Source organism: Molossus molossus, unplaced genomic scaffold (genome assembly GCF_014108415.1).
Source record: "Molossus molossus isolate mMolMol1 unplaced genomic scaffold, mMolMol1.p scaffold_m16_p_13, whole genome shotgun sequence".
Lineage (NCBI taxonomy): Eukaryota > Metazoa > Chordata > Mammalia > Chiroptera > Molossidae > Molossus > Molossus molossus.
Window position 1 is genome coordinate 7,171,664 of NW_023425348.1, and position 72,089 is coordinate 7,243,752.

Genomic DNA, 72,089 nt, shown 5'->3' on the forward strand with positions numbered 1-72,089 from the left:
AAGTAGTCAGAATTCACTGTATGAGTCATCAGCAAATATTAGCAATGAAGATGCTGCCACAAGAGTTACAAGAAGTAATGAAAAGCATCCTAAGTTCTGTCAATTTTGTAAAGGCGAGCACTTTAAACAGTCAACTGTTTTCACAACTGTGCAACGAGTTGGATGCGCCGAACAATGCCCTGCTATTTCACACTGAAGTGAGATGGTCGTTGACAGAAAAAGTTTTAAACGTGTTTTTGAGCTTTGTGATGAACTAAAAACGTTTTTTAATCAGAAAGCAAGACCGCAGTTTTCAGCAGTAAAAGTGAACTGCAGAAAATAGCTTACTTGGTTGACATCTTTGCCATCTTGAATGAGTTAAATTTATCACTACAAGGACCAAATGCAACATGCCTCGATATGTCTGAAAAGATCAGATCATTCCAAATGAAACTTCAGCTTTGGCAAAAAAAGTTGGATGAAAATAAAATTTACATGTTGCTTACCTTATCTGCTTTCTTTGAGGAACATGACATTGAACCAGACAAAAGGATTACAATGATAATTTCTGTGAAAGGACACTTGCACATGCTTGCAGACGAAATTTCATTGTACTTTCCAAATCTACCTGACACCCCATTTGCACTTGCCAGAAGCCCATTCACAGTCAAAGTTGAAGATGTTCCTGAGACAGCACAAGAGGAGTTCATTGAACTTATTAACAGTGATGCAGCGAGAACTGATTTCTCTACAATGCCAGGGACAAAATTCTGGATCAAGTGTTTGCAGTCATATCCTGTTCTGTCTGAGACTGTGTTGTGCCTTCTTTTTCCATTTCCAACAACATAGCTTTGTGAAACAGGGTTTTCCAGCTTGTTGGTTATCAAGTCTAAATACAGAAGTAGACTTGTTGTGGAAGATGATCTTCGTTGTGCTCTTGCAAAGACTGGCCCAAGAATTTCAGATCTGGTGAGAAAGAAGCAATCTCAACCTTTGTACTGATGTTGGCTTTTTACGCATACTGTCACAGAATGTAGCAATGTAGTTTACTGTTGTTATATTAAGACTGTTACCCGTGCTACACCATGCTTCAAGACAAAATTTCATTTATTTGTAATTAGAAATAAATGTTTCACAATATATAATTACATATTGTTTTTGTGATTAATCACTATACTTTAATTCTGTTCAATTTGTAACAATGAAAATACATTCTACATATTAGATATTTACATTATGATTCATAACAGTAGCAAAATTACAGTTATGAAGTAGCAACAAAAATAATTTTATGGTTGGGGGTCACCACAACATGAAGAACTGTGTTAAAGGGTCATGGCATTAGGAGCGTTGAGAACCACTGTCTTAGGTAGAAGTTGACAATTCGGAGAACTGATGGGAATCTGGGACTTTGATGGCCAGATCAATCCATGGTGATCTTAGCTCTCAAGGAAGCTCCATTTATCTGGTCACCAGGTAAATAAATCTAGAGATAAATATCTCTGATGAATATTTCTCCAATAAACTTTTTGTAACTTTGTATCAAAAATCCTCTACCAGGTCACATTTTATTTTGTTTTCCTCAGAAGTATTTTAAAATGCACTGCAAATTGGAAGAATAATAGAACTCCCTCCCCTCACCCCCATCAACCATTTGAGCATAAGTTGCCCAGATGATGCCTTTTTACCTCTGAGAACTTAGTGTTTTATTCTTACACACAGGAATATTGTGTTATATAATCTCAGTATATCAACATTGCTACATTACTATGATCTCATCCACAGACTCCATTTAAGTTTCACCAATTCTCCCCAAAATGGTCTTTACAATAAACAGATCCAATTCAGAATCATACATTATGTCGAGTTGTCATGTATCTCTAATCTGCATTTGTTTGATGCCATTTCTTAGTCTTTCCTTGACTTTCATGACTTTGACTCTGTTGAAGATTACACACCTGATACTTTGTAGCATGTCCCACAACATGGGTTGTCTGGCGTTTCCTTTTGTGTGTGTGTGTGTGTTTATTGATTTTTTAGAGAGAGAGAGATAGAAGCATCAATGTGAGAGAGAAACATCAATTGGCTGCCTCCTGCACACCCCCTACTGGGGATGGAGCCTGCAACCCAGGCATGTGCCCTGACTGGGAATGGAACCGGGACCTCTCCGTCCATGGGATGTCGCTCAATCTACAGAGCCATCCGGGCTGCTGTGTCTTTTCCATTCCTCCTACCTCATGGCGCACAATTCCCATGACTGGTGCTGTTCCTTTTCATCACTTGATTAAGGTTCTTCCTGCCGGATTTCTCCACCAGAAGTGTTTTTTCAGTCTCTGTCATTTCTACGTTGTGTAAATGTCCTGTTCCTTGTCAGCTTTCAGCAACTAGTTTTTATCACCCATTGATGTTTCTTAAGTGCATTGTTACTATGCTGATGCATCATTCCTTCTACATTTATTAGTTGGCATTCTAATTTAAGGAAAAGGCTTCCGTTCTTCCCTTTCATTTATTTATTTAAATCAGTATGGACTTGTGGATTATTACTTATTTAGTGCATTCTAATTTTTCACCATTATTATTTATTCTGATGCTCAAATTGTCCCAGATTTGGCCATAGGGAGCCCCTCCTCTGTTCTTTTATCCCCCACCATCATTCTTTTAGCAACTTTTTACTTTATGCTACAAGATGTTCTAGGCTCTTTTTTTTTTTTTTAAGTTTTATTTATTAATTTGAGAGAGAGAGAAAGAAACAGGGAGAGAGAGAGAGAAACATCGATGAGAGAGAACATCGATTGGCTGCCTCCTGCATGCTTCCCCACAGGAGATTTGACCCACAGCCTGGGCATGTGCCCTGACTGGGAATCGAACCGGCAACCTCTTGCTGCCTGAGTCAGCACTCAACCACTGAGCCACACTGGCTGGGCTGTTCTAAGCTCTTATACCAGCCCTGTCTGAGCCCTGGCATCCGTCATGTCTCCATTTCTTCCTTTTAGGTAATACGGTATTTAGAAACTAAGATCTGGGTATGAGATGTACTCACTCTATTGGAGTGTCCCTGCTCCCGGGCCTAGTAGCACATAGAGCTGGGGCTACGTGTGGTGTGAACGTGTGAAGACACACATTTACATTGGTGTGTACCTTCCGTATTGAGCTGCACGTGGAGAACCCCGAGTCCACACCGGATGCCGCCCGCCGGCTGCACCACAGCCGTCACCCTGGCTGCCTCTCCCACGCTTGTAGCTCTCTTCTGCAGGGAGAGAGCCATCAGCCACACCGCACTGGCAGATGCGAATCAGGAAGAGAACTTCACGGATTCTAAACGAAGGGACTGAGCAATGAGGAGAACAGGGATGGGGGTTCGCTTTCCCCTGTGAACTCGAACTCGCTTTGTGAAATCTCACCTCAGCGCGTGCCGCCGCAACCCCATTTACGGTACAAGGAAGGCAGCGTCTGAAAATGGAATGAAATGCAGTTTCTGTTTCTAGAGCATCTAGGAGTCCAGCAGTGGAAGACAGAGTCATTATAGAGAATTACGCATCTTTTTTTAATAATGAAGAGCGCACGGGCACTCACCCAAAAAAATGAAGACAAGGAGACTTCTGGGCAGGACGGCGGGGAGGTAACGCGGTGTCCGGCCCCCCACAACCACATCAGAGTTACAACTAGCTACAGAACAACCATCCTTCAGAACCCCTGGCCCCGAGCTGGATGGAGTCCTACGGCTACGCAATTAAAGCAGCAGCCACACTGAGACTGGCAGGAGGGCGGAGGGGACAGGCTGGCCCCACATCCATGGGTGGCGGATAAAAATCAGGAGGACACCTCGGCTGGGAAGGTCCTCCCTGAGGACTGAGGGGTCCCCGTCCCACACCAGGTGCCCCGCTCAGGGTTCCAGTGCCAGGAAGAGAATCCCCATCACTTCTGGCTGGAAAACCAGCGGGAACTGAGGCTCAGGGAGGCTGAGGCGGCTGGAGCCCCAGGCAGCTCCTTAAAGGGCCTGCGCACGGACTTGTCAGACTCTCTCCCTCTAAGCTCACAGGGGTGGCAGCTTGAGGGACGCCAGAGACACACAGGGAAGCACTGAGCTGTTTGACCTCGGGAGGAGGGCTGGAGAGGCGGCTTTCTCCTGGACAGACGTGCTGGTGGAAGCTGTTGCTCCTTTGGTGAGCCCTTCCCTGGGGCAGCAGACAGCCACCATATCTGGGACTCCAGCAACCTGGTTCACACGCCCCCCCCCCCCCCCGCCCTGGTGATTCCCTGAGGCCCTGCCCCACCCAACTTTTGGGCCCACCCAAGCTGTTTCCAAAGGCATTACCATAGGATTGGATCTTGCTTCAGAGTTTCCTAAAGTCTCTCAAACAAGCAGCACCTGGTCTCACCGAGCCCCATACCTCTCATTACGTGGCCCCAGGCCCAGCACTAGAAGCAGCCAGCCTTGGTTCACAACTTGGCTTTTCCTGAGCACCTCCAAACCCAGCACATGAAACAGCCATTGGAAGATCACTTTGTAACTTATGCCTGGTGACCCTAGATAGGGTCAACACAGGCAGTGGCTGACCTTGCCCCAGAGCTAGCACACCCAGTGGACAGCTTCAGACCACATCAAAACACCACTACCCAACCACCTCCACAAGTGACACATTCAATGAGCAGACTCAGTGGGCACCAGAGCCCTGCTGAAGTAAGTGTTGCTCTGTGTGGTGGGCCCCTGCAGAGCTGATCCTCCAAGGTAGTCAGAGGCCAGTGGCTAGTGGGCACAGAGCCAGTCCTTGCTGCTGATCAGCCTGAGTAAATCCCTCCCATTGACGTGCCAACAGCAATCAAGACTTAATTACAACAGAAGGGTGTACAGTCTACATTAGAGATGCACCTTGAGGTTTCAGCTGGGGTGATCAGGGAGACTGTGCCATTGGATCCTATAGGACACCTACAACATTAGGCCACCCTACAAAGCCTAGGAGACATAGCAACTCTACCTAATACATAGAAACAATCACAGGAAAGCAGCCAAAATGAGGAGACAAAGAAACATGTCCCAAATGAAAGAAAAGAACAAAACCCCAGGAAAAGAATTAAACAAAATGGAGATAAGCAATCAATTAGATGCAGAATTCAAACACACAGATTATAAGGTTGCTCAAGGAACTTGGTAAAACATTCAAGGGACTTAGTAAGACCTTCAAGGAACTCAAGGAGACCTCCAAGGAACTTAGTGAAAACATCAACAACATAAAAAGGACCAGTCTGAAATGAAGGAGGCACTAACTGAAATAAAGAATAATTTACAGGGAATCAATAGTAGAGTACGTAAAGCCAAGAAACAAACCATCAATTTGGAATATAACAAAGCAGAAAACACCTAATCAGAACAGCAAAAAGTAAAAAGAGTCCAAAAAGATGAGGAAAGTGTAAGTAGCCTCTGGGACAACTTCAAGCATGCCAACATTCACGTCATGGGGGTGCCAGAAGGAGTAGAGAGAGAACAAGAAATTGAAAACTTATTTGAAACAATAATGACAGAAAAGTTTCCTAACTTGGTGAAAGAAACAGACATACAAATCCATGAAGCACAGAGAGTCCCAACCAAGTTGAACCCAAATAGGTCTATACCAAGACACATCATCATCAAAATGCCAAAGGTTAAATACAAAGAGAGAATCTTAAAAGCAGCAAGAGAAAAGCAGTCTGTTACCTACAAAGGAGCTGCCATAAGACTGTCAGCTGATTTCTCAAAAGAAGCTTTGCAGGCCAGAAGGGAGTGGCAAGAGATATTCAAGGTGATGAAAAGTAATGACCTACAACCAAGATTACTTTATCCTGTAAAGCTATCATTTAGATTTGATGGACATATGAAGAGTTTCCCAGACAAGAAAAAGCTAAAGAAGTTCATCACCACCAAACCAGCATTACAGTGATACCTCGGTTCTCGAACATAATTCGTTCCAGGAGCTCGGTCGAGAACCAAATTGTTCGAGAACCGAAGCAATGAAACCCAATAGGAAATAATGGAAACTGGATTAATTCGTTCCAAGCCCCAGAAAATGCCTATTTACTGGCCTAATTTGTATATAATATGTAGAAAAACATAAGTCTCAACAAGAAATAAAAGTGTACAGTATGTCTAAGGGTTCAATTCAGTGTAAAGCGTGACTCTCTCCACAAAGCGTGACTCTCTCCACAAAGCGTGACTCTCTCTCTGCACTCACACTGATGACACAAGCAAGGCGCGCTGGGCCGAATGAACGCCATTCGGCTCAACTCGGCTCATCTCGGAAGTTCGAGTTCCAAATATTTGTTCGGATTCCAAGACAAAAGTTTCTCGAATCTCCTGGTCGAATACCGATTTGGTCGAAATCCGAGGCGTTCGAGAACTGAGGTATCACTGTATATGAAATGTTGAAGGATCTTTTTGAAGGAGAAGAACACAAATATGAACACTAAAATGGCAATTAATAAATATCTGTCAACAATTGAATCTACAAACAAAATGAACAAGCAGAACAGAAACAGATTCCTAGATACAGAGAACTTTTTGTTGCTTGCCAGATTGGGGGTAGGGGGCTGGGGGATGGGGGAAAAGATGAAGGAATCAAGAAGTACAAATTGGTTTTTGGACTGATGAACCTCAAAGGGAAGAGGGGAGGGAGGGCAGGATGATATAAACCAAATAATTTCTATACATATATGCATAACCAATGGACACAGACAGTAGTGTGGGGAAGGCAGGAGTGGGGTGGGATTGGGGAGGAGGGGGTCAATGAGGAAAAGAAGGGGGAAAGTCTGTAATACATTCAACATAAAGATGAATTTAAAAATAATAATAATTAGCAAAAAAAGTGAAGACGAATTTATTGAATGACATTACACTTTAGTAGTTCCCATGTTCAATAAGCCTAGAGCATCCTCTCTTCTGTTGTTACTTTCTGAATTGTGGGCAATGAAAAATTTTAAAAGCACTCCTACCCTGGCTGGTTTGGCTCAGCAGTTAGAGCATCAGCCTGAGGACCGAGGGGTTGTGGGTTTGATTCCGGTCAAGGGCACCTACCTCAGTTTTGGTTTGTCCCAGCCCTGGTCGGGGTTGTGCAGGAGGCAACCACTCAGTGTCTCTCTCATGTCAATGTTTCTCTCTCTCTGAAGATAAATCCGGGGGGGGGGGGAGGGGGGGGAGTGTATTCTCAGATGAGGATTTAAACAATTAGAAAGCACCCCCATTTATCAAAAATGAATGTTTCTTGTCATTAAAGGGGCTCAGGGAAAACAGAACGCACGGCCCACCGCCGTGTGAGCGGCCGTTCTTCGTTAGGCAGCACCGGTGTCCGTGTGCTCTGTGACATTCAAGAGCCCAGCAGCCACTGCGAAATGCTGAAGATGTTACTGCATATTTAGAACAGCTATTTGGATCTCAATTATTAATGAGATTAGTGTCCTGAATGTTAGCAAGAGCACTGCCTTAGGTAAAGGCTGTAAAGGAAATCATATTAGCGTGGAATTTCCTGTCCTCGGGGGCTCCTCTTAGATTGCATTATTCACTTAGATATCTCCTGTCAGCGAAATTGAAATGTTGGCCATGATCTGCTCCTGGGGCAGGACCAAATGGACAAGTTAAGGGCTCGTGCAATGGTGCCAGTTCCAAAACATTTCTCTGGTGCTGGTGTTGCCTTCGGTTTCCGTTTGGTGTTTACCAAGTAGCACCAGCCAGGACAGCAAACAGAGGAGCCAAGTGGAGAGCAGCCTTGTAGCAAAATCTGGTGTCAGTCTTTCGAACAGGCAAGTCTGCGTTTCTCTTTCTGTCCAGACACTTGGCAAGTCTCGATGGCTTCGCTGTGGCCCTTCGTCCTGGTGGCTGCCTCAGGTGAGTCCTCTGAGGGATCGAACAGGCGCTGAACATTGACCCTGAGAAACTAGACAGGGTTTTCTCCACCGTGCGGCGTAGCTCTTCACGAGTGTTCACGCCTGCTCATCTGTGACATGCAGTCCCGCGGGCTGCAAGGAGGCTGCTGCTCCAGCTACCGATACGTGTACACACAGGGTCACGCAGGGATGCTCTCCCCACACCGCTGAGAACAGGCTCTGGAATGTTCTGTTTGCCGAATCTCTGCTTCTCCTAGGACTATGCTCTGCTGCAGTTTGGTTTGAGTGTGGGGCATTCTTTTTCAGAATTGCTTGTGTCTGAATTGTGTATTTTTTATTATCCAAAATAGTCTGGGCTTCATCACAAACTTTTAGTAACCCAGAGCAAGCATTCCTTGGAGACATCCTGGTGACAGACGCCTGAATACCACGGAGGTATCGGGAGTTTCCAGACAGCCACACAAAGTCTGTGTGCGTGAGTCTGTCTCATAAGGCGAGTCCTTTCGGCTTGCATGTCTGAGTGTACAATTCCTCTTAAAAATACCGTAGAAGCTAATATGGTTTTTCTAAATTTTGGGAACTAAACTTCTACAGTGCCAGCATTGACTGGACTGAGTTGAGCCATTTTAGTTAAGACACAACTGATTCTCAGAAAACATGCATGAATCAAGAATTTATCTGTATGCTGGTATTTCCCAATATCCTCCTTTCTTGAGGGTTCTCCTAGAGCCCATCTCTGAATTTCCGTGTTTTAAGATACAACTGGAAGTGGAATGAGTCAATTACGGAGATGAGGAAGGAATTTGGTAGTCAAGAAACTGGAAATGACTTTTATATTCAGTGGAGGAAAAAAAACATAACCACATCATTAAAGTATAAAACTCCTGATTATTGAACTTAAAGGATAAAAGCCTATTTTAATTATAAAAACGAAAACAGAGGAAATTTCATTAAATGCCAAATGGGTTTTTTCAGCAGAAAATAATTATGAACATTAAACTAAGATAAGATAGAAAAATGAAGGTAAGAAAACAGAAGAAATTCTTTTTAACCATGTCCCTTTCTAATGTTTTGTATTATGCTTGATTTTTGTTCTAAATGTTGCAGAAAAGGGTGTTTTAACAGTGTCTAGCAACCTGTGCTTGACCATAAATCATACTGAGCACATTTGCTGCAGAAAAATCCGCCCTTGGGGATTTCACCTGGGGTAATATCAAGATGGTTTGTAAATATGAGGTCACTACACTGGCCACATTCACGACTGCTCCCAGAGGCAGTGTGCTGGGGGGAGGCCTGGATGCAGAGGACCCTTGAGTTCCTACTCCCCAGCCAGGCGACCCTGGCAAGACAGTTAATCTCTTAGAGACTCCGTTTTCCTGCAAGTTAACTATTTAGTTTGTCTATTCATGAAGATCAAATAAGATAGCAGGGTGAAATTATAAGGCGCAATGCAAATAGAAACTATTATTGACGTGAAAAAACACATGCACAGAAAGTAACAATGGGTATGTCTGCCCAGCAATGTACAGCATACAATGTGTCAGTCTGTCTTTGGAAGGTCACTCACCGCTGTTGCTAATATTTTCAGGGAGCCAGGTCACAGAGCAGTTGTCTTTAAATTCCAGGCTCTTTATTTGCAAGCGGTAGGACCGTAGGCGGTACTAACCTCACCTGTAGTAATCATGAGGCATAGGGCTGGACAGTGTCTAACTCATAGGCTGTTGTAAAAGTTAAATGAGATCATTCATGTGAAAAGCCTGTGGCCTGGTGCCTGACTCAGAGCAGGCATTCAGTCAGAATGAGGTATCCGATAGTCCCATGGCCTCACCCTCTACGTCCTTACAACCTCTCAGATGTACGTATGACTCTCATTATCCTAAAGACAGTATACTCACTAAAGCCAGAATAGCTGATTTAATCAAAGTGCTCAGAACACTGTAAGAGAGGTGTGTGTAAGAGACACTCATTCAAATAGGAAAACAAAGGAGTAATTCTACTGTATTCTTGTCTTTGAAAAAATCTCTCTTCACCGAAAAGCGTTCCTCCTTCAGTTCCTAACACATTCTCCTTTCCAACAGTCTGCCAAGTGAGTCGCTGGAAGCTGATTATTAGGAGGCAGGGCTGGTGAGGACTGGGCCCGAGAAACATCACTTACTGTGAGTCATTTAGTGTCTGCGTGAATGTCACATTAGCTTTCAAGGGGCATAATTTACTGTTAATTAATGGTCACTTAAATCCTTAATCTCTCTCCTGTAATAGATCTTTCTCCTCAGGCAAATTTGCATTTATCGTAGAAATGCAATTTATTATTTCTTCCCATTTTAAACAAACAACGTGTTCCCCTTCTACCTTATTTAAGTCCATTTCGTGTGCTTCTTATTTTTTTCCTATCATTGCTTGTTTCTCCTTTGCTCCTAGTTCTAGCTTCCAGAACGTTCTCCTTTCACCCAAAGACCTTGACATGTTTGAGGAAATAAGTGTTTCTCCGCGGGGGGCCCATCGCTTGTTGCCTGGAAGAGTAGCTGGAACCGTCTTCCTGAGCAGAGGGAGCAGGGCACAGGCGTTCGTTTCTGTTATGTTTAACTCCGTCTCAGGCAGTTTCCTGGACTGAAACATGCAGTTTCGGTTATTTCCCCAACTGGGACTTGAATTGGGAGCTCCCAAGCGAGGTAAAATGAAGTTGCCCAAAGCGGAGTCTGCCGGAAAAGCACCAGACCAGCTTTGCTGTGTGCTTCCCACTTCTCTCCCGGGGGCACACCGGCGAGAGACGGGCCCAGGTGGAGAGGCTCACAGCACGTTGACAATCACAGTTCACAAAACACACGAAACACGATGCCTGATGCAAGCCCCCCGCCTCAGTCTGGCACGCCTGGGTAGCTGACGCCCCTTCAGGCATCTTCGGGGTGAACAGTTAGAGAGTTAACATTCTCATTAGGTTCCCAGCTCTGATGGTAATGACCGCGAACATTCCACTGCCCACAATGAGTCTGGAATTGCACCTCCAGCATCGTTGTTAGCATTTTGGTCACAATGACATTAATAAATCATAGAAATTGCTGCCTGTGGCGGCAAGTGACATGACATCATTCATAAAGAAATGGGTATAAACAGGATTGTCGCACAGGGAGGAGATACCTCATTTACAGTTTCCTGCTGGATGCTGCATACCTGCAGCAGCTCATCAAAATAACCATCAAGACCACTGAGAGGCAGGCGAATCCACGCGCAGGACACCACGGATGGGTTTCACCCAGGCGCTGTGGCAGGAGGTGTGCAATTTGCTTCAGCCCAATGAGTCTGCGAAGCTCTGAATTCCCCACGGGCTGACAAAGCTTGTGAACAAAATATCTTTTTGCAATTCAGAGAAAACCCTCACAAATTTGTCACTTCCAATCGTTGATGCTCATTTCTCTTGCTTCTTTCCTGCTGGCCTCCCCTCCCCCAACACCAACGCCTGCTCCTCCACAAATCAAGATTCCTGGGTCATAGGAAATGGTTGCTCCCTGGAACCACAGAGAATTTTCCCAAAATGAAGATCTCATTTTCTGACAAGTGTATCTTACTTAAAGACAGACCAAGTGAGATAAGTGGATTTTTTTGGAGGAGAAAGAAAGAATTGGAATCTCATTAATCCTATTATTTAGAAATCCACGCAGATTTTTGGGGTCATCCGTGGTCCGTGCTTTTACCTGGGTTTTCAATTTAACGGTTGAATTACAAATGGAAAATCAAAAGACAAATCCAAGGGGAAAGTTCAGTTTGGGCTAAGTGTATAGGAAGGTTTCTTTCATGTGGCAGGAGGTGTTACAGGACAAGGAAAGGATTCATCTTCAAGATGCATGATTGTTATGGAAATGACATTGTGGGTGCAGTTTGGCATCCTTAGAGATGGGGTGGACCTATTTATCTTGACAATGAGATTTCTCTATTGGGCACATAGGCTATCATCTTACTTACATCAGTTATTTAAAACTGCCAAAAAAAAAATCTACCAGCCGGCCGTGGATTTAAGCGTATCGGGTCAGCTGAAACTATATTCTGCAAGGAGCCACCGCGTCCGGAATAGTCTGAGATCTGAAGATGCCACGTGGCTCTTATTTTCATCTTCACGATGATAGTTTTCTTCTCCAGGAATGCTAGCCATAGATACAGCTCGCCCCAGGAACTCCACCCTGCATCATCTCACCAAGCATCTGTTACAGAAATATCACAAGGACGTGAGACCGGTTCACGACTGGTCAGAGGCCACCACCGTGTACCTGGGCGTCTTCGTCCGCGCTGTCCTGGCTGTGGTAAGGACCATCACCCTTGCCCTTCCCTGCTGCCCTTTGTGAAACCACCTGCTGTTTGCACAGGCGCTTAGGAGTGATTTTGTTCTTGAGGTTCTTGTTGAGACCGCAGGGCTTGTGCTAGGCTCATTTTACCTGTGAGCACGAGGTAGAATATTTATTAGGCAAATCATGCTTTCTAGTCCCCAGCTCACATTGTGAAGGGCAGATAGTCTAGTGTTTCACAGCATTAAGATGTTTCAAGAATTCCGGTCGTAGATCGGGTGCATATTTTACGAGTATTGCTGAAACAAAAAATGGTAATAGGCATTTTCTCCTATGGTTCACATTTCTTAGAGACAGTACATTGACAAAAATATCTGCCACTTATTGCTTGAAAATTTAAAAAGAGGAAAGAGTACTTTGGTATGAGTTTATAAGGGGCCTTATAGCTAAGGTTTTGCGGAGGGTGGTGGGTTTGTTTACTAAGGCATGTTTTTTTCCTACCATATCTGAAAAATGGGTTGTTGTATGAATTAAATGATAACAATTCATGTGAAGCCATTAGCAGAGGTCTTAGTAAGGCCTCAGGAAATGATGTCCCTGCTTTCTCTTTCCCCTTTTTCTTAATTACCAAGTGTTCAATTCCAATAGGCCCCAGACTTATTTTGATTTCTCTTATTTCAATTTATTTTTTCAATATAGTTGACATACAATGTTATATTAGTTTAAAGTACACAACACAGTGACTAGACGTTAGTGTGCCTTACAAAGTGATCCACCCTGATCAGTCTAGTGCCCAGCTGGCGCCTTACATTGATTTCTCTTATAAGCAGACTTTACTGAGCTTATTTTGTTAAAGTAGTTTAATGATTGTATTTCAATTTACTTCTCAAAACTACTTTTTAAAATTGAAGTATAAGATACATATATTGAAATGCCTAGATCTTAAATGTATAATTTGATGAAGTTTTTAATAACTGCGTGCATCCAAATAATCCATACCTATCAATGTATCAGACATTGTCATCACCCCAGAAAGATTCCCTTGTCCCCGAGCTCCCCCACAGTGGCTGTCCCCACCCCACCCCAGAGGCTCCGTGCAGATCTGAGGCTGGGAGACAAGAATAGCGTGGAGAGAGAGTGGTTTCTCTCCCAGAAAGATAATGCAAAAGCAGAGGAACCTCTTTTTCAAAAGCAAAAGGGCAAACCAGCCCAGGTCAGGGGCATGGACTTGCTGGCCCATGGCCAAAGAACCAAGATGAGGCTTGGACCTGTGAACCCTGGGGCAGGGGTGGGGGGCACCAACTAAGAAGGGCTCCTGGTGGCTAACTGGGCTCAAATTATTTTTTTCTTTATTGATTTTCAGGGAGAGAGGAAGGCAGAGGGAGAGAGAGATACAAACATCGATGGGAGAGAACATCAATTGGCCGCCTCCTGCATGCCCCCCGCTGGGGATCAGGCCCACAACCTGGGCATGTGCCCTGACCGGGAATCAAACTGACAACCTCTTGGTGCAGGGTCGACGCTCAACCACTGAGCCACACCAGCTGGGCCTTGTAGTTGTTTTTTTATTGTCTGCAGGTACAATCATGTCATCTGCAAATAGTTGTACTTCTTCCTTTCTAATCTGTATGCTTTTTAGTTTTTTCTTTCTTCTCTTACTGCATTGCTTAAGATCTCTCCTACTATGTTAATAGAAGTAGTGCTAGCAGACATTCCTTTGTTCTCGTTCTTAAAGGAAAATCTTTCCCATCGGTATGGTGCTAAGCTATCATGGTATTTTGAGTAGATGGCCTTTATCAGGTTGAGGATATTTTCTCCCATTTTTTGTATGCGGGGAACTTTTTAAAATTACAAATGCATGTTGAATTACATCATATATTTTTACTCTATTTGAATGATCATATGATTTTTTTCTATTATATTCAGTTAGTAGAGTAAATTGTTTTAATTGATTTTCAAATGTTAAACTATCTGTGCATTCTTAGGATAAACTTTACTTTCTCTTGATATAGTATCCGTTTTATATACTTCTGGATTTGAATTCTTACTTAATACAGATTGCATCTATGTTAATGGGAGAATTGGGCTATAGTTTTCACTTCTTGTAATGGATGTCTGGTTTTGGTATCAGGGTTATATTGGCCTTATAAAACTAGCTGAAAAGTGTCCCTCAGTTTTCTGAAGGTGTTGTGGAACATGAATATTTTCCTTCCTTAACGTCTGATAGAATACACCATTAAAACCATCTTGGACTGGAGTTTGTTTTTGTGTGTGGGAAGGTATTTAAATGTGAATTCAGTTTCATTAACATATATAAGAATGTTCAATTTTTTTTTTTTTTTTATCCTCACCCGAGGACACTTCTTGCATTTGTCTTCAGATAGAGCAGGAGAGAGAGAGGGAGGAAGAGAGAGAGAGAAACATCGATGTGAGAGAGACACACATCGACTGGTCGCCACCCACACGCCCCCAACCGGGGCAGAGCACAAACTGCAACCGAGGTAGGTGCCGTTAGTGGGAACCGAACCGGGGTGTCTCTGGTCCACGGGCTGACGCTCTAACCTCTGAGCCAAACCGGTCAGGGCAGAATGTTCAAATTTTTATTTCTTCTTGTTTCAGCTTTGGTATTTTGTATTTTTTAAGGAATTTGTCTTTTATCCAAGTTGTCAAATTTATTTGTTTATAATATTGCTTTTTTAAAATTAATTTTAGAGAGAGGGAAAGAGGGAGACAGAGAAAATAAATAAATAAAACATTGATGTGAGAGAAAAACATTGATCAGTTGCCTTGCTTTCTACAAGCACCCTACCTGGGGGTCAAACCCCTAACACTCCAACCCAGGTATGTGCCCTTACTGGGAATCTAACTGCCACCTCTGGTGTATGGGATGATGTTCCAGCTAACTGAGCTACACTGGCCAGGGCTATAATTCTTTTTCTCTTTTACTGTCCATAGGTTATCTAGTCTTTTACATTTCTCATATCAGTAAGTTGTGTTTCCTCTTATTTTCCCTTGGCCTATATTGCCAAAAGTTTATTCATTTTCTTTGTTTAAAAAAAAACCACACAAATATTGGTTTTGAGTTTTCTCTATTGTTTGTTCTTTCATTGCTATCTGCTCATATATTTGTTTTTATTTTGCATTTAATTTTTCTTCTTTATCTAGCTGTTTTTAAAGTGGAAACTTACATTATTGATTTCAATCCTTTTTATTTTCTAATTTTAGCATGTAAAGTTATAAATTTCCCCCAAGCACTGCTTTTACTGCATCTTACAAAATTTTGAAACATTTTTAAATTGAGGTATAAATTACACACAATGAAACTCATCTTTCTTAAGCAAATCTCTTCCTTCTATCCTCAGTCCCTGAGAATGACTGAGCTTATTTTTCTTGGTATAGTTTTGCCTTTCCAGAAGACCATGTAAATGAAATAATATGGTATTTTGCCCTCTATTTTTGGCTTTTTTCACTTAGCATAATGCTGTTGAGAGTTGTCTATGTTGTGTTGTTTTACATGTGGGCTGTTTCCAATGTGTGTCTATTATGAATATAGTCACTATAAACATTTTCATATGTTTTCACTTCTCTTGGATAAATACTTAAGTGTGGGATTGCTGATTTCTATGCTAAGTCTATGTTTAACTTTATAAAGTTAACTATATTCCAAAGTGACTACATCATTTTGCATCCCACCAGCAATGTATTAGAGTTTCAGTTCCTCCATGTGATGACCAGCGCTTGACATTGTAAATCTTTTAAAACTTGAACCATTCTAGTAGATTTGTGGTGGTGGCTCACTGTGGTTTTTAACTTTCATTTTACTGCAGACTAATTATATCGAACATCTTTTTGTGAGCTCATTTGCCAATTGTGTGTCTTTTTGGGTAAAGTATTTGTTAAAATCTTTTACCCATTTAAAAAAAAATAGGATTGTTTATTATCTTATTGAGTTGCAAGAGTTGTTTTATATACTTTGGGTCTATTTCTGGACTGTATTCTGTTCAGCTGTTCAGTATGTTCTGACACCAGCACAGTCTCAATTACTGCAGCAGTATAGGAGTCTTGAAGGCAGACCGTGTGTCTGCCAGTCTTGTTCTTCTGTTTCAAAATATTTTGACTCTTCTGGAGCCTTTTTCTTTCCATATAAACTTTAGACTCAATTAATCAATTTCTAGTAGAAAAAAAAACCTGATGGAATTTCTACTGGGATTGCATTATATCTACAGATCATGTGTTCTTGGTTAGCATCCTTTTATCATTATGAAAAGCCCCTCTTCATCGTTGGCAGTATTCTTTTTTCTTGCAGTTTTTCTTATGCTAACTTTTGCATGATACATACATATATATATATAGCCCTTCGTTTATTTTCAATCATTCTGTAATGTACTTGAAGTCATTTCTTGAAGACAGCATGTAGTGGGTCTTGATTTTCCCCCCAACTTTTTATTTTGACATAATTACAAATTGACAAGAAGTTGTAAATACATTTACAAGGAGGTTCTGTGCACACTTCATCCAATGTCTCCCAATAGTAACGTGTTGCATTAATATAGTACAGTGTCAATACTAAAAAATAACATTTGTGCAATCCACAGAGCTCATTCAGTTTTCTCCAGTTTACATGTATTCAGATTTGTATGTGTGCTTCTATGTAATTTTATCATGCATGTAGCTCTGTGTAACTGCCACCACCACGCCAAGTCATGAGTCACACCACAGGGCTCCCTGGTCCTGCCCTTTCCCGCCAGCCCCTTCTGCTCCCAGCCCCCAGCTACTGGCCACCAGTCAGTCTATGCTCCGTCTCTACAGCTGTATTTTCAAGACTTTTATATAAATGGAACCATACAGTACGTAACCTTTGAGACTGAGTTTTTTCACTCAGTATAGTTCCCTTCCTGTTCTTCGAAGCTGTGTGGGTATCAATAGCTCATTCCCTTTGGTTGCTAAGCAGTAGTCCAGGGCATTGCTTTTTAAACCGGCCAGTCTATGCGTTTTTATTGAAGTGTTTCGTCCATTCACCAATACCGTCTTGTTGTTTGTTTGCCAGTTGTCCGATCTGTTTCGTTTTGTTTTGTGTTCTTCTTCTCCTCTTATCCTACCCAACTTTTGGTAAATTAAATTTTTTAAATATTTGATTTTAGTTCTTCTATTGGCCTTTTAGCATCCTTCTTTATATATTTTTTTCTATGTTGTTTTAGGAGTTTCTTATTCATTATTAACTTAATATAATGTACTTAGAATTAATGTTATTACCCTTCACATAAAATGAACAAATCTTACAGCAATAAAATTCCATGTACTTGCTCCCCATTATGTACTACTTTTGTCCTCAGTTTCATATGTACATACACACTACACCTACAATACAATGTTATTTTAATGTACCTATATTAAATTAAGTTAAAATAACAATAATTTGTCTAATTTCTTTTAATGGAAGTATTTTTCTTTAAATTTTATTTTTCAATTACAGTTTATATTCAGTATTATTCTGTATTATTTTTAGGGGTAAGAGCATAATGGTTAGACAAGCATATACCTTTCAAAGTGGCCCCCCAATATTTCAAGTATCCACCTGACATCAAACATAGTTATTACAATATTAATGACTGTATTCCCTATGCTGTACTTTACATCCCTGTGATTATTCCCTAACTACCAATCTGTACTTCTTTTTTTTAAAAAAATCTTCACCTGAGGATGTTTTTCCATTTATCTTCAGACAGAGTGGGAGGGAGAAAGAGAAAGAAAGAGAAACACTGATATGAGAGAGACACATTGATTAGTTGCCTCCCACATGACCCTGACCAGGGCTGGGGGCCAAACCAGAACCGAGGTACATGCCCTTGACCAGAATCAGACCTAAGACTCTTTGGGCTGCGGGCCGACACTGCAACTGCTGAGCCGAACGGGCCCAGGCCCAATCTGTACTTCTTAATCCCTTCGCCTTTCTCACCCAGTCCCCCAACAGCCTGGCTCCCCTCAGGCAACTATCAGTCTGTTCATTGTATTAATGAGTCTGTTTCTGTTTTATTTGTTAATTTATTTTGCTCTTTAGGTCCCACATATAAGTGAAATTATATGGTATTAGTCGCTCTCTGTCCAACTTATTTCACTTAGCATAATACCCTCTAGGACAGTGGTTCTCAACCTTCCTAATGCCGAGACCCTTTAATACAGTTTCTCACGTTGTGGTGAACCCCAACCATAAAATTATTTTTGTTGCTACTTCATAACTATAATTTTGCTACTGTTATGAATCATAATGTAAATATCTCATATGCAGGATGTATTTTTATTGCTACAAATTGAACAGAATTAAAACATAGTGATTAATCACAAAAACAATATGTAATTATATATTGTGAAATACTTATTTCTAATTATAAATAAATGAAATTTTGTCTTGAAGCATGATATAGTATGGGAAACAGTCTTAATATAACAACAGTAAACTACATTGCTACATTCTGTGACAGTGTGGGTAAAAAGCCAACGTCAGTGCAAAGGTTGAGATTGCTTCTTTCTCACAACATCAGAAATTCTTGGGCCAGTCTTTGCAAGAGCACAACGAAGATCATCTTCCACAACAAGTCTACTTCTGTATTTAGACTTGATAACCAACAAGCTGGAAAACCCTGTTTCACAAAGATATGTTGTTGGAAATGGAAGAAGAAGGCACAACACAGTCTCAGACAGAAGAGGATATGACTGCAAACACTTGATCCAGAATTTTGTAACTGGCGTTGTAGAGAAATCAGTTCTCACTGCATCGCTGTTAATAAGTTCAATGAACTCCTCTTGTGCTGTCTCAGGAACTTCTTCAACTCTGACCGTGAATGGGATTCTGGCAAGGGCAAATGGGGTGTCAGGTAGATTTGAAAAGTATGATGAAAATTTGTCTGCAAGCATGTGCAAGTGTCCTTTCACAGAAATTATCATTGTAATCCTTTTGTCTGGTTCAATGTCATGTTCCTCAAAGAAAGCAGACAAGGTAGGCAACATGTACATTTTATTTGCATTCAACTTTTTTTGCCAAAGCTGAAGTTTCATTTGGAATGATCAGATCTTTTCAGACAAATCGAGGCATGTTGCATTTGGTCCTTGCAGTGATAAATTTAACTCATTCAAGATGGCAAAGATGTCAACCAAGTAAGCTTTTGGAAGTGGAGCAGTTCACTTTTATTGCTGAAAAGTGCTTCGAACTGTGCACAGTTACTTTCTCATTAAAAAACGTTTTAAGTTCATCACAAAGCTCAAAAACACGTTTAAAATTTTTTCTGTTGACAACCATCTCACTTCAGTGTGAAATAGCAGAGCATTGCTCAGTACATCCAACTTGCACAGTTGTGAGAACAGTTGACTGTTTAAAGTGCTTGCCTTTACAAAATTGACAGAAGTTACAATGCTTTTCATTACTTCTTGTAACTCTTGTGGCAGCGTCTTCATTGCTAATATTTGCTGATGACTCATACAGTGAGTTCGGACAACTTCTGGTGACTCATTCAGTACCAAGCATTGAAATCCAGATCGACATCCTAGCATAGCTGGAGCACCATCTGTGCAAACACCACAAACCTTTTCCCAAGAGATCGTATGCTCTTTCAGAAATGAACCAACTGTGTCAAATACATCACGTGCAGTAGTTGTTGTTTCAAGGTTTGCAAAAAAGAAACTCATCTTTAAAGTCGCCATCATTAATATACATCATGTAAACCAGTAACTGTGTGAACAGTTTGCGACATCTGTAGATTTATCAAACTGGATGCTAAATATTGGAAGTGGAGCAGATTTACTATCCTGGATTACCTGATCAAGAATATCAGCAGACATGTCATCTATTCCTCTGTGGACAGTGTCGTTAGATAAGAAAATTTTGCAACAAATTCATCTCTGATCATAACTTGAACAATGTCTTTGGCCACTGGCAACAGCATTGGTGTGAGGTTTCATAACTCTGGTGATTGTGTCACCAAATATGAAGCTTCAACGGCTGCTACATTTTGTTTGTGGTACTTGCCACCAGTCTCAAGTCTGGCTTTCTGGAGTCCATCAGCTTGGCTTCTAAAATAGTTGGTATCCTTGCCGGCAAAGCTCAGATGCTTGCTATGAAAATGGTGTTTTAGTTTGTTCAGCTTCATAGATTCGGCTGATGGAACTTCACAACAAATAACACATTGCAGTTTTTCAATTCTTGCTGTAATTATTGAGATAAAAACATACTGTAAAAAATTCTCACTATATTTTCTTTTCTAAATGTTCTTCTCTACAGGATCCATTTTCATGGGATGGTTTGCTAATGAAAATAATATATAACAATAGCTTTATTAATACAAAAGATGATACGTGGCATAGTTTAGTCAATACAGTTCATTAAAGTTTCCTGTGATTTACCATTCTGTGTTGTTGTTGTTTTTTACATACCTGTTACTATCACAAGAAGGCAGTATTCACATCAACCACAGCTGAATATAAAAAGACCAATCAGCATCCAGATTAAGTTCAGATGGTACAGATTTTTTTTTTTTTTTGGCAGTAGTTGATGATTTTACATTTACCCAGTAATTATAATTCATGAAGTGTGGTTTTACCTCCAATACAGCTGCTTTCAACACTGTAGCTGTTTTTAACAGAGTAGCTGCTTTCTACACAGTAGCTGCTCTCTACACATGTATGACTGGTCTGCATAAGTATATTATGGCGCCAACCCTGTCACATACACCTGTATTTGTACGAGGTGTATGTGTATGTGGTTGGTGCAATGATGTCATCACGCCGGGTACTAGTTTGTGGGCGTATCTGTATGTGGGCGCATCTGCATGTGGGCAGACCTGCCTGGAGACGGATAGCGCAGTGGTGTCTCAGTTCCTAAGACCATTGGAAATACCCCTGTGAAAGGGTCATTCGACCCCCAAAGGGGTCACGACCCACAGGTTGAGAACTGCTGCTCTAGGTCACCCACTGGTCTGTTGCTGGGCACTTGGGATGCTTCCATATCTTGGCTATTGTAAATAACACTGCAGTGAACCCAGGAGTGCATATATTCTTTCAAGTTAGTGTTTGGGATTTCTTTGAATAAATACCCAGAAGTGGAATCACTGGGTCATAAGGCAGTTCCATTTTTAATTTTTTGAGGAACCAATGGAGGTGTTTTTTATTTTAATATCTGACTGCTGTACTATGAATCATAGACTCTGATTTTCTAATTGAGAATTAGACATTGCAGTTGATAAAAATAATTTGAAACTAAAAAAAAAGGAAAAGCCCTGGCCAGTTTGGCTCAGCGGTTAGAGCGTCGGCCTGCGGTCCGGAGAGACCCGGGTTCGGTTCCCGCTAAGGGCACGTACTTCGGTCCCCGGCCCTGGTTGGGTCGTGCGGGTGGCAGCCACTCGATGTGTCCCTTCACGTCGATGTTTCTCTCTCTCTCCCTTCCTCTCTCTCCCTCCCACTCTATCTGTACAAAAAATGGAAAAATATCCTCGGGTGAGGATAAAAAAAAAAAAAAAAACTTTCAAAAAAAAAATAAATAAAATAAAATAATTTGAAACTAAAAGTGTAATTGATTATGTTATACTAGGGTTTAAATGATCACTTTTTGTCTCATGCAAGTTATTTTAGAATATTTTCCTCCAGCTTAGATAAACCCCTAATCATTTCTTTGTAAACAGGAAAGTTTAAATAAAAATTTTAAAAATCCTCCTGTTAGCAACCAACTTCACTTTTCCTAGGTTTATTTTCTCACTCACACTAGTAAAGTACTAGATCTAAGATTCTAGAAAACGTTTCATTAAATGCCAGGAAATATATCTTTACCCTCTTGAGAAATATTAGTCCTTGCTACTTAGTTGCCAGTGGGTTGTTATCAGACATTGTACAATGAGAAAAGCATGACTTGAATCAAGGTGCATGATATGAGCCATGTCATGTGAAGCGAAGTAGAGGAATAATCAGCCCGAGCAGGGATGAAAACTCCCTTCTACTCTCTCCTCATCATTCCACCTTCCAACGGCAAACTGATTGATACAAAGGAAAACTGCTCAGCCTTTCCTTTAGCGGCTTTTGGAGATAAATATAGAAAAGGAGTAAAAATTTTTATATTAATATTTTCCCTTAGAACAACTATATCAGATTGGAAACTTTTATCTAATTCTTGCTTCCTATCTTCATAAAAAAGATCAACTCTGATTTCTAACGGTAATTAGGAGAATACCATTATTTTTTTCAAAGATGTGTTTTTCTCTACTGTTATAGAATATACTATAATTTTTACTAGAATATGTTAGACATGTCATTTTATTGGCTATGGCAAACTCTCCTTAAGAAAGCTGCAAATTTTGCATTCCTCTGTTTTCATCCTCATCGGCTGTCTGAGCCATGCTTCTGCACGTGCTCAGAACCACCCTGCGACCGAGCCCCGTTTCCTGTGTGTGTGCCAGTCACTCTGCTATTTTCTCACTGAGTCCTTCCTTCTCATTCTCCATCTGCGGAATATTCTAGTCCTTTGAGTCTCAGCTCCTGGTGTCATTTCCCCTCGCTGCTCCACGCTGACACCAATGCCTTCTTTCTTTAAATCCACTGAAGTCTGTGTATTTTTTTTAGTGCATATAGTTCTTTGTTAAAATGTCACATACCCTAATTTAAGCTACTTGAGGGAAGGACTTTCTCACTCATTTTGCAATGTGCAACACAGTATATCTTACTTCCGAGAGAGTGGATAGGTATTTGCCTAGCAGAGTAATTAATTAAAATATATAACTATGAATTCTAGGATGGTCTTCATGAGTGATTTAGTCTAATATGTTTTCACGACGTTCAGGTGGGCTAAATGTAAAGTTCATTGCAGACGCAAGGCCAGTTTTGAAGGACTTGGTCAGATCGCACAGATTCTGCTCAGACAAGGACACTCCCCGTGCGAACAGGCAAATTGTCACCTGCGCCTGTGGACAGCCGGGCAGCTTGTGTCGGAGTGAAGGGCTGCATCCCAGCTTCCTCACTGCATTTCGCTCTCATGCTCGTGTTTGCCTCTGGTTTTGTTTATATAAAAGACGACAGTCTTGTTGTAGAATTTCTGGGTATGATGAGTCCCTTAGGGAAATCTGATTACAGAGATAATCTACTCAACAGTAAAAAGTTTCCATTTGTTTCTATTGAGTTTTGTCGGTTCGCAATCCCAGACTCCTTTGCCTTTCAGCACTTTGCTAGGGCCTCCCAGCCAGACGCGCGGGCATCTGTTTCCATAGGCTTCGGAACTGGGGACGATAAATAAGAACGTGCGGGAATTATCTGTATATTTGCTAACCACCAATTTAGATCTAAATAGGCTCCCTCTGTTAGGAAGACTAATGAATTCCAATTCTCTGAAATATCCTTTGCTTTTAACAAGCAAGATGGAAGGTATCTAAAGAAAAAACGAGAGGCAGAGAGACAGAGGGAAAAGCTGTGAATAACGCCACTAGAGAACCAATTATGTGCGCCAGCTGGCACTGAGACACTTGTTTCCGTGGACAAAAAAAGATTTTCGTTTCAGCCTCAAACTCCTTTCTGACACTGTGTTCTTTCGGGCTGACGAATCCTCCCAGACACCCCCATCAGATGTTAGCGAAGGAATGCTGAACACTATTATTACATAAAATATGACAAAGAAATGGGCAAGAAGAGGAAAATCAGCTTCCACGTGGTGCTTCATAAGATTAACTGAATAACAATAGAGTGAAAATAGGCATGGAAACATGGGGACCTCTCCCAGCCACATGACTGAGTCAAGGAGACACATCATGACTTGGCATGACAGTGCGGAAGAAGCCGGTGCAGGCACCTCCTAGCTGGAGTGTGTTTGTGGTGAAGGAGCAGTTACCAGCTGCATTTCCCAGCGTCATGAGCTGCATGTGGACTTGTTCGATCCCTATGAGTGGGGAACCCTCCTTGATTGCCACTAAGCCTGGAACTGAGCCTTTTGTGCTTTTGTGGGTGAGCCCTGACTTACTTCAGGATCTCTGCTGGTGTGACTTGGAAGGACGTGGTGTCATCTGGCTTGTGCAGTCCGCGGAGGTCTTGTTTCCCCCTGCCAGGCCCCCTGCACCGCTGATCTTGGCTGGGCGTCTCCTCTGTTTCTCCTCCAGGCTGTTCCTTGTGGAAATACTTGTGAATTCAGTCTTTTCACTTTGTGTACTACTCTGAAACCTGCTTTTCCCCAAGTATCTATTTGAAGTCCAAAAACTCTGTGGAACGAGTTCACGCAGACCAGCCCCCGGGAGCCCGTGGCCCAGGTCACTCCATACCTGCCCACTCGCTCCTCTCCTTTCTCACGGTGCCTAGAAAGGCTTGTTTATTAGCCGATTGCTTTCTTGACTGCAAAAAGGGGAGACTGTAATCTAGAAAGGTCATTGTTTCTCTTTCAAATGATGCCATCGTGTGTTGGTCTGTATAGCCTGTGTACCGCACTGTCCCATGTGTACCACCCAAACGTACAAAATGTCAGTGGTATCTCCTCTCTCCCACTCAGCCTGGATGGAAGAGAGTGCGGTCTTGGCCCTGTGCACAAAAATTATACATTTTTGATGTGGTTGGACAATTAATTTAATACACCTTGTTCTGAGAGGAAAATAGGGTTGTCATTCGCTTTCAAGGCATCAACTCCCAAACTCTATATTGTACTAAATATCACACCAGTACAAAGGTTATCTGAATGACTCCTCTGCTCTGAACCTCAGTCACGAGGGGAGATGTGTTACACATCTTATGTGACATCTTCATCTTGAGTTTTCTGTGTCTCGTTTTCTTCCTCTAAGAATGCCATTTTTATTCATGGAAAGGAATGGGAACTGGTTCAAGGTGATTTCATTGTTAGCTTTTATCAGCCTTCTTACTTATACATTTCCCGAAAATGTCTTCAAAATGGTTTTCTTTCTCATTATTAATACGATTTTAAAGTAGCAGCTTAGCAATTTAGTGGTTTTTAATATATTCAAAGTTGTACAACCATCATTACTATTTTCAGAATATTCCATCACTTCCGAAAGAACTGCCATGCCCTTAGCACTCACACCCACCCCGCCCCACCCCCACCAGCCCTGGGTAAACACTGCTCTACTTTGCTTATCTTAGGCATTTCATATAAAAGGAATCATACAATCACTGGTCTTTTATGACTGACTTTTTCACTTAGCATGTCTTTTTTTTATTTTTATTTTTTACTTAAAATATATTTTTTCAATTACAGTTAACATACAATATTATATTAGTTTCAGATGTACAACCCAGTGGCTAGACGTTATATAACTTACTAAGTTATCACCCTGATAAATATAGTACCCATCTGGCACCATGCATAGTTATTACAATATTATTGACTATAATCCCTATGATGTACTTTACATCCCTGTGACTATTCTGTAACTTCCAATTTGTATTTCTTTTTTTTTTAAATCTTTATTGTTGAATGTATTACAGATGTTCCTCATTTTTCCCCCATTGACCCCCTCCTCCCCACTCCCGCCCCCCTCCCGCCTTTTCCCACACTATTGTCTGTGTCCATTGGTTATGCATATAAGTTCTTTGGTTTATTTCTTCCCACACCCCCAACCCCTTTCCCTTTGAGGTTTGTCAGTCTAGCAATGAATTTGTACTTCTTAATCCCCTCACCTTTTTTACCCATTCCCCCAAATCCCCTCCCATCTGGCAACCAACAAAATGTTCTCTGTATCTATGAGAATGTTTCTGTTCTGCCTGTTCATTTTGTTTGTAGATTCCATTATCGATAGATATGTATTCATTGCCATTTTGTTTGTTCATATATTTTATCTTTTTCTTCAAATGACCCTTCATCATTTCATATAATAACGATTTGGGCCCTGGCCGGTTTGGCTCAGCGGTTAGAGCGTCGGCCTGCGGTCCGGTTCCCACTAAGGGCACGTACTTTGGTTGCAGTTTGTCCCCGGCCCTGGTTGGTCGTGTGGGTGGCAGTCACTCGATGTGTCCCTTCACGTCGATGTTTCTCTCTCTCTCTCCCTTCCTCTCTCTCCCTCCCACTCTATCTGTACAATAAATGGAAAAATATCCTCGGGTGAGGATAAAAAATAAAAAATAAAAAAAAAAATAACGATTTGGTGGTGATGAACTCCTTTAACTTTTTCTTGTCTGGGAAACTCTTTATATGGCCATCGATTCTAAATGACAGCTTTGCAGGATAGAGTAATCTTGGTTGTAGCTTCTTGCTTTTCATCACTCTGAATATTTTTTGCCACTCCCTTCTGGCCTGCAAAGTTGCTTTTGAGAAATCAGCTGACAGCCTTATGGAACTCCCTTGTAGGTAACTAACTGCTTTTCTCTTGCTGCTTTTAAGATTCTTTGTCTTGAACCTTTTGCATTTTGATGATGATGTGTCTTGGTGTGGGCCTCTTGGGGTTCATGTTGTTTGGGAGTCTCTGTGCTTCCTGGACTTGTATGTCTGTTCCCTTCACCAAGTTAGGAAAGTTTTCTGCCATTATTGTTTCAAACAGGTTTTCAATTTCTTGTTCTCTCGCTTCTCCTTCTGGCACCCCCAAGATGCGAATGTTGGCACGCTTGAAGTTGTCCCAGAGGCTCCTTACAGTATCCTCATTTTTTTGGATTCTTTTTTCTTTTTGCTGTTCTGATTGGGTGTTTTTTGCTTTCTTATATACCAAATCGATGGTTTGCTTTTTGGATTTACGTACTCTACTATTGAATCTGTGTAAATTATTCTGTGTTTCAGCTAATGCCTCCTTTATTCCTGACTGTGCATCTATCATTTCTGACTGGTCCTTTTTTATGCTCTTGAGGCCCTCACTAAGTTCACTGAGCATCCTTATAAGCAGTGTTTTGTACACAGCATCTGTTAGGTTGCTTATCTCCATTTCACTTAGTTCTTTTCTTGGGATTTTGTTCTGTTCTTTCATTTGGGACCTGCTTCTTTGTCTCCTCAATGTGGCTGCCTCCCTGAGTTTGTTTCTGTATATTACTTAACGAGAGGTATGGGGCTAGCTGAGACCAGATGTTGCTTGTTTGAAAGAATTTAGGAAAACCTGAAGCAGGATCCAAGACAGGCCAATCCTGTGGTTAAGCAAGTGGCAACAGCTTGGGTGGGCCTGAAAGTTGGGTGGGGCAGGGCCTCAGGGAATCACCGGGGTGGGGCTACCAGTGTGAGCCAGGTTGCTGGAGTCCCAGATATGGAGACTGTCTGCTGCCCCAGGGAAGGGCTCACCCAAGGAACAAAGGCCTCTGAGAGCACGTTTGTCCAGGAGAAAGCCCCCTCTCCAGCCCTCACTCCAGTGCCAAACAGCTCAGTTCTTCCCTGTACGTCTCTGGCGCCCCTCGAGCTGCCCCCCATCCAAGCTTAGAGGGAGAGAGTCGGATCAGTCCATGCGCGGATCCTTTAAGAGGAGCTGCCTGGGGCTCCAGCCGCCTCAGCCTCCCTGAGCCTCAGTTCCCGCTGGTTTTTCCAGCCTGAAGTGATGGGGATTCTCTTCCTGGCACTGGAACCCTGAGCTGGGCACCTGGTGTGGGACAGGGACCCCTCAGTCCTCAGGGAGGACCTTCCTAGCCGAGATGTCCTCCTGATTTTTATCCGCCACACGTGGGTGTGGGCCCAGCCCGTCCCCTCCGCCCCTCCTACCAGTCTCCTTGTGGCTGCTGCTTTAATTCCGTAGTTGTAGGACTTCCATTCAGCTTGATTTCAGGTGGTTTTGAATGATGGTTGTTCTGTAGTTTAGTTGTAACTTTGATGTGGTTGTGGGAGGACGCGATATCGCGTTTACCTACCCGCCATCTGACCGAAGTCCAATTTGTACTTCTTAATCCCTCCACCTTTTCACTCATTCCCCATACCCCCTCCCATCTTAAAGAAGACCCTTTAACATTCTTGTAATACTGGTTTGGTGGTAATGAACTCCAGCTTTTTTTTTTTTTTGTCTGGGAAGCTCTTTATATGTCATTTGATTCTAAATGATAGCTTTGCAGGATAGAGTAATCTCAGTTGTAGGTTCTTGCTTTTCATCACTTTGAATATTTCTTGCCAGTCCCTTCTGGCCTGCAAAGTTTCTATTGAGATATCAGCTGATAGTCTCATGGGAGCTCCCATGTAAGTAACTAACTGCTTTTCTCTTGTTGCTTTTAAGATTCTCTCTTTGTCTTTAACTTTTACCATTTTAATTATGATGTGTTTTGGTGTGGACCTCTTTGGGTTCATCTTGTTTGGGACTCTTTGTGCTTCCTGGACTTGTATGTCTGTTTCCTTCACTAGGTTAGGGAAGTTTTCTGTCATTATTTTTCACATAGGATTTCAATTCTTTGCTCTCTCTTTTCTCCTACTGGCACCCCCGTGATGTGAATGTTGGTGCACTTGAAGCTGTCCCAGAGGCTTCTTACGCTATCCTCATTTTTTTTTTTTTTATTCTTTTTTCTTTTTGCTGTTCTGATTGGGTGTTTTCTGCTTCATTATATTCCAAATCTCTCATTTGATCCCCTTCTTCAACTACTACATTGTTGATTCCCAGTAATGTATTCTTTCTTTCAGTTAATGTATTCTTTATTTCTGACTGGTTCTTTTTTTTTTCTTTTCTGTCTCTGTTTTTATGTTTCCTGTCTCTTTGTTTATGTTCTCATCTACTCTTCCCCTGAGTTCATTGAGCATCCTTTTAACTAGTGCTTTGAATTCTGCATCTGGTAGATTGCTTGTCTCTATTTTGTTTAGTTCTTTTTCTGGAGTTTTATTCTCTTCTTTCATTTGGGACATGTTTTTTTGTCTCCTCATTTTGGCAGGCCCCTCTGTTGGTTTCTATGTATTAGGTAGAGCTGTTACAGCTCCCAGGCTGGCTGAGTGTCCTTATGTAGTAGGTGTTCTATAGGGTCCAGGGGCACAGCCTCCCCGATCACTTAAGCTGGGCACTCGAGGCACAACCCCCATGTGGGCTGTGTACACCCTTCTGTTGTAGTTGAGCCTTGATTGCTGTTGGCACATCAATGGGAGGGACTTACCCCCAGGCCATTTGAATTCGACTGCAAGGACTGGCTGCCACCACGTGGAATATCAGCTGTGCAGGACCCGACCCCACAGAGCAGGACTCACTTCAGTGAGGCTCTGGTGCCCAGTGAGTCTACCCTTCGAATATGTCACTAGTGAAGTTGGTCCTGGGGCCTCCTGGGGGGTGCAGGCCAAGGTCAGCTACCACTGTGTCCTGCCTGGTGCCACCCAGCATGAGCTACAAAGCGATCTACAGATGGCTGCTAGAGGTGCTCCGGAGAGGCCAGCTGTGGACCGAGGCCAGCTGCTACTTAATGCTGGGCCTGGGGTCACTTTGCAAGCAGCACACGGTATACTGAGTCCAGATGCTGCTTGCCTGAGAGATTTTAGGAAAATGTGAAGCAAGAGCCAAGACAGGACATTTGTATGGAAAAGCCACTGAAAACAGCTTGGGTGGGTCTACAGGTTGGTGAGAGGAAGGTCTCAGGGATTCATGAGGGCAGAGCAAACAGTGACAGCCAGGTTGATGGCGACTCAGAGATGGCACCTGCCTGCCAGTCTGTTGAGGGAGGTCTCAGTAAGGAACAGTGGCCCTGCTGGTGTGGCTCAGTGGATTGAGTGTTGTCCCATGGACTGAGAGGTTCCGGTTTGATTCCCCATCAGGGCACATGCCCAGGTTGCAGGCTCGATCCCCAGTAGAGGGCGTGCAGGAGGCAGCTGATCAAAGTTTCTCTCATTCTCTCCCTTCCCCTCTCTTTAAAAAAATTAATAAAAACATATTTTTAAAAAATCAAAAAAGAGCCTCGTCAGTGTGGCTCAGTGGTTGAGCACTGGGAGGTTGCCAGTTCGATTCTCAGTCAGGGCACATGCCCAGATTGTGGACCAAATCCCCAGTGGGGGGCATGCAGGAGGTGGCCAATCGATGTTCTCTCTCTCTCTGTCTTTTTTTTAATTCTCCCCTGAGGACATTTTTTTATTTCTTGTTCAGATAGAGTGAGGGTGGAGAGAGAGAGAGAGAGAAACTCGGGTCTCTCTGGACCGCAGGCCGACGCTCTAACCGCTGAGCCAAAATGACCAGGGCTCGATGTTCTCTCTCATTGATGTTTCTATCTCTCTCTCCCTCCCCCTTCTTCCCTCTCTCTCAAATTAATAAATTTAAAAAAATTAAGAAAGAACAGAAAATGAGCAGTGGCCTCTGCCAGTACCTCTGTCTGGCAAAAAGTTGCCCTTGTAGCTCTCGCCTTGATGCTAGAAATTCAGTTCCTCCCCATACGTCTCTTGTGTCTTTTCCACCTGCTGCCCCAGTGTTGCAGCTTAGAGAAGTCAGTATAAGTAAGTCCATGTGCAGGCCCTTTAAGAGGAATTTCTGGGGCCCCAGAAGTCCTCTGTCTCACTCAGCCAGAAGTTATGGGGACTTCTCTTCCTGGCTGTGGAACCCTGGGCTTGGGGGCCTGGTATGGGACTTGGACCCCTCGCTCCTCAGGAAGGACCTTCAAAGCTGAGACCAGGCAATTCTGCATCTCCATATGGCTTCTTCTTGATATCTTTAGTTGTAAGACTTAGGTTTAGCTAGGTTTCAGGCAGTTCTGAATAATGGTTTTCTGTAGTTTACTTGTCATTTCGATGAGGTTGTGGGAAGATTTGAGTACTGCATCTTCCTTTGCCACCATCTTGACAAGAACCCCTTAACATATGCCTTCAAAGGTCATCCACGTTGTAGCATGGATAACTATTTCATTACTTTTTCTTGCTGAATACTATTCTATTCTGTTATTTATCCATTCATCAGTTGATGGACGTTTGGGTCATTCCCATTTTTTTACTACCTTAAACAATGCTGCTATGAACATCCTGTACAGTTTTTATGTGTGGACTTAGGTTTTCATTCTCTTGGTCATACACTTAAGAGTAGAATTGATGGTATATGGTAACGATGTGTAACATTTTGAGGAACTATCAGACTGTTTTTCAAAGTGGCTGCACCATTTTATAATCCTACTAGCAATGTACAAGGGCTTTAATTTCTCTATACCCTTGCCAAGACTTATTTCCAGTCTTTTTTACTTTAGCTATGCTAGTGGGGTGAAGTATCTCTCTGTGGTTTTGATTTGTAGTTCCCTAGCGACCAGTGATGTCGAGCATCTTTTCATGTGCTTTTTGGTCATTTGTCTATCTCCTTTGGAGAAATATCTGTTAAAGTCCTTTGCTCATTTTTTATTTTTTTTTTTTTACTTGTGACAGTATACATATAACATAAAAGTTGCCATCCTCATCCTAACCATTTTAAGTGTACAGTTTAATGGTATTGAGTACATTCTCATTGTTGTTCACCCATCACCACCATCCATCTCCAGAATGCTTTTCATCTTGAAAAACTGAAACCCTGTGACCATTAAACACTGAGTTTCTATTCTCCTTCCCCAGCCCCTGGTAATCACTGTTCTAGTTTCTGTCACTAAAAATTTGAGTACCCTAGGTCCTTTTGTGACTGGCTCATATCATCTTGCAAATGTCTCAAGGTTCATCCATATTGAAGCATACGTCAGAGTATCCTTCCTTCTAAAGGTTGAGTAAGTTTATATTGTATGCATATTTTGTTTATTCATCTGTTGATGGACACTTGGGGCACTTCCACGCTTTGGCTGTTGTGCATATGCTGCTATGAACAAACACGCATCCCAGTCCTTGCTTTCAATTCTTTTGGATATGCACCAAGGCATGAAACTGGTGGACCGCATAATTATTTTATTTATAATTTTTTTTTTTAGGAGCTGCAACATTGTTTTCTGTAGCAGCTGCACCATTTTACATCCCCACCAACAGTGCATAGGGTTTCAATTTCCTCACATCCTTATCAATACTCGTTATTTTCTTCTTTTTGAAAAAAGAGTAGCCAACCTGCCTGGCTGGTATGGCTCAGTGATTAAGCATTGACCCATGTACCAGGAGGCTGCTGGTTTGATTCCTGGTCAGGGCATGTGCCCAGGCTGTAGGCCAAATCCCCAGTGGGGACAGTAGGAGGTGGACAATTGATATTCTCTCTCATCAATGTTTCTCTCTCTCTCTCTTTCTTCTTCTCTGTTAAGTCAATAAAGAAAAAACATTAAAAAAAAAATAGTAGCCAACCTAATGAGTGAAGTGGCTTTTCATTGTGATTTTTATTTACATTTCCCTAATGATGACCGACTATATTAGTCAACTTGGACTGCCATAACAAATACCACAGATGGGATGACTTAAACATCAGAAATGATTTCTCACAGTTATGGAAGCTGGGAAGTCCCAAAATTCTAGCCAATTGTGTTCCTGCGTAGAGCCCTCTTCCTGGCTTGTAGCTGGCTGCATATCACCATGCCCTCACACGGAGGAAAGAGAGAGGTCTTTCTCTCTTTCTCTTCTTCTAAAGCCACCAATCTTATTGGATTAGGGCCTCACTCTTAGGACCTTATTTAACCTTAGTTACCTTCTAAAACCTCTATCTCCAAATAGTCCCATGAATTTTGGAAAGATACAATTTTGTCCATAGCAGTGACTTTGATCATCCTTCCATGTGCTTATTAGCCATTTGTATAGTCAAGTGCTGCGGAACAATGTTTTGGTCAATGATGGACTGCATATGTGGTGGTGGGCCCATAAAATTATAATAGGAGCTGAAAAGTTTCTATTGCCTGGTAACATCATAGCACAGCCCATTACTCACATGTTTGTGGTGATGCTGGTGTCAATAAACCTACTGTGCTGAGTCATAGAAAAGTATAGCACATACAATATGTACAGTACCTAACACTTGATAATGACAATAAACAACTATGTTGCTGGCTTACATATTTACTATACATACTTTTGGTTGTTATTTTAGAGCGTACTCTCTCTACTTATGAAAAAGGATTGCAGTTGAACAGTGCACTGTGATACGCTGGCAGCAGCCCCGCACATCTCGAGTTTACTGCATCTCTTGATGGCATCATTTCCTCTTGCGCTTGATTTACTCTCCTGTTATTCCGTACAGTAACACGCTGCACAGGCTGGTAGCCCAGAACCAACAGGCTGTATCGTGAGTCTGGGAGTGTAGCAGTCTGTCCAATCTATGTTAGTGTAAGTGCACGCTATGATGTTTGCACTATGATAAAATCACCTGATGACACATTTTTCAGAACATATCCAATTGTTAAGCAGCACATGACTGTGTAGCTTTTTTGGAGAAATGTCTGTTCAGTTTTTTGTCCATTTTTTTTTTCAGTATGGTATTTTCTCATGGAGAAATTAAATTGTGTCCTTATAGTTAAAAAGAAATCAACTGGAATTGTGTATTTAACCATGCAGCCAAAAAACATTACATAAAGCATATAACCTTCAAAGCCTTTATAGATGTTCTTCTGAGTGTTTTATTAAAAACATTTTTTTTGTATTTTTTTGTTCATCCTCACCTGAGGATATTTTTTTCATTGATTTTTAGAGAGAGTGGAAAGGAGAAAGGGAGGGAAGGAGGGAGGGAGGGAGAGAGAGACACACACATCAATTGGTTGCCTCCTGCATGACCCCAACTTGGACTGGGGATTGAATCTGCAAACCAAGTATGTGCCCTTGACTGGTAATCAAACCCAAGACCCTTCTGTGCATGGGCTGACTCTAATCACTGAGCAACATGGGCCAAGGCATGTGTTTGATTTTGAATATGAAGATTTTCTAATGAAATACAAAATTTCAGATTATTTTTACTATAGTTCTTTCTCTTCAAATAGTCATAGTTTTTATGGTCAAATTTAATTATCATTTGGAAAACTAATGTATTATAAGTGGCTGCTTACAATCATTAAGACTTGTAGTGATTTCCAAAGCCCTTAAGCATTTGTTATGATTGAAAACCAAGTTGTTCTTTTTTCTTTTAAAATATTTTAAAATTTAATTTAATTAAACTAAAAAAAAAAAAAGAAAGAAAGAAAGAAAGCAGTTTCTCATCCCCCCCCCCCCCCCCCCCCCCCCCCTTGCAACCAGAAATCTGTTCTCTCTATCTGTGAGCTTGGATTTTTTTTGTTATTTAGATTTTTTATTTTTAGATTCCACCTATGAGAGACATCATACGGTATTTGTGTTTCTTTGTCCAATTTATTTAACAGCATAATATCTTCAAGGTCCATCCATGTTGTTGTAAATGACATGATTTCATTCTTTTATATCTGAATAATATTCCATTGTATAAACATACCACAATTAAAAACTTTTTTTAAATTATGTTTTTACTGGTATTTTAGAGGGAGAGAAAAATAGAAATGTCCATGAGAGAATCATCGATTGGCTGCCTCCTCCATGACCCTACTGGGGATTGAGCCTGCAACCCTGGTATGTGCCCTAACTGGGAATCAAACTGGCGACCTCTTGGTGCATGGGATGATGCTCCACAAACTGAGCCACACTGGCCGGGCTATACCACAGCTTTTTAATTCATTCACTCATCTATGAACACTTAGGTTGTTTTCATACCTAGGCTATTGTAAATAATGCTGCAATAAACATGGAGGTGCATATATATTTTTGAATTAGTGTTTTCATTTTCTTTGAATAAATATCCAGAAGTGGAACTGCTAGGTCATATGGTAGTTTGATTTCTAATTTTTGAGGACCCTCCATACTGTTTTGCATAGTGGTTGCACCAATTTACATTCCCACCAACAATGCACAAGGGTTCCCTTTTCTCCACATCCTTGTCAACACTTGTTATTTCTTGTCTTTTGATAATGCAATTTTAACAGATGTGAGGTGTCATTGTGGTTTGGATTTGCATTTCCCTGATGATTATTGATATTGAGCATCTTTTCAGGTACCGATGTGTGTCTTCTTTGAAAAAAGTTCTATTCAGATCTTCTGCCCATTTTTAATTAGGTGTTTGTTGTTATTGAGTTATATGAGTTCTCTGTATATTTTGGATATTTGCCTCTATTAGATATACCATTTGCAATTATATTCTCCCATTTGGTAGGTTGTTTTTTCACTCTGTTGATGGTTTCCTTGCTGTGCAGAAGCTTTTACATTCAATGTAGTCCTGTCCCACTTGTTTATTTTTGCTTTTGATGTTTTTGTTATTAGTGTCAGATTCAAAAAACCATCACCAAGAACTGTGTCAAGGAGCTTACCACCTGTTTCCTTCTAGGAGTTTTATGGTTTAAGGTCTTACATTCTTTAATCCATTTTGAATTAATTGTTGTAACCAGTGTAAGATAGAGTCCGGTTTCATTCTTTTGCATGTGGCTGTCCAGTTTTCCCAACACCCTTCATTGAAGAGAGTATCCTTTCCCCACTGCATATTCTTGGCTCCTTTGTTGTGAGTTAATTGATCATATACGTGTGGGTTTATGGGTTCTGTATTCTGTTCCATTGATCTATGTACCTTTTTTATGCCAATACTATACTGTTTTGATTACCATAGCTTTGTAATATAGTTCAAAACCAGGGAAAATGATGCCTCCAGCTTTGTTTTTCTTTCTCAAGATTGTTTTGGCACTTTGTCCATTTTTAATTTGGGTTGTTTGTTTTTGCTGTTGTTGACTTATGAGTTATTTATATATTTTAGATACAAGTCCCTTACCAGATACATGATTTACAGATATTTCCTCCCATTCTGTGAGCTCTCTTTTTATTTCTTGATGATGTCCTTTAAAACACAAAAGCTTTTAATTTTGATAAAGTCTCATTTATTTTTTCCTTTCATTGCTTGTTCTTGTGGCGTCATAGCTAAGAGGCCATTGCCTAATTCAGAATCGTGAAGACTTAGTCCTGTGTTTTCTCTAAAGGTTTTATAGTTTTAGCTCTTACATTTAGATGTATGATTCATTTCAAGTTAATTTTTAATATGGTATGAAAATTTTTTAATCTCTAAAAACATAGTACTTTAGAAGGTTCTTTACAGGATTAGATATGAAAAAATTAGTAAGGAGGTTTTTTTGTTGTTGTTTTGAGGGTCTTTAAAAAAATCACTGACTCATTGCAGACAGAGGAAATCGCATCTATTTATATAATCAAAATAAACCTCATTTACATAAGCTCATTTAGTATGTTTATAAGAACAGAAATCCAAACATAAGGTAACCGAGGAATGGTTGCCAATAGCAGCTGAGATAACACTCATGGAAAGAGTAGGAATAATATCTTGATTACAAATAAAAGCTTGGTTTCATTCTTTTAGCCCAGAATTGCCTACGATTACATATCATTTTTTCAGTCTGATTAATGGCAGAGTAACTAATTAGAGCGGGAAAGAGATTAGAAAATCATTCAAGATGTCAAGAGCAGTCAAAGTGCCATTTTGTCAGCTAATATAGTGAAGCGCATCGTGACAGGTGTGTGTAATAAATAGGAACTGAAAATACTCAGACCCTGAAGAGTCAAGATAATGTTTTAAAAATCAGCATTATTTATTTACATTTGATTTTCTTCCTCTGAATTGTCATTTTGTTGAATTGGGCTTTGATTTACTGACATGCTAATATTTGGTGTGTTTTTCTTTTTTGCTTTGCAGGATGTGCAGAACCAAAAATTAAAGACAAACATATGGTACAGTGAGGTAAATGGATGTTTCCTTCTATGCATGCTGCACTCCTGACCTTGATCTGCTGAAAAATATGATTACTCTGAGAAATACATATTGTCTTTGTTTTTATAGATCCTTAGACCTGCAACAAACCTCATTTATTAGAATCCATATAAATGTACAGTTTCTGGTTGAGGTTATCATCTTCAGGAGTTGGATGGGAAGTCCTCTACCCTAATAGATAGTACCAACATGTTGATCAATTGAGTTATTTATCCAAATCTCTCTTCAGTTCTTTGGTGAGGTTGATATTGCCCCTTTTTTATAAGTTTCCTTCTTGGCTACTCTTAACAGGTTTGGGATGATGAGTTTTTGTCATGGAACTCCAGCACGTTTGATGATATTAGCGAGATCTCCTTACCTCTAAGTGCTATCTGGGCCCCTGATATCATCATAAATGAATTGTAAGTGTGTTGAGTGCATTTCTGTGGGGTTTAGACTGCTTAGAATGTGCAGGCCAGTTTCTGTTTACTTTCACTCATTTTTGTTTCACAACTTGAAGAGGAACATATTGTTGGGAATATTCAGGTTAAAAGTACCATGAGTTGACATTATTTAAAATACATATTTAATTACTGATGCTTGAGGTTACTCATGGATTATGTTTGTGTTGTAACAATAGCAAGTGAGTTAATTTATAGGGTTGTCATTGCTGAATCCATCTTGCTAGGGCGAATTATCTCAGGGAAAAGTGGTTCTGTCTTTGTGCTTCCTGGTATCATGAGTGTCCTGGGTGTCATGGTCATTACTATCTCATAGTCAGCTTTGCTCATTGAAACGGCTAAAGCTCTCTTTAACCACAAATTCTCATGTGTTTCATATAGTGTGGACATTGAAAGGTTACCTGAGCATCCCTATGTTTATGTGAACTCATCTGGGACCATTAAGAACTCCAAGTCCATCCAGGTGGTCTCTGCTTGCAGTTTGGAGACGTATGCTTTTCCATTTGATATCCAGAACTGCAGCCTAACCTTCAAGAGCATTCTGCACACAGGTAACACGTGACAGGTACAGCTTTCTAGGGGGAACATACCTGTGCTGGGTTGTTGGCACACATCGGTGTAATTACATTATGCCACGCCTCAGGTCTATTTTATTCTTGCAAATAATTGACTTTTTACAAATCTAAATTTCTTCCTGCAGTTATTTGGCTCCTGCTGTAATTCAGACACATGCAGAGCTGTGCCCAGATACATAGCCCAACTGCTGTTGCTGGTTGGGGAATAAATATTCGGCCTCCGCTGCCACTGAGGAAGCCACAGAAGTCGCAGGAGCAGCTCCATCAGTCTCTGGACAGTGGCATCCAAACCCTAAATTCATCGTGGTTTCTTTTTCAAGACTAGAAATATTTTATTCCACACCACTTCCCTAGGTCCACATGGCTTGCTGAGCCCCATCTCAATAGGACTGTGCCCGTGGGGGCAGGAGTGGGAGGAGGATTTGATGTCAGCGCCTCTCTCTTACTTGCAGTCGATCGTTTCTGTTGTCTGTAGTGGAAGACGTAGACCTGGCCTTCCTGAGGAGCAGAGAGGACATTCAGCATGACAAAAACGCGTTTCTGAATGACAGCGAGTGGGAGCTTCTTTCTGTGTCCTCCACGTACAACACCCTGCAGAGCAGCGCTGGAGAGTTCGCGCAGATTCAGTTTCACGTAGGTCCCCCCGCCCCCCGGCCCCTTGCCCACCTCTCTGCCGTCTCTGGCCTTCTCACTGGCCCGAGGAGTCTCTGCTCTGTTGTACGTTCTCGCCATTGCCATCCAGGAACGGCCAGTCCAGGTGGCTCTGGACATCCACTTGCTTTCGGCGTTCCGGGGGCCAGAGTGCAGGCACAGAGCCTCCACACGTGACTGTGGAGAGAGAATGTTTCCAGACACCGCAGACGTGAGCCACCCACCACGCAGCACCCCCAGGCCTTTCTGCACATACTGACACCCTCACTTCCAATTGCTACGCAGAGAGAAAAAAAGAAAACCCGCACACAACACCACCACCAAATTGGGAGGAGTGTCTCTTCAACGTCAGTGTCCTGTTTTCAATTGACTAAATTATTAATTAATTCCAGATGCAGATGCATCAAATTACCATATTACGAACGAGAATATCTTGAGGGATTAGCGAACAAGTCACTTGCATGGTCTGCAGAGACCCCTGTGGTTTCTGGACCAGAGAGAACAGCTGCCCTAAAACGATGCGATGAAAACCCCAACTGCTCAGACGCGCCCCCCGAATGCTCGCGGCGCCTTGTCCACGAGAAACGTGCCCAGCAGGACTCTGGGGGGCGGCGGGGTGCAGGACAGTGAGGCCAACTGCTTTGCACTCCAGAGACAGCCGTTCTCCCTTCCCTGGCCGTCCTGGCAAACCATCCTGACGGTGAGCTACAGCAAGCTCAGGCCAGCAAGTCGCACGTCATTAGTATTCAGCTCTGCTCTTCTGCACAAAGTCAGCCGGTGGTGGTAGTAGTTTGGGGGTGGGAGGAGGGGGCATCCTTTATGCCAGGTAATGGATTCAATTGAGAAATAGAGACTACAGACAGACCAGACCAGGATTGTAAACAAGATAAATTCTCTTGGAAATAAACCTTCTGAATAAGAAGAAAAATTCAGACTACACTAAGGTGCTATGGTTACAATGAATAATTACGTGTTAAGGGCTGGTGGCGATGAAATAGGCTGTTATTGAGGACACAAATGCCCCTCCGTGGGTTAAAAGGTGTTGTGTGCAGCTCTCAAGGAAAGTGCTTATTAAATTGGAGCCTCTTAAAAGCAGCTGTAGTTGGAACCTGGCTAATGCATGACCCCGGGTACTAGCAGATTGCGGCTTACACCTTCCTAACGGTAGGGTTCAGGTTCTGCCCGTCCTGTTTGGTTTGAGCAAAGCTTGCATTGTGACTTGTTTGTCCACTTTTTTTAGTGAGGGAAAGGAAGGGGAAAAAAGAAAGCTTTTTTAATTTCAATGAGTTTCTTGGCTAAGAGTAAACACCTCATTAATTTTAAAGATATCAGCCCGCAAACATTATTAATGCAGCCCGAATAATGGAGAGCATTAAAGGGAAATGTGAGGGAGTTGCATGTGCGAGGTGGAACACAGTCACCCACCAAGCACCCCGGAGAACGCTGCACACACCATTACCTGCACTGCACGGGAAGAGACGAGCAAAAGCAGGAGACGGGGCAGCTAAACACACACACACACTGTCTCCATAGGGCGGCCGTAATTTATAGACACATGTCACCCTTCACCCTAGTATTAATTTGTCTTCTCAGCAGTGGCGAAAATTTTTCTATGTACCATGATGAACAGAGGCCTAAAAGGTTGCTTGAGGAAGGAGAGGCTTCCCGGATCTCCAGAACAACGGTCCCGAGACTTCGTTCTCCTCGCTGCCGTGCTTCTCCTCCATTCGCAGTTCCGTGCCGGGCACGCCGGAGGCGGCAGAGATACGCTTTCATGCTCTTGGAGCTCTTCCCTGGGTCTCGTTGCCCTGGGGGCGAATGGGGGTGACCTAGCAGGGCTGGCTGCCACCCTGGCCCTCCAGAACAGACTAGGGAAAGAACCCGAGTAGAGTCACAGATCATATTTGGTAAGGCAGGGAGCCAGACTCAAGAGCTTAAAGGAGATTTGGTGACTACCCCAATTCTCTGCCTCCCCCAACCTCTGTCAGCCCTGCCTCCCTGTTCCTGCTCCGTGGCCGGGCTCATGAGCTCTGACTCCATACCAGACATCCTACTCTGAATTGAGCAGTCCTTGGCCAATGATGAAAGACTCAGAGCCCAGTTCCATTCAGACCTCAGGCTGCCAGAGGTGTGACAGCAGAGTCATCTCCCTCCTAATCTAATCACCTGCTGTGTCCCACTCTAGGCTGGGTCAGCAGGGGCTTGGGGACAGGTGGGACAGGCACGAGGTACAGTGATGTATTATTCTAAGTACGCCATCCACCAGCCCAATGTACACTGCTGCTATTTTTCTTCTAACTCATCTTTATTGTTGATTGTATTACAGATGTTCCCCCTTCTTCCCCATTGACCCCCTCCTCCCCAATCCCACCCCTTTCTTGCCTTCCCCACACTATTGTCAGTGTCCATTGGTTATGCATATATGCATAGAAGTTCTTTGGTTTATCTCATCCCACCCTCCCTCTCCTCTTCCCTTTGAGGTTCATCAGTCTAACAACCAATTTGTACTTCTTAATCCCTTGACCTTTTTCACCCTCCCCCAACCCCCGCCCATCTGGCAAGCAACAAAAAGTTCTCTGTATCTAGGAGTCTGTTTCTGTTCTGCTTGTTCATTTTTTTAAATAGATTCAATTGTTGATAGATATGTATGAATTGCTATTTTATTGTTCATATTTTTTGTTCTTCTTCTCCTTCAAGAAGACCCTTCAACATTTTGGATAATACTGGTTTGGTGGTGAGGAACTCCTTTAGATTTTTTTTGTCTGGGAAACTCTTGATATATCCATCAATTGTAAATAATAGCTTTGCAGGATAGAGTAATCTCAGTTGCAGGTCGTTGTTATTCATTACTTTGAATATCTCTTGCCACTCCTTTCTGGCCTGCAAAGTTTCTTTTGAGAAATCAGCTGACAGTCTTATGGGAACTCCCTTGTAGGTAACTAACTGCTTTTCTCTTGCTGCTTTTAAGATTCTCTCTTTGTCTTGAACCTTTTGCATTTTGATGATGGTATGTCTTGGTGTGGACCTCTTTGGGTTCATCTTGGTTGGGACTCTCTGTGCTTCCTGGACTTGTGTGTCTGTTTCCTTCACCAAATTAGGGATGTTTTCTGTCATTATTGTTTCAAATAGGTTTTCAATTTTGTGTTCTCTCTCTTCTCCTTCTGGTATCCCCTATGATGTGAATGTTGGCATGCTTCAAGTTGTTTCAGAGGGCTCCTTACACTATCCTCATTTTTTTGGATTCTTTTTTCTTTTTGCTGTTCTGATTAGGTGTTTTCTGCTTTGTTATATTCCAAATCGATGGTTTGTTTCTTGGCTTTACCTACTCTACTATTGATGCTCTATAAATTATTCTTTATTTCAGTTAGTGCATCCTTCATTGCTGACTGGTTGTTTTTATGTTGTTGATGATTTCACTAAGTTCCTTGGAGGTCTCACCAAGTTCCTTGAACAACTTTATAACCTGTGTTTTGAACTCTGCATCCGATTGGTTGCTTATCTCCATTTTGTTTCATTCTTTTCCTGGAGTTTTGTTCTTTTCTTTCATTTACTGACATGCATTTGGGACATGTTTCTTTGTCTCCTCATTTTGGCTGCTTCCTTGTGTTTGTTTCTATGTATTAGGTACAGTTGCTATGTTTCCTTGGCTTCATAGGGTGGCCTAGTGTTGTAGGTGTCCTGTAGAATCCAGAGGCACAGCCTCCCTGATCACCCCATCTGGGCCCTCGAGGTGCACCCCTGGTGTGGACTGTATACTCTTCTGTTGTAATTGAGTCTTGATTGCTGTTGGTATGCCAATGGGAGGTATTTACTCAAGCTGATCAGCTGCAAGAACTGGTTGTATCCACTGACCACTGGCCCCTGACTACCTTGGAGGATCAGCTATGCAGGGGCCCACCACACAGAGCAAAACTTACTTCAGCAGGGCTCTGGTACCCACTGAGTCTGCTCATTGAATGTGTCACTTGTGGAGGTGGTTGGGTAGTGGTGTTTCGATGTAGTCTAAAGCTGTCTACTGGGTGTGCTGGCTCCAGGGCAAGGTCAGCCACTGCCTGTGTTCTATCTGGGGCCACCTGACATAAGCTACACAGTGATTTGAAGATGTCTCTTCTTGTGCTGGGCTTGGAGGTGCCCGGCAAAGCCAAGTTGTGAACTAAGACTGGCTGCTTCTAGTGCCAGGCCTGGCGCCAGTTAACGAAAGGTATGGGGCTCGCTGAGACCAGATGCTGCTTGTTTGAGAGATGTTAGGAGACTCTGAAGCAGGATCCAAGACAGGCCAATCCTATGGTAAAGCCTTTGGAAACAGCTTGGGTGGGCCTGAAAGTTGGATGGGGCGGGGCCTCAGGGAATCACCAGGGCGGGGGGCGCGGGGGGGCAAACAGTGTGAGCCAAGTTGCTGTAGTCCCAGATATAGCAGCTGTCTGCTGCCCCAGGGAAGGGCTCACCAAAGGAACACGGGCCTCCCACAGCACGTCTGTCCAGGAGAAAGCCCCCTCTCCAGCCCTCCTCCCGAGGTCAAACAGCTCAGTTCTTCCCTGTATGTCTCTGGCGCCCCTCAAGCTGCCACCCCTGTGAGCTTAGAGGGAGCAAGTCCATAAGTCCGTGCGCGGGCCCTTTAAGGAGCTGCCTGGGGCTCCAGCCGCCTCAGCCTCCCTGAGCCTCAGTTCCCACTGGTTTTCCAGCCAGAAGTGATGGGGACTCTCTTCCTGGCACTGGGACCCTGAGCGGGGCACCTGGTGTGAGACAGGGACCCCTCAGTCCTCAGGGAGGACCTTCCCAGCCAAGGTGTCCTCCTGATTTTATCTGCCACCCGTGGGTGTGGGACCAGCCCCTCCGCCCTCCTCCCAGTCCCGATGCAGCTGCTGCTCTAACCCGTAGCCGTAGGGCTCCCTCCAGCTCGGGGTCAGGGGCTCTGAGGACGGCTGTTCTGCAGTTAGTTGTCACTGATGTGGTTGTGGGGGGCCGGACTCCGCGTTACCTCCCCGCCGTCCTGACCGGAAGTCACACTGCTGCCACTGATTGGGAACCCAATGCCCCAGATGCCCCGTTCGTCCCAGCTGACGCGCCCTCACTCTGCCCGCGCTGGGCACGCGCTGGGCACGCGCTGTTCCTCAGAGGGCACTGCGAGGCTGTGGGCTGCATCCCACGGGCGAGCACAGGCCGTGCCCAGGAGGGCGTCTGGTGCCGCGGGGCCCCGCCCGCCCTCGGAGTGCTGTTCCCAGACTCAGCAGCCAGCGTCCGCGTCTGTGCGGGGCCCTCTGGCCGTGCCTTCCGGAGCGCAGGCCGGGGAGGAGGTGGGTGAGAGAAGGACCCACGCTGGACAGAGAAGGGCGGACAGCTCCGGGAACTGAAGTGAGTCAACCACAGCCTCGCACTGAGTAAGAGTTCATTCAGGCAGGACTTGTGGTCCCCAGGACTTCTAGAAAATGAAGAGGGGCATTTGGGAAAGAAAGGGGCCTCGTGTTCTTTTTCTAGTTTAAGGTAGAGTTGTTTGGTTGAGATATCTATTGAATGCAACTCATAAACTTGACAGATCCTTCTGAGCACCCCCAGGTCAAGAATGGGAGAGAGAGAGGAGGGGGGATGTCGAGCCCTAGAAATCTTTCCAGGGTCACTCAAGCAGCCCTAGAATCATAGACTCTCTGTGAATCCAGCCAAGCCATGGGCCAGATTTGAGAAATCTCACTCCGGTGCAAGGATCTTACTTAAATGGCAACTTTCCCATTCTTTCTGAATTAGGAATGTTGGGAGGGGCTTGGGAGAAGAGCAAAATGGGCTTCTGTATGAAGCGTGAGTTGGGGCGTCAAAATTCCAACTATGTCATAAAGACGGTCATGCAAAATTGAGTGCTGGTGGGGTCTACCATCAAGGAGGCAATTAGAGGCTAACCTTGGGGCCTGTTCCATCTCTAAGGAGCTCTCCGCACACACTCTGAATTAGATTGATCTCTTTCATTAACAACAATAGGCTCCAAATACCTTTGTGTACTTATTATTACCTGGCTTTAATGGATAATGAAATTGTGGCATAATATTGCTAACACCTGAAGGGTGTCTAATGGAGAACACAGACTGAAACTAAAGTGCTTTTTCTTCCCTTTCTGTGAAATTTAAAGGCACCGGCTCCTTTAGTCCATTAGAAATGATGGGCTTCAGGTAGGGGCAGTTCCGCGGAGAGCAGTGTCTCACTGAGTTGGTGATGTGTCCCCCTACCCCTGAATACGCAGGGTTGCTGCCTCTGGCATGACCCAGGGACAGGTAGCCCTCGGAGGGCTGACCTCAGCTGGCGGGCCCCCATTTGAGCTACCTCCACGATCCCACTCCATGGAACTAAAAGCATTGTTAATAGACAACGATGCAACTCAACAAGCATCTTTTGAGCTCTTATCTGTGCCGGGCTCAACGGTGAGCACGGAGGACACAATCATGAATAAAACAAGGCTCCGGAGACCTTCCCCAGGCCTCAGAGTCTCCGGGAGACATAACAGCAATGACCACAGAACTGAGCCTTTACTCTGGCAGGTCTCGTTTTGAGAGTCTGTGCATGTCATCCTCACTCCTACGTGAGATGGGTGCTCTAAGTATCTGCATTTTTACAGACGGATGAATTGGGGCGCAGAGAAGCTGAGTGGGTCTGGACTTGAACCCAGGCCATCTCACCTGAGAAACTACGTGCCTAATTCTAGGTGATGATGAGAACTAAACACAATGTAGGGTATTCCAGCCCCCTCTTCGGCCTCTGCCCGCCATGTGCTACTGGGCAAGTCACAGGTTTTAGTTTCTTAGCTGCCATAACAAAGTACCACGGACAGTGTGCCTTAAAACAACAGAAATGTTTTGTCTCACAAAACATGTTCTGGAGGCTAGAAGCCTGAAATCCAGGTGTCCACAGGGGTGGCTCCTTCTGGGTGCTCTGGGGAGAATCTCTCCTGGCCTCTGGAGGTTGCTGGCAGGCTCTGGCCTTCCTTGGCTGGTAGAGGTAGCCCTCCAGTCTCTGCCTTCATCTTGACATGGCCTTCTCCTTTGTGTGTGTCTCTTCTCTTCTTCTCAAAAGGACACTAGTCATATTGAATGAAGGACACATCTTCTCCAGTGAGACCTCATCTAAACTAACTACCATTTCCAAATACGGTTACATTCTGAACTTCCAGGAGGACATGATTCTTGGGCTCATTATTCAACCCACTGCAGTCCACCACCCTCTGGCTCCTGAAAATTCATGTCTGTCCCACATGCCAAATACATTCATCCTGTCCCAACATCCCCAAACACCTTAATCTATTCCTGCCTCAATTCTAAGACCAAAATATCATCTAAATATAAACTCAAAAGGACCCAAATCTCATCGTCTAAACCAGGCATAGACTATGGTCCATTCTGGGGTGAACTTCCTCTTCATCTGTAGACGTGTGAAACATCTAACCACCAGAGTCTGGTTTCTGACCCCATGAGACAGACAGGGACCTTCCTATTAACAGTCCTGACTCCAGTATTTAGGACAGAGCCTGCCACTCTGGTCATGCTCAATCAATCTTTCTTGAACAAGGGAATAAAGGGTTTTGAGGATCTAATGAGATCACAAAAACAAAGCATTTCTGAAAACGGGGTAATAAAATTAGTATTTCTTTAGGCTGTACTGGGCTTGTAGAGAAAATTAGCCTAGTGTATAGGTAACATTGCCCCTAAATCGACCTAGAGGAAAAGACAGGTCCTTTGTTCCTGAAGAAAACCAAAAGTATAGGTATTATTGGTCCTGTCTTAGGAATGGGAACATCCTTGCTCAAGGTAGGACCATGGATGAGGTAGCTTTGGAGGGCTTGTCTAGATTTACACTTTTATAAGCCAAACATAGACGGGAGAGATTTCTGCTTTCGGCTACGGCAGAAGCTCGTTGTCTCTCTGTTCCTATTGCTTTCCCTCTACTTGCAGCCACGGCGGATCCAGTGAAGAACACCGCCAGGGCTAGCTGCGTGCGTTGTGGGGCCCAGGGCAAAGTGCACTTGTTCAAAAACTATTCCGATTTCAAAATGGCACCAGTGCGGGGCCTTTTAAATGTGCGACTCTGTGCAACGGCACACGCCCCGTGCCCATGCAGCCACCCGCCTCCCCGCCGCCTCGCTCTCGTCACATCTCTGCCCCAGCAATGGCACTTTCTCGGAGATCAGGGGCCCTGAGAAGCCACACTGCCCATCCTCGGTCCCGGCTCAGATTTACACTCATTCTCTGCATCAGCCTCTGGGTCCGGGGAGTCATCTCAGCACATGCTGTTTACACAGAACTTTATCTAAAGAGTACAACAGCGAATCTCAATTGTACCCAAGATGTTTGGCGAGAGCTCAAGACGTTTGGCGAGAGCTCTTTGCAAAAGCAGAAATCAGGCATGGAGAGGTTAGATGCCTCACCTGGGATCACTGAAACGCGCACCTGCCAGCACCTGGAGCCGAGGGGCTCTGGGACCCTGTTCCATTGACTTCATCTGGACTCTTTCTGCTCCCCCAATGTGCCCACCTGTGCTTTTCTTTCGGGTGGAATTCTTATCCTCTTCATCCCCTTCATGTGCTATCCACCATGACGCCTCTAGGGAGTCTTCTGCTTCTGCCCTCCTGAGACCACAGGCTTAGTCATGCCCACCACCCCCTTCCATATGTCTAGATCACCAAAAGGCTAGCCTGGCCCACCCTCCAGGACCCCGTGCACTCTGCCCACGGGGCTCCCTGCCCCCACCAAGCACAGCCCGCTCGGTCACAGCGTGATGAAGGGAGCTAGGGAGGTGCAGGTTGATCTAGTTTGTTTTGTTGTTTTGCTGTTGATTGCACTTTGGTAGAAATGTGTTTTAACCAAATTATTGCAAAGCAGTAAGCGCTGCTCTGGTTTAGATATCTGCAGCCAATTATGTTTAATGTGAAAGACAACGCCAGACTGCAATCCACTGAACGTTCGGCCTGCCGGGCTCCTCGGCGGGTGCTCTCAGACCCGGGGCTCCTCGGCGGGTGCTCTCAGACCCGGGGGTCCTCGAGGGGTGCTCTCAGACCCGGGGCTCCTCGAGGGGTGCTCTCAGACCCGGGGCTCCTCGAGGGGTGCTCTCAGACCCGGGGCTCCTCGAGGGTGCTCTCAGACCCGGGGCTCCTCGAGGGGTGCTCTCAGACCCGGGGCTCCACGAGGGGTGCTCTCAGACCCGGGGCTCCTCGGCGGGTGCTCTCAGACCCGGGGCTCCTCGGCGGGTGCTCTCAGACCCGGGGCTCCTCGAGGGGTGCTCTCAGACCCGGGGCTCCTCGAGGGGTGCTCTCAGACCCGGGGCTCCTCGAGGGGTGCTCTCAGACCCGGGGCTCCTTGAGGGGTGCTCTCAGACCCGGGGCGGGGTGGGCTCTGCCCTCTCCACAAGGTGGTGTCCGGCCTCAGCCCGGCCAGCTCTTCCCCTGCCGCCGTCTGCCCCTTCCCTGGCCTGTCTTGGCTTATTTCTAGATGATTCTCTTCCAGAGCAGGAGCCGGATAGGAGGGAGAAGAGCCCTGAACTCACCCCAGATCTCTGGCCAGATCGCCGGGCTTGGCATCAGGAGACGTGGGGGCACGTCCCAGCTCTGTCCCTTACTCGGCATACTTACAGGGCTGAGCTTCATTTGTTGAAATCCACGAAGTGGGGCCATCATGTCACCTGCCGCAAGGTCGCACGAGGCTTCAATAGATCGCATCGTGTGCGTAAGCTCCGAGCGCGCTCCGACGTGCAGAGACTTTCCGCTTCTTTGAGAATCAGAAACGGGAAGTTTCAGACATTGTTTTCTCCAAACCCAGCAGTGCAGGGCCCGGACCCTTCATCTGTCCAGTGAATGCTCATGGAATCCCCAGGTGTTCCTTCTGGCTCTGTGGGCGACGGAACAAAGGTACTGCTTCCACGTCTGGTGAGGACAGCGGCCAGGCATCCCGGTGTCTCCCCAGGAAGGAGGAGAACAGTCTATGTTTGTTAAAGACACTTCCTGTCACCATCCCAGAGAAATGAAAAAAAAAAAAAAAAGGCAACAATAATCACAGTGATTTCATGCGACTCAAATTCCCAGCTACAAAACTCACTCAGCCGCCCCGAGTGCCGGCCACGCCGCAGGCCACGCCGACCTCTCGTTCAGCCGCCCCGTGTGCCAGCCACGCTGCAGGCCACGCCGACCTCTCGTTCAGCCGCCCCGTGTGCCAGCCACGCCACAGGCCACGCCGACCTCTGCGTTCAGCCGCCCCATGTGCCGGCCACGCCGCAGGCCACGCCGACCTCTGCGTTCAGCCGCCCCATGTGCCGGCCACGCCGCAGGCCACGCCGACCTCTCGTTCAGCCGCCCCGTGTGCCAGTCACACCGCAGGCCACACCGACCTCTGCGTTCAGCCGCCCCGTGTGTCAGCCACGCCGACCTCTGCGTTCAGCCACCCCGTGTGCCAGCCACGCCGACCTCTGCGTTCAGCCGCCCCGTGTGTCAGCCACGCCGCAGGCCACGCCGACCTCTCGTTCAGCCACCCCGTGTGCCAGCCACGCCGACCTCTGTGTTCAGCCGCCCCGTGTGCTGGCCACGCCGACCTCTGCGTTCAGCCGCCCCGTGTGTCAGCCACGCCGCAGGCCACGCCGACCTCTCGTTCAGCCGCCCCTGCCACAGACCCACTTTCCCTTCTCCCCGCTCCAGACCACTGAGCTGTAGCCTCAGAGATGGGATCCTTGGCCATGTTTGGCCACCAGGGGGCTGTGGCAGAAGGTTGGAGCAAGTGGGTGCTTATCCCTCCATTGTCCTCTGTGGAGGCACTACCAGGCTGGCTTTGTCCCTACGAGGAAGCCACGTCTGTTCACAGTCCTCTCACACAGCTCTCCTCGGGTCCCTTCAGGCTGAGGGTAGAACAGCTCACCCAGTGCCCCCAGATCCCGGGGGCTTGTGGTTTCCGATGCCCTACCCATACCTTGTAAGCAGCCTCTTTATTAGGCCCTCCTCAGATTTTCCAGTTATATAAGCTTTGCCCTGCCCAGACTCCCGTGGATACACTCACAGGGGCGAAGAAGCTCGCATTCCGAGTAAGAAGACAGACTAAACAAAAACACTACAATATGTTGTATAGTGAGTGGTTTAAGAAGAAAGATTTTGCAGTAAGACCCAGTTTTAAAACAGTTTCTCACTCAGCAGCTACGTGAGCTTAGACAAGCAATTTTATCTCTATGAACCTCGGTTTCCCATGAGATAATAATGGCCAGTCCTCAGAGTCGCTGTGAGGATTGGCTAAGACAAAACATGGGAAACTGTCCGGTGCCTAGCAAACAGCAGGTGGAAGGCAAATGTAACTTCTTCTCATTATATAATCGTTACTAATATTAATATCAGCTCTATGTTATAAAAAAAAAAAAAAGGATTTTTTTCTACTTCCTAGACTACAAAGTAGTATCCTATTTCTAAACTACAGACTTTTCACATTAGGCAAAACTGTTGGGACTTCAGGGCATGTTCTTGGCTATGGTTTTGACCAAATGTTAGTCCATGAGCTTAGACCCTTTTTCAACAGACCTGTTGTCCCTGGCCAGGTGGTGATTCGCAGACACCCACAGGTCTACATCGTGAGCCTGATGATTCCCAGCATCTTCCTCATGCTTGTGGACCTGGGGAGCTTCTACATACCACCCACCTGCCGAGCCAGGATAGTGTTCAAGACCAGTGTGCTGGTGGGCTACACCGTCTTCAGGGTCAACATGTCTGGGGAGATGCCACAGAGCACAATGAGCACCCCTCTGATTGGTAAGCAGCCTTGGGGTCACCTGCCACTATTTTGCATGACATCTGGCAAAACCTGCTGGTGCATTTCAGATCTGGGAGGGAGAGGCCTCCGAGACTCCGGCTAACCCCACCTCCTCTGGTTCCCTCCCTCAGGAGTCTTCTTCACCGTCTGCATGGCCTTCTTGGTTCTCAGCTTGGCTAAGTCCATCTTGTTGGTCAAACTCCTTCACTACGAGCAGCGCAGTGGGCAGGAGCGGCCCCTCTTGTACCTTCGAGGGGACACTGATGCTGATGGGCTTAGCCTGGATCCCAGGGCCCACCTGGACGGGGTGACAGGTCTGTGAGAAGCCTTGAAGCCCCCTCGGCACCAGTTCCCACGGGGGGCGCCAGGCTGTGGCTGGGCTGTGGACAGTCTGAAACGTCTGCTTCTTAGCCCTGTGCTCATTTTACATGACCTCTGGAGGTCACCACCCCCTGCTGGCTTCCCAGAAAGTTTCAGTTCAGCTTGGAGGTCAGGTCCTCAATTCCCTCAGCTTGTTTTATTTTCTAGGAGCACACACATGCGTGCGCGCGCGCACACACACACACAGTGTATGTATAGCTTTGGATTGGGCACACACACATATACACAGTGTATGTATAGCTTTGGATTGGGCGCACACACACACACACACAGTGTATGTATAGCTTTGGATTGGGCGCGCACACACACACACACACACAGTGTATGTATAGCTTTGGATTGGGCACACACACACACAGTGTATGTATAGCTTTGGATTGGGCACACACACACATACACAGTGTATGTATAGCTCTGGATTGGGCACACACACACACACATATACACAGTGTATGTATAGCTTTGGATTGGGTACACACACACACACACACAGAGTATATGTATAGCTTTGGATTGTAGTTGCCTAATGTAAAAAGGTTTAAGAGTCATCTCAGCCACTGAAGTTCCAGCTGAGCCCACGTGGGCTGGCCCCTAGCTCAGAAAGCCTCCTGGGAGGGTCTAGCCTAGACACTAGTCACACATGCCCTCCGGGACTTCATTCAGCACAGACTTGCCTCCCCTCAGTAGGGAGGGACAGAGTCCCCAACTCAACCCACGGCCCAGTTTTGCCCACAACCTTCCTTTAAGGATGAGGCCATCGGCCTCCAGGGGAAGTCCAGGGGCGGGTGGCCTTGGTAGTCCCTGGTTGACCTGGGGTGTCTTCCTCTCTCATGCAGAGTCCCCAGTCTGTCAAGAGCACCAGGCCCAGTCAGGGACCCTAAAGGAAGTCCTGTCCCAGCTTCAATCCATCAGCAACTACTTCCAAACCCAGGAGCAGGCGGACCAGCAGGAGGTCAGGTGGCTGGCCATCCTGGGACGCGTGGACCGGCTGCTCTTCCAAGGCTACCTTGTCGTGCTGGGGCTCTTCGCCACCTCCCTGGGCGCCCTCTGGGCGCGGTGGGGCTGCTGGTGAAGGCAGAGGCCGGGCGCCCGCGGGGCTCCCGGGGGCTGCACACCTTCTGTGGGGAGGTCAGAGGACAGGAATGGTTTAAAGCCCCAGCCTGTCGCCTCTGTCACTCGGCCCAGGTACGCACTCCCGGCGAGCTGTCATTGTTGGCCGCCTACGAGTTAGCCCGTAAAGAAGTTTCTCGGTCTGTTGATACTGATGGGACAAACAAAAAAATCACATTGGAGGAATGACTGGTCAACAGACACTTTGGTTGAAGCCCCAATATTTCCTGAAACTATGAGCAGAATGAGGTTCAAGCAAAGTCTTACATTTCCCCATCTTAGTGATAATTCATGAAATCATCTAATGAAGACAGACTGTATCAAATTAGGCCTCTTCTGGATTACTTTCTTCCAAAATTTCAGTCTTTGCCTGCACCTAAGCAGAGTTATCCCTACATGAAAGCGCAGCAAAACCAGGTATGTTCGCAAAGCATGTTGCGCATCGTTCCACATAGGTGGTCGCTACACAGTACGCCACACGAAAAAATCACTAAAATATATAGTGTGCATAAAATATAATATATAGCAGGTATGTACAAACTTTCATTTAAATTCATTATGTATAAATAAAGTATACTGAAGTTTATTTAGATTGTTTCAGCTTCATACTCAATTACGAAAAAATAGCCGGCGACCTGAGATAACTTCTGCGTAAAAGTGCGAGTCAGCAATGTGTTGCGTGACCCAGGAATAATGTAGTCATGATGACAATGTATGAACGGTACGAGGCATACAGGGAAAAACCTGCTTTCTTATCCCAGTTCACTCCCCAAATGTTAGCAATCTCTTTCAGAAAACTTCTAGGTACATACAACATATATGCACGTTTTAGCAGTTTTTGTTTGTTTTTTGCAAGTCTAAGATCCCCCCATCTCCCTGTCGTGCTCACCTACTCGGTTATTCGTTCAACAAAACCTTTACTGCGTGTCAGTGAAGTTCTGGGCATTGTTAAGCACCCCGGAAAGTACAAAAGAAGTTAGCCAGAGATCATCCTTCGCTTGACTTGACTCCTGAGGTCAACCTTGTATCAGCAGAACAAAAACCTCCAGCACACCCGCGTCCTGCAGCTCGCGCCCTGTGCCGCCTCAGCGGCCAGTGTGTCACTGCTGGAGGGGGTCCAGTGCCACGGCGTCCAGGCGCAGGCCACACACCACGCGGAAGGGCCTGAGCTGGGGCACGGCTGAATGCGTGGCCCTTGGCTTCCTGGGCTTTATAATCTGCTGTCCCGCGTCAGTCTGCTGGGCTTCCATAACAAAGTGCCACCGACGGGGAGCTGAGGCAAAGATTATTTTCTACAGCTCTGGATGCCGGGAGTCTGAGAGCGAGGCACTGGCAGGGTTGGCTTCCTCTGAGGCCTGTCTCCTTGGCTTGTCGATGGCCGTCCTCTCCCCGTGTCTTCACGTGGTCTCTCTGCGTGTGTCTGTCCGTGATTCCTCGTCCTACACGGACACTAGTTATATTGGACTAAGATCCATGCTCATGATCTCACTGCACTTTAATTCCTTTTCTAAGGGCCCAAATACAGTGACATTGCGGGACACTGGGGGTTAGGACTTTAACATATAAATTTTGAGGAGACACAGTTCAGCGCACGACACTGAGGAGGTTGTGGAGACTAGCAAATCCGAAATCTACAGGCTTGAGACCAGGGAGGAGCAGAGCTCAAGTCCCGCAGCTCCCTGCTGGCAGACTCCCCGGCTGCACAGGTCAGTCTTGTCCTCTTCAGGCCTTCAAATGATTGGATGAGGCCGCTCACCTTCTGCAGAATAATCTGTTTTAGTCAAATGTTAATCCCATCTGCAAAAAACACCTTCACATAAACATCTAGAATGTTTAACCAAATATCTCGGTGCTGTGGCCTCACCAAGTGGACACACAAAATTAACCATCATGGCTCCTTAGCACCCCCTCTCTGCCCACAGCTGCTCGTCCTGTACAAAGGAGCCCGGGTCACCTGGCGCTTGGGTAACTGATCAATTTCTGGCTCATACTTGTTCGTAGCCAGGTTTGCACTGGTTCTCCTATTTGACAGCAGTGGCACTGGCTTCTTGTCCTGACTCATACGACTAGGACTCCAGCTTCCGCACAGTTCCCCTCCTCTCGCACTTGACTTTCTTCGTGTCCATTGCTTCCCACGACAGTCTCTAACCCCGCCACCCGCCTGCTGGCCGCCCTCCTCAAGGAGGGGCTGTATTTCCATCCGAGCCCTGCAGTTTCACCAAACTTTCACCCAACAGTGTGTCACTCTCTGAGAGTCCTCTCAAAACAGCCTCCTTCCTCCAGCCCTTTTCACCTTGTCACCTCATGACTCGCCCTCTCCTCCATCTTTAGTCTTGTGTTACCTTTCATCCTTCTCCCGTTGAGTGTTCTGCGGCCGAGTGTGTGTGCGTACAGGTGCATCACTTGTCGTGTAGATCACACACTCCCAGAACAGTAATCCTGCTTTCTAGTTCTAGTTCATCCCTCATCTCTGCCCAGCTCCACACAGAGTGTTGCTCATGGCGATTCTGCAATAACTATCACAGAGCAACTCACTCTAGCTCACTGATGGTGGACATATTTCTGGTGTGTTTTCCCAAGTCTGAGGGACAAAATCGACCTACGGTCAGACACCCAGGCCCTCGGCGCCCCTCACTGGGGCAGCCAGCAGGCGTTGGTGGGCAGGACACGGTGGGCTGCGACACTCCTAACGCTGCCACTGGGGACGCAAAAGTCCAAAGCTATTTGCTAAAAACTTTTCCAGCACTAAAATCTGCCCCCCTTCTTCCCCCCTGAAGAAAAAGAATTTAAATTCAAACAGCCTTTACCTGCATCCTCTCATTACCTCCCAGTTAGTGCTCAGTGCCAATTGCCCATGAAATTCCGCTGCTGCTGTTAATGAAATGAGGACCATAAGAAGTTTGTGAGCAGGAAGTGTCCATGCAAGCTTCCACCACTTCCCTCCTCACTTCCTGCTTCCTACCCCTGGCTCTCCCTGCCTCGACTTGCTCAGCCAGCCTCTAACTTGACCCCTAGATCTCTTCACTCCTCAGTTATTCGAGGAGGGCAAAGCCTGCAGCCAAATCCCCACTGTGGCGTCTCCTGTCTTTCCGGCCGTGTGTTGGAGACAGCGCCTGGTTTTGGTCCTGGCTCCCCCACCGTCTGCTGGGGGACCGTGACCTTCACTTCTCAGAGCTTCGGCTCACCCTGCTTGACACCGGGGCTGCTGCCACGCAATCTACCCCTAGCACGGGACTTTGAACATCAGAATGAAGCAACGTATTTAACAGCACTTTGAAAACTAAACAATACATCACAAAATAAAAATAAGACCTGCTTGTTATGAACAGATGGATTTCCGTTGTGAGCGTTGGGTGGGGGTCCCACTCCTAGCTACCGCTATCAGAATCCAGCGATGGCTCTGCTGCTCCCCGAAGTGCCTTTGTTCCAGGATCCCAAGGCCAAGGGCTGAAGACACCACGTGCGTCCTTGGAGGGGCTTTGAGTGGAGGGGCCGCCAAACGGTCTCTCATTCCACTTCCATTACGCCACTGCCTTCGTTCCCTTCCCGAAGAGCGCTCTCAAGTTCTTTACACCAGAGAGGCACTCCCTCAGGAGTGAAGACCGGCCCCTGAGCTAGGCCCCTCCTCTGTCCATGGGCCAAGTGACCCTGATCTCAACGTGCCCCCAGGAACTCATCCTAAGCCCCGGCGTCAGCTCCACACCCTGAAGCAGTGCCATCGCCAACAGACGGCAGGAGAGGCCTCCTCCTGGAGGGTCTCCCTCCGAGCAGGGCGGGGGTGGGGAGCCAGGGAGCCAGCAGCCCTTATTTACAGAGCAGCTTCAGCTCAGCCCCTCCAAATGTGTATACATTTCACGATTCCTGTTTCATAGGGGAAGGAGACGGAGGAACAGAGCAAAGACGGGACTTGCCCAGCTGCGGATGCTCCTACCATCTGCTGTTTCCCAGGATGAAGGCAGTTTCAGCACTCACCAAGAAATCACAGAAATCACAGCTGCATCCGGGCTCCACGCCGTGGGGAATGGAGAGTTAGTTACGCACAGCCCCAGGCTAAAGGCGGCCCTCTGTTCCCGGCACTCTCAGAACAGCTCCAATGCTGCTTGGTGTTTCCTCACGGCCTCTGCAGCCTCTCCGTGGCCACTCTCCTCCAGGACCCCCTCTCCCTCCTGGGTGGTGCTAGAGGAGAGGAGCCCCTGGGGGTAAGGCCGCTGAGCCCAGCTCACGTGTCCAGGACCCGGCCGTCCAGGACCCGGCCATCCAGGACCCGGCCGTCCAGGACCCGGGGTCTGGCTTTAAGCTGGTGCTAGAGGAGAGGAGCCCCTGGGGGTAAGGCCACTGAGCCCAGCTCACGTGTCCAGGACCCGGCCGTCCAGGACCCGGGGTCTGGCTTTAAGCTGGTGCTAGAGGAGAGGAGCCCCTGGGGGTCAGGCCGCTGAGCCCAGCTCACGTGTCCAGGACCCGGCCATCCAGGACCCGGCTGTCTCCCGGGGTCTGGCTTTAAGCTGGTGCTAGAGGAGAGGAGCCCCTGGGGGTAAGGCCGCTGAGCCCAGCTCACGTGTCCAGGACCCGGCCGTCCAGGACCCGGGGTCTGGCTTTAAGCCTAACAGGTGAGACCGGGAAGCAAACAAGAGACGCTGGGAGAATGAGCCTCCTCCCAGCACAGCCTCGGGTTCCCAGGTCCTCTCTCCCTGTCCACATCCACAGGCAAGGTTAGCTGCTGGGGGCGGAGCTTACATGTCTACCCAACCCTGTGGCTCTGAGTGTCCAGAAAACTGCAGATCTGGGTTTGCAGGTACAGGGCTCCTCCACCAGCTCCTGGAGGGTGGAGGGTCACCTCTGGGCAGAGGTTCCCAGGTTCCCTCCAGGAAGACTGTGCCTCCCTCCCCGCTAGTCCACCTGTGCCCTGGGGCTCATCTCTGGCACCTCCCTGCCTTGTTCCCTGGCTCCCGCTCCACCTCAGCAGCCAGACCCTCTCAGCTCTGAGTTATTTACCTGCGGAGGTGGTGAGGGCTCGGTAATTAGCTGAGCAGCAGCATGAGGTCTTTATGTGCGGCCCCGCCACACTCCGTGTCTGTAATTGAAATGCCCATGCCACCGGTTCCTGGGCACTGAGCATCACTGAGCCGCCGTGTGCCGCCCCCTCCCCTGTCCTGTCGGGCAATGTAGTTAAGTTTGCGCTTCATTTGGCAGAGTCCTAAGCAGGGATTGCAGGGAGGGTTTCTGCAGGGTGGACGGGGAGGCTGGGCAGTGGGCGAGCTCTGTGACTGGCAACAGACTCCAGCTCTGGAGGTGGGGGGAGCCCCCTTCCCCCTCCCCTTGGCCTTGCCACCTCTCCCCTAACCTAGTGCCAGGCCCCAAAGACCCGGAGCCCTCTCAGGCCTAGTGGGTTGTCAGCCCTCCTCAGCATCACTCGGGCCCAGGTGGCTGTGCACAGCCAGCCCCTGGCAAACCCCACTCCCGGTCACCCTGCTCAATCTCTCAGGAGCACTCGGCCAGGAGCTAGGAAATCAAGGTGCTCTGGACGGTTCTTTTCCTCCCCACCTCCCTGCCCGGGCTTCGCTTCTCAGCTCTTCCCCATGGAAGCCTCCTCCTCCACCCGCGGTCGGTCCCGCCTCCTGCCGCCTCCCCCCACCTGCCCCTCACGCACCAAGACTGAATTTGGCCCCTAGCTGAAGTTGCCTGCACTTCCATCCGCCTCCTTTTCCTGCCGCATCCACAGGGCGGCGCTCTTCCTAAGTGCACCTTCCCTACATGGAGCGCAAAACCGATCAGAATCCCTCCACCTGCGCCGATTCGGACAGTCCTTTAAAACTCAGCCATCCTCTGGCGAGAGGGCCATGCCACCCTCCCCTGGGGCACGGTACCCCGAGGGGCACAGCGGGGCGCCAGTGCACTGAAGGCCCAGAATGAACACTGCTCATCTTCTAGGTCATTACTTTACTCACTGTGGTGTAAAATTATTTACTTTCCTATGAAAACAAATACTGATATATTTTGGCGAAGAAGCAAAAAATTAGAATTAAATGAAATGTAAGACTTAATGGAAGTGGGGGAGTCCTTTGGCTATGCTCCTGCTTTAAAGTATAGTGTATGGGTAGAAAATTTGGGGTATTCTAAAGACAGCAGACCAGCAGACCGCTGCCCTTGAAGACAGTTCATGTCACAGCTCCTAGGAGGAGGGGCAGCCTGGGGGAGGCCGGTGGGGGCCCACACGAGAAAACACCCCTGCAGAGAGAGGGAACGGGAGGCAGGCTTAGGACTGGCTACTTGGAATAATTCCGCAGGCCCGGGGCATAGGCCTGTCCTCAGCTGTCCGGTACCTGACCCCGGGTGGTTAGGCCGATGGAAGTGTGGCCTGGAGTGTGCCCCATACAGGACATGATTGGAGCATGGGCTCGGGATTGGTTGGTTGGCACGTGAGAACTGCGCTGATGTCTAGGAGCTGCTAGCCCCGGGAGGGGCATCCGTCCAGGCCAGCAAGGCCCCAGATGCCAACGCCTCAGGATACAGGAACTAACAGGCATGGCACTACAGCCCCTCTGGGTGTCCCACCGGCACCCATCAGTGCTGTTCTGGGTGCTGCACGCAAACAGGCAACACAGTCAGTGCACTGACCCTGAAGGTAAGAGTGTTGGTCTGGTGTTAGAAGAGGTGAGTGTGCAATGGACGCAGACAACAGTGTGGGGAAGCAGGAGGGGGAGGAGGCGGGAAGGAAGGGGTTGATGGGGGGAAATGGGGGGACATCTGTAATACTTTCAACAATAAAGATTTTAAAAAAGAAAGAAGACGTGAGTTTGAATTCCCACTCCACTGCTCATTAGATTTGCGGCCCCGGACGAGTTACTGAGTTGTCCCTGAACGTCCGGTTTCTTCTCCTCTGTAACTTCTGGGAAAGGCTGAATGAGACACAAATCATGAAGTGCCCAGCGCAGGGCACTAGAAACACTGAGGTTACGACAACTATTATTGCTCTACACCCTGCCCCAGGGCTGTTCGAAGAGCCCAGAGACCGTGTATGTGGAAAAGCCATGTCGATGCTAAAGATTTCCTTCAAGTCTGGTCCCCGGAGCCGCAGCGTCAGCGCCTCCTGGACCTGGTTAGAAATGCAGAGTCTTGGGCCCTCGGGACCCACTGAGTGGGAGTCGACATTCAGACCAGCTCCGGAGGGTTCATTTGCACACGGATCTGGAGAACGATGAAGGTAGAAGGAGACAGAGGGAGCTCTCGAGGTAGCTCCCTGGCAGGCCTGGGAGTTAGGGGTTCAGGGACAGTACAGGGTCACGTGAGCTGGCCTCTGCTACCAGGAGAGCTGGGCCCGCCAGCCACTTGCCAATCATTGCACTCCGCTCGGCAATCTGCCCTCCCCGCAGGCACAGCAGCCAAGCACTGGGTGCAGCTGGGCAGCTGAATTACAGGCTGCGGGCAGGTGCCGGAGATGGCTCTGTCTGCGCCCTCCAGAGAGGGGGAGTGGCCCCTTCCACGGCCCTCCTTCCCCTGACAGCAGACACCCTCTTTTCTGGAGAACCACGCCGCCAGCGCCTGCAGTCAGGCACCCCCTCCCCCGCACCCGTCGCTGCAGGGGCGAAGCCCTGAGTCCTCCCGTCAGGGCCGCAGGATCTCAGGGAGTCACGCACACTCAGTTGTACGATGTACAGATGTAGCCCCTTCGTTCACCCCAACCCGCTCCTCTTACAGAGCTTCACACCGAACCCGGGTGGAGAGAGACCTGAGGCTCCAGGGGCCATCCCGCAGTCACCCTTCCTGCGTCTCCAGCACCTGGCGCCAGCGTGACCCAGAGGACGGGCACCGGGGGTTCTAGGCGAAGGAACATGCGCCCCGTCCCCCTGGAAGGAGGCCCGGTGCCTTGTCTCATCAAAGCGCTGGTGCTGGGGGTGGGGAGGGAAGAGCCTGATGACAGGAAAGGCCATGCTGCTGTCACCAAGCTTGTCACCCCGCCTCCAGCATACCGTGCTGGCAGGAGGTGCCACTCGCCGTTCTGTCTCCTCATCAGGTCCCCAAGGCTGCGCAGTGGCCTGCTCCCCGCCACCTTGTCTCAGCCCCAGCCCCTGGGGGAGCAGAAAGCTCTCCATCTCAGACCTGCCCCTGCTGGGCGGCTCCACCCCCATTAGGTTTTATGGGCTGCCTCCAGGGCCCCAGGAGGCGGCTGGGGCGCCAGCTCGCCCTCAGGCCTCCTACAGCCTGCTGGTCCTGGCCACTCACCCCTGCCCTCCTGCCCTTCCGCTCCCAGGATACGCTCCCTGATGCCTGAACTTGGCACTGAGGGTACCTGGGCAGAGCCCAGGCTCGTCATTGTGGCTTTGCAGGCCCAGCGTTCCCCGCGCTTCCTCTTTGGGTAGCAGGGTGTAGATGTGTGCACGGACATGTGTGTGCACGGACATGTGTGTGCACACGTGTGTTTGAGGTGGTAACTCAGAGCTGCAGAGGAACTAGACAGGCTCACTCCGAGCTCTCATTTTGCAGATGAGGCTGAGAAAGGATAACAACCCAAGATAATGATGAAGATGAAGCTACTACCTGTGGGACACTTTCTGTGTGTCACACATTGCATGAGGACTTTCCACATTGCATCTAATTTGGCCCCATGGTAGGGCAGATTTTTACATGCAGAAACCGGGGCCCAGAGAGGTTCAGTAACTTGCCTAACATCATAGAATGAGTACATGAAAGGGTAGAATTTGAACTCAGGATCCTCTGATGTAACATCTAGGAGCTTTGCTAGTACCGAGATGCACCTAGGCCCTCGGGTTTACAGAGGGAACGGCATTCACCAGTGCCTTCTGTGTCACGGGAGCTGTGGCCGGCCGACGAGCTCCTGTCGGGGTGGAAGCCACGAGGCAAGGACTTCTTACTCTCAGCTGCAGAGCCGGAGGGAGAGCTGGGGTCTTCTGCTTCCCAGCGCAGTGGCTTCTCCGAGGTTCATCCTGCTGGAAGGAGGCGCCTGCCCCGGCCCTCGCGGTAGGACAGGTGCGCACTGTCCCGGGCCAGAGTCCGGAGGCCCCTCTGCTCCCTGCTCAGGCCAGAGAGAAGCAGCCCAGCTTGGTGATGGCAAGTGGAGCATTGAATTCGGAAGGTTCCTGTGAAACGAGAGAGCATGCTTTGCAAAAGTGCTGCTCCTGCTGCTCCTAAAACCGCCTTCCGGGGAGCCGGGGGAAGGAAGTTTCCAGGATGCCAGTCGGGCCCCAGCAGACGTGCAGGTGTGGTTATGTGGGCAAAGGGGCAAAGCGCTGTGCACTTCCGGAGGCCTCTTCACTCAGGACTAATAAACCACTAGGAAGCAGAGGGTCCTCTCCAGGAAGCTGCTCCAGGCCGGCGAGACCCTCCAGGGCCCATTCACAGAGCTTGGGAAGCTCCGCAGGCTTGGCTCAGACCTGCCGGGGTCGGGGGTGGGGCAGCACGAGACTGTCAGAGTGAAACCACTTGGGAGGCTGCAGGGTCCTCCCCGCAGCCTTGGTCTCCGAGGGCCTGAGGACATGAGAAACAGGCCTGGGTTTGCGCTGGTGATTGTGAAGAGGGAGCCGCCCGAGGAATGGCGAGGATTAGTTTGCTGTAGCCGCTGTAACAAATGACCACCGACTCAGTGGCCTCCAACCACACAAGTATATTCTCGAGTCAGAAGTCCAACATCAGTTCTACTGGCTTAAAGTCAGCGTGTTGGCGGGACTGGTCACTTCTGAACGCTCGGAGGAGAGAATGCATGTCCTAGCCTTTTTCAGCTTCTAGTGGCCACTTGCATCCCTTGGTTTGTGGCCCCTTGTTCCATCTTCACGGCTCGCCCCAGTTTCTGCTTCTGTCATCTCATGGCCTTCTCTTCTCTGTCATCCACTTTCCTTCTGCCCCTCTTATTAGGACACAGTGTTACCGGGCAGCAAAGACATGTCATTAATCAGCCCATCTATCTATTAACAATGCATGTTCAGCATCTACTGTTTCCTATGGGGGAGACTCAGAACTGGGGCCCTGCTGGGCTCCCTGAACAGGACATTCATCCAACAAATATTTACTGGGCCCCTACTAGGTGTCAGTCACTATTCTAGGTCCTTGGGATACATCAGTAGACAAAGTCCCCAAAGCTCCCTGACCTCATAGAGCTAGCATTCTATTGGTAGAGACAGAGAATAAAGAATCAATAAAGAAACACCCAGTGTGGCTCAGTGGTTGAGCGACGACCTGTGCACCAAGAGGTCACTGGTTCAATTCCCGGTCAGGGCACATGCTCAAGTTGTGGGCCAAATCCCTAGGGAAGTGCATGCAGGAGGCAGCCAGTCGATGTTCTCTCTCATCAATGTTTCTATCTCTCTCTCCCTCTCCCTTCCTCTCTCTCTCAAATCAATAAAGAAAAAAAGATTTTTTAAAAGAATCAATGTACATCAATCACATGGAACAGTAAGAGGTGATGGGGCCATGGTAAAAAGAAAAATGTAGGTCAGGCTAAGAGGGATCGGGTGGCTTGGGGTGGGACGGGGCAGGCGAGGGGCTTGATGAGCAGTCAGGGTAGCCCTCACCGAGCAGTCGAGGTGCAGTTGAGGTTGGAAGGAAGTGACGGGGAATTAGCTGAGTGGCCATCCGCAAGGAGAGAGCTCCAAGCACAAGGAAGAGCCAGAGCAAAGGCCCTGAGGCAGACCATGGCCAGAATCTCAGGAACAGGAAGAAGGTAGTAGGCTAGGAGGGCCTCTGTGGAGCCAATCCGGCCAAACCCAAAAAGGAAACGAGAAGACAAAGCAACCCCTGGTCTCTAAACACTCTGGGATGGGACTCGAAAATCCTCTGAACTGGACGCTGGTTCTGGGGGTAGGAATTAAGCGACCGAGCTAAAGTCGCTGTTCCTCACTGAGATTCACTTTCCTAATATATAAATTGTACCATCCATTCATTTCCCTCATCCATTCATTCAACGAACTCCGTCAAGCACCCACGAGGTTCCAGGCACACGGCACAACACGACAGGCTGCAAGGTGGGTCATGCCCGGTGTCTGCCCTCCCTGTTCAGGGTCCTTCCTGCTGTGATTCTCTGCTGAAAGAATTGAGGGGCTTGGGCCTCTAGATGAGAAGGCATGATGGTGGGACGGCTTTGCATGACAAGGAACTGGACTTCTGGATAGTATAGCATTGGATGGATAGAAGTCTTAGAGAAATAGATCTGGCCCTGGCCGGTTTGGCTCAGCGGTTAGAGCATCGGCCTGCGGTCCGGAGAGACCCGGGTTCGGTTCCCGCTAAGGGCACGTACTTCAGTTGCAGTTTGTCCCCGGCCCTGGTTGGTCGTGCGGGTGGCAGCCACTCAATGTGTCCCTTTCACGTCGATGTTTCTCTCTCTCTCTCTCTCTCTTCCTCTCTCTCCCTCCCACTGTATCTGTACAAAAAAATGGAAAAATATCCTCAGGTGAGGATAAAAAAAATATAAAAAATAAAATAAAAAAAAAGAAATAGATCTGGGGAACAAAATAAGAAAGATGTCTGCAAAACTAAAACGGGCTGTTATGGGAGGTCCCCTCGTCAGTAAAGGTCTGCAAGCAAAGCCAGAAAGATAAATTTCTGGGCATGTCAGAGATTTGGGTGTTGGATGGAGGCTAGACGAGGTGGTTTTAAGGGCTGAGAGAGTTTTCTCTGATATCTCGAACTCTAGATGACAGTGCTAGAAAAGTAGGTTGTGTCTGCTAGGATGTGTTGAGGGTCTTGCTGAGGGACAGATTGCATTCCCATAAATGCATTCCAAGGTGAATGACACAGTGGCCCCTGAAACAGGAGGGCCATGTGACATCCTCGGTCACTCCTGCCTCTCTTCTGGGTGGTGCAGAAAGAATGCTTCTTAGCTGAGCCCTCCTGTGAGGCGTACTGTCTGCCCCCTGTCGGGGGTGAGGCTGGGATTTCTCCCGCGCCAGCCCTGTCCACGTTGTCCCATCTCTCTACTCACACGAGACTACAGGCTCCGTGTCCTGGAGTATTTGCTCTCTCCAGGTAATGGCGGCCCAGGGGATCCCAATGTTCCCCAGTCTAAGGAAAGCAGTACTGCACAGGCCTCCCAGTGGCCAACTGAGCAGCAGCCCAGAGGCGCGTCAGCAGAGGGGCTGGGAAAGTCCGCTGAGTACATCCCCAGAACCAGAGGAGGCAGCCAACGCTCCAGCTGCAGGGCGAGAGGCATCCTTCCTACCTCAGTTTCCAGGCCCCCAAGGAACCAGGAGAGTTCCAGATCACCGGTAGATTTCGCTACATACTCTCACGTTTCTTCTCTTAAGCTAGTGTTAGTCATTCTTTCACCCAGTAAATATTTATTGAGCATCTGCTATGTGATGGACACTCTTCTAGGTTATGGGAATTCAACAACTAACAAAACAGACAGAAATCTCTCCTCCTGAAGATGGTGGCGTAGGTACCGCCTCCTCCCACAACCACGTCAAAATGACAACTAAACTACAGAACAACCATCATTCAGAACCACCTGCAATAGAGCTGAATGGAAGTCCTACAACTACGAAATTAAAGAAGCAGCCACATGGAGACAGGTAGGAGGGGCCGAGGCAGATGGGCTGGTCCCACACCCACGTGTGGTGGATAAAACTCAGCAGGGACACCTCAGCTGTGAAGGTCCTCCCTGAGGAGTGAGGGGTCCTAGCCTCCCCCCCCCCTCCAGTTCTGGGTTTCAGTGCCAAGAAGAGGAGTTCCCATCACTTCTGGTTGTAAACACCAGGGGAGCCGAGGCTGAGGCTGCTGGAGCCCAGGCAGCTCCTCTTAAAGGGCCCGCGCACGGACTTACTCAGACTCACACCCTCTAGGCTCCAGCAGTGGGGAGGCAGCATGAAGGCACCAAACATAGTGGGAAAAACTCAGTTGTTTGGCATTGGGGCAAGAGCTGAAGGGGCAGCTTTCTCCTGGACAGACTTGCCATCAGAGGCCATCAGTCCTTTGGTGAGCCCTTCCCCAGGGCGGCAGACAGCAGCCATATCTGGACTCCAGCAACCTGGCCCACACTGTTTGCCCCACCCTGGTGATTCCCTGCAGACCTGCCCCACCCAACCTTTGGGCCCGCCCAAGCTGTTTCCAAAGGCTTTACCATATGATTGGCCTATGCTTCAGATTTTCCTAAAATCTCTCAACCAAGCAGCACCTGGTCTCAGTGAGTCCCATTCCTCTTGTTAAGTGGCCCCAGGCCTGGCACTATAAGCAGCCAGTCCTGGTTCACAGCTTGGCTTTGCCTGGGCACCTGTAAGCCCAGCACAAGAAGCAGCCATTGGCCCTGGCCAGTTTGGCTCAGCGGTTAGAGCGTCGGCCTGCGGTCCGGAGAGACCCGGGTTCAGTTCCCACTAAGGGCACGTACTTCGGTTGCAGTTTGTCCCCGGCCCTGGTTGGTCGTGCGGGTGGCAGCCACTCGATGTGTCCCTTCACATCGATGTTTCTCTCTCTCTCTCTTCCTCTCTCTCTCCCTCCCGCTCTATCTGAACAAAAAATAGAAAAATGTCCTCGGGTGAGGATAAAAAAAAAAAAAAAAAAAAGAAGCAGCCATTGGCAAATCACTTTGTAGCTTATGCCTGGTAACCCTAGATAGAACACAGGCAGTGGCTGACCTTGCCCCAGAGCCAGCACACCCAGTGGACAGCTTCAGACCACATCAAAACACCACTATCCAACCACCTCCACAAGTGACACATTCAATGAGCAGACTCAGTGGGTGCCAGAGCCCTGCTGAAGTAAGTTTGCTTTGTGTGGTGGGCCCTGCACAGCTGATCCTCCAAGGTAGTCAGAGGTCAGTGCTCACAGCCGGTCCTTGCAGCTGATCAGTCTGAGTAAATCCCTCCCATTGACGTGCCAACAGCAATCAAGACTCAATTACAACAGAAGGGTGTATAGCCCACACTAGAGGTGCACCTTGAGGGCCCAGCTAGGGTGATCAGGGAGGCTGTGCCACTGGATCCTACAGGACACCTACAATAGGCTACCTTATGTAGCCTAGGAGACATAGCAACTCCGCCTAATACATAGAAACAAACACAGGGAAGCAGCCAAAATGAGGAGACAAAGAAATATGTCCCAAATGAAAGAACAAAACTCCAGGAAAAGAAGTAAACAAAATGGAGATAAGCAATCAATCAGATGCAGAATTCAAAACACTGGTTATAAGGATGCTCAAGGAACTTAGAGAGAACTTCAAGGAACACTTAGTGAGAACTTCAAGGAACTTAAGAAGACCTCCAAGGAACTTAGTGAGAAGATTAACAACATAAAAAAAGGACCAGTCAGAAATAAAGGATGCACTAACTAAAATAAAGAATAATTTACAGCCCGGGCCGGTTTGGCTCAGCGGTTAGAGCGTTGGCCTGCGGTCTGGAGAGACCAGGGTTCGGTTCCCGCTAGGGGCACGTACCTCGGTTGCAGTTTGTCCCCAGCCCTGGTTGGGTCGTGTGGGTGGCGACCACTCGATGTGTCTCTTTCACTCTCTCTCTCTCTCCCTCCCACTCTATCTGAACAAAATATCGAAAAATGCCCTCAGGTGAGGGAAAAAAAAAAAAGAATAATTTACAAAGAATCAATAGTAGAGTAGGTAAAACCAAGAAGCAAACCATCGATTTAGAACATCAGGAAGCAAAAAACACCCAATCAGAACAGCAAAAAGAAAAGAGAATCCAAAAAAATGAGGATAGTGTAAGGAACCTCTGGGACAACTTCAAGTGTGCCAACATTCGCATCATGGGGGTGCCAGAAAGAAAAGAGAGAGAGCAAGAAATTGAAAACCTATTTGAAAAATAATGACAGAAAACGTCCCTAACTTGGTAAAGGAAACAGACATATAAGTCTAGGAAGCACAGAGTCCCAACCAAGATAAACCCAAAGAGGTCAATACCAAGACACATCATCATCAAAATGCAAAAGGTTAAAGACAAAGAGAGAATCTTAAAAGAAGTAAAAGAAAAGCAGTTAGTTATCTACAAGGGACCTCCCATAAGACTTTGCAGGCCAGAAAGGAGTGGCAAGAGATTTTCAAAGTAATGAAAAGCAACGACCTACAACCAAGATTACTCTATCCTGCAAAGTTGTCATTTAAAATTGATGGACATATGAAGAGTTTTCCAGACAAGAAAAAGCTAAAGGACTTCATCACCACCAAAGCAGTATTATGTGAAACGATGAAGGGTCTTCTTGAAGAAGAACAAAAATATGAACAATAAGATGGCAGTTAATACATATCTATCAACAATTGAATCTACAAACAAAATGAGCAAGCAGAACAGAAACAGACTCATAGATACAGAGAACTTTTTTGTTGCTTGCCAGATGGGAGGGGGCTTGTGGGATGGATGAAAAAGGAGAAAGTATTAAGAAGTACAAATTGGTTGTTAGAATGATGAACTTCAAAGAGAAGGGGGAGGGAGGGTGGGAAGAAATAAACTAAGGAACTTCTATGTATACATGCATAACCAGTGGATACAGACAACAGTGTGGGGAAGGCAGGAGGGGGGCAGGATTGGGGAGGAGGGTATTAATAGGAAAAAGAAGCAGAAATTTATAATACATTCAACAATAAAGATAAGTTAAGAAAAATAAATAAATGTCAAAAAGAAAGAAAGAAAGAAAGAAAGAAAGAAAGAAAGAAAGAAAGAAAGAAAGAAAGAAGGAAATCTCTCCTCCTCAATAAAATTATGTTGGGAAAACTGGATATGCACATGCAGAAGAATGAAACCGGACCCCTTTCTTACATCAGTCACAAAACCAAAATGGATTAAGGACTTAAATGTAAAACCTGAAAAGATAGGGAAAAAAGCACTTTGACACTGGTCTTAACAATAAGCTTTTGGATATGACACCAAAAGCACAGACAATATAAAGAAAAATGAGCAAGTGGGGCTGCATCAAACTAAAAAGCTTCTGCCCAGCAAAGGAAACCATCAACAAAGTGAGAAGGCAAATCATGGACTGGGAGAAAATATTTGCAAACCATATATCTGGTAAGGGGTTAATGTATCAGTTTTATAATGAACACATACAACTCAATAGCAAAACATAATAATCGAATTTAAAATTGGGCAAAGAACCTGAATAGGCATTTTTCCAAAGAAGATATGTAAATGGCCAGTAGGTAAATGAAAACGTGCTCAGCATCACTAATAATCAGAGAAGTGCACACCTAAATTACAATAAGACATCACCTCAGACCTGCTAGAATGGCTACTATAAATAAGAGAATAAATAAATATTGTCAAGAACATGGAGACAAGGGAACCCTTGTGCACGCTTGGTGGCAATGTAAATTGGTAGAGCTATTATGGAAAACGATATGGAGGTTCCCCCAAAAAAGTCAAAAATAGAACGACCTTATGACCCAGCAATCCAAAATTTGGGCATCTATCTAAAGCAGCAGTTCTCAACCTGTGGGTCGGGACCCCTTTGGAGGTTGAACGACACTTTCACAGGGGTCGCCCAAGACCAACGGGAAACACATATTTCTGATGGTCTTAGGAACCGAGACACCGCTTCTCTATTCACCTCCAGGCAGGTCCGCCCACATACAGATACACCCACATACGTGTACCTGGTGTGATGACATCATCACACCAACCCCATCACATACACCTTGTACAAATACAGGTATATGTGACAGGGTTGGTGCAGTAATGTACTTATTCAGACCAGTCACACATGTGTAGAAAGCAGCTACTCTTAAAAGCAGCTACTGTGTTGAAAGCTACAGTAGTGGAGGTAAAACAACACTTCATGAATTATAATTACTGGGTAAATGTAAAATCATGTACTGTAAAATCATCAACTACTGAAAAAAAAAATCTGTACCATGGGAACTTAATCTGGATGCTGATTGGTCTTTTTATATTCAGCTGTAGTTGATGTGAATACTGCCCTCTTGTGATAGTAACAGGTATGTAAAAAAAAACAACACAGAGAATGGTAAATCATAAGAAACTTTAATGAACTGTATTGACTAAACTAAGCCATGTATCATCTTTTATATTAATAAAGCTATTGTTATATATTATTTTCATTAGCAAACCATCCCATGACAATGGGTCATGTAGAGAAGAACATTAAGAAAAGAAAATATAGTGAGAATTTTTTACAGTATGGTTTTACCTCAATAATTACAGCAGGAATTGAGAAACCGCAATGTGTTATTTGTTGGGAAGTTCTATCAGCTGAAGCTATGAAGCTGAACAAACTAAAATGCCATTTTGATAACAAGCACCTGAGCTTTGCTGGCAAGGATACCAACTATTTTAGAAACAAAGCTGATGGACTCAAAAAGCCAGATTTGACACTGGTGGCAAGTACCACAAACAAAACGTAGCAGCCATTGAAGCTTTATAATTGGTAGCACTCAGAATCGCCAGAGCTATGAAATCTTGCACCATTGCTGAGGATTTACTGTTGCCACTGGCCAATGACATTGTTTGAGTTATGATCAGAGACAAATTTGTTACGAAATTGAGTGCAATTTTCTTATCTAATGACACTGTCTGCAGAAGAATAGATGACATGTCTGCTGATATTCTTGATCAGGTAATCCAGGAAAGTAAATCTGCTCCACTCCCAATATTTAGCATCCAGCTTGATAAATCTACAGACGTCGCAAACTGTTCACAGTTACTGGTTTACATAAGGTATATTAATGATGGCAACTTTAAAGATGAGTTTCTTTTTTGCAAACTTCTTGAAACAACAACTACGGCACGTGATGTATTTGACACAGTGAATTCATTTCTGAAAGAGCATAAGATCTCTTGGGAAAAGGTTTGTGGTGTTTGCACAAATGGTGCTCCAGCTATGCTAGGATGTCGATCTGGATTTCCATGTTTGGTACTGAATGAGTCACCAAAAGTTGTCCGAACTCACTGTATGATTCATCGGCAAATATTAGCAACAAAGACACTGCCACAAGAGTTACAAGAAATAATGAAAATCATCGTAACTTCTGTCAATTTTGTAAAGGCGAGCACTTTAAACAGTCAACTGTTCTCACAACTGTGCAAGTTGGATGCACTGAGCAATGCTCTGCTATTTCACACTGAAGTGAGATGGTTGTCAACAGGAAAAATTTTAAACGTGTTTTTGAGCTTCGTGATGAACTCAAAATGTTTTTTAATCAGAAAGTAACTGTGAACAGTTCAAAGCACTTTTCAGTGATAAAAGTGAACTGCAGAAAATAGCTTACTTGGTTGACATCTTTGCCATCTTGAATGAGTTAAATTTATCACTGCAAGGACCAAATGCAACATGCCTCAATTTGTCTGAAAAGATCTGATCATTCCAAATGAAACTTCAGCTTTGGCAAAAAAAAAAAAAAATTGGATGAAAATAAAATTTACATGTTGCTTACCTTATCTGCTTTCTTTGAGGCACATGACATTGAACCAGACAAAAGGATTACGATGATAATTTCTGTGAAAGGACACTTGCACATGCTTGCAGACGAAATTTCATCGTACTTTCCAAATCTACCTGACACCCCATTTGGCCTTGCAAGAAGCCCATTCACAAAGTTGAAGATGTTCCTGAGACAGTACAAGAGGAGTTCATTGAACTTATTAACAGTGATGCAGCGAGAACTGATTTCTCTACAATGCCAGTTATAAAATTCTGGATCAAGTGTTTGCAGTCATATCCTGTTCTGTCTGAGACTGTGTTGTGCCTTCTTCTTCCATTTTCAACAACATATTTTTGTGAAACAGGGTTTTCCAGCTTGTTGGTTATCAAGTCTAAATACAGAAGTAGACTCGTTGTGGAAGATGATCTTCGTTGTGCTCTTGCAAAGACTGGCCCGAGAATTTCTGATCTGGTGAGAAAGAAGCAAAGCAATCTCAACTTTCGCACTGACGTGGGCTTTTTATGCATACTGTCACAGAATGTAGCAATGTAGTTTACTGTTGTTATATTAAGACTGTTACCCACGCTACACCATGCATCAAGACAAAATTTCATTTATTTATAATTAGAAATAAATATTTCACAATATATAATTACATATTGTTTTTGTGATTAATCACTATGCTTTAATTCTGTTCAATTTGTTACAATGGAAATACATCCTGCATATCAGATATTTACATTATAATTCATAACAGTAGCAAAATTACAGTTACGAAGTAGCAACAAAAATAATTTTATGGTTGGGGTCACCACAACATGAGGAACTGTATTAAGGGGTCTCGGCATCAGGAAGGTTGAGAACCACTGACCTAAAGGAAACAGAAGCAGGGTCTGGAAGAGATGTCTGCACTCCCATGTTTATTGCAGCACTGTTCACAGCAGCCAAGATATGGACACAAGCCACGGGTCTGTCCATGGATGAGTGGATAAAGAAAATGTGATATATCTCTATCTATAGATATAGTTATAATTAGAAATATTTATTATTCAGCCATAAAAAGGAATAATCCTGACATTTGCAACATGATAAACCCAGAGGGCATTATGCTAAGTGAAATAAGCCAGAGAAAGACAAATACTGCACTGCATGACTTATATGTGGAAATTGCTTTCTAAAAGTGAAACTCATAGAAACAGAGAATAGAATGAGTGGTGGTCACCAGGCATGGAGGAAATGGGGCAATGCTGGTCAACACTTTCAATGATAAGATGAGGAAATTCTGAGGATCCAATATACAGCATGGCAATCATAGTTAATGATATTGCATTGTATACCTGAAGTTTGCTAAGAGAATAGATATTAAGCATTCTCTCTCTCTCTCTCTCCCCCTCCCTCTCTCTCTCTCCCTCTCCCTCTCTCTCTCTCTCTCTCCCTCTCTCTCTCTCTCACACACACACACACACACACACACATGCACGCGCACACATGCACATGCACACGTGCACACGTGCACACGCAAAGATAACTATGTGAGCCACCAACTTACACCACACACAAGCATAAACTCAAAATGGATAAAACACTTAAATGTAAGTTGTGAAACCATAAAAATCCTAGAAAAAAGCATAGGCAGTAAAATCTCAGACATCTCATATAGCAGAATTTTTGCAGATACATCTCCTAGGGAAAGAGAAACAAAGGAAAAAAATAAACAAATAGAACCACATCAAACTAAAAAGCTCCTATACCACAAAAGAAACCACCAACAAAATGAAAAGGGAACCCACTGTATGGAAGAACATATTTGCCAATGATACATTGGATAAGGGGTTAATTTCCAAAATATATAAAGAATTCATACAACTCAACAAAAGGAAGACAAATAATCTCATTAAAATGGGCAAAGGACCTGAATAGACACTTCTCCAAAGAATACATACAAATGGCCAATAGACATATGAAAAAATGCTCAACATCACTAATCATCAGAGAGATGCAAATTAAAATGACCATGAGATATCACTTCACACCTGTCAGAATGGCCACCATCAACAAATCATCAAACAACAAGTGTTGCCGAGGGTGTGGAGAAAAGGGGACTCTAATACACTGCTGGTGGGAATGCAGACTGGTGCAGCCACTATGGAAAACACTATGGTGTTACCTCAAAAAGTTAAAAATTGAATT

At 45.8% G+C, this 72,089-nt stretch overlaps 1 protein-coding gene across 1 annotated transcript; it reads left to right on the plus strand.

Moving 5' to 3' along the window:
- The first annotated feature begins 11,941 nt into the window (after nt 1-11,941).
- On the plus strand, nt 11,942-51,539 carry HTR3B (5-hydroxytryptamine receptor 3B). Its single transcript, XM_036258197.1, is given in 9 exon segments — nt 11,942-11,956; nt 11,958-12,122; nt 36,596-36,640; nt 36,962-37,071; nt 37,492-37,661; nt 38,161-38,318; nt 49,875-50,085; nt 50,218-50,400; nt 51,304-51,539. Coding segments are annotated over 9 exon segments (1,293 nt in total).
- The last annotated feature ends 20,550 nt before the right edge of the window (nt 51,540-72,089 follow it).